This window comes from Pelodiscus sinensis, chromosome 20, assembly GCF_049634645.1.
Source record: "Pelodiscus sinensis isolate JC-2024 chromosome 20, ASM4963464v1, whole genome shotgun sequence".
Classification (NCBI taxonomy): Eukaryota; Metazoa; Chordata; order Testudines; family Trionychidae; genus Pelodiscus; species Pelodiscus sinensis.
Window position 1 is genome coordinate 18,167,930 of NC_134730.1, and position 72,089 is coordinate 18,240,018.

The following is a 72,089-nucleotide window of genomic DNA, read 5'->3' on the forward strand; positions in this document are numbered from 1 at the left end:
TTTTGCATGGTTGTGAATTTATTAGGGCCCTAATTATTATATAGTACTACAGTGCAGCCTAGAAGTTTCAGCTGAGATTAGGGTCCCACAGTGCCAAGTGCTGTGAGAAAACTAACAAATGCACATACTAAGAGAGAGTGCTTGCTATGAGGAGTGTACAAGACCGACAAGAATGGGAAGGGAACAAGAAGTACAAGGAGGTGAAGAGAGTTGCCCAAGGTCACACAGCAAGTCAGTGGCAGAACTGGGAATCAAACCCAGGTCTCTTGACTCCAAGATTACTACCATATCCAATATAAATAGTGGTCTCTGTAGTTAATGTAGCCATGATAAAAATGAGTAAGGGATGTTATACTCATGCTTCTTCAGGTCATTATCCAGTCACTAATTGCCTGGATTAAGGGAGGAAACGTCCCCTACAGAAACTATATTATAAATTGTCCACAATAGAGGCTTTCTACTTTCCTCTGAAGCATCTGGCCACTGGCAGAGAATAAATGTATAACTTTGCCAGTTCATAGAGGCTGGCTGTGTGCTAGGTAACAACATTTTGGTGATGTGTGAGAGCAGTAACAAGGGTTATTGACACAGAGATTCACAGATGTAAGGCCAGAAGGGGCCATTATAGCATCTAATCTAAGGGGGGGGGGACAAAATTGCCTGGCCCATGAGCAAGGTGGAGGGGGGCGGCTCTGCACTTGTGGAAGGGGCAGGGCTGGGGCTACCCTCCCCCTGCCAGCCCTTCAGCACTGCCTGGATCATGCTGCCTGGGAATCTAGTAGGCTTGCCAGATAGTTTAAAAAAAATACCGAACATGGTGGGAAAAAAATTGGCTGAGCCAAAAAAAAAAAAAAAAAGTCACTGCGCCTTTAAATCTCCACGTTTCCCCCCATCCCCACCAGACATGGCAGGGGAAGAATGTCCCAAGTGGACTTCCATCCGAGGAAAACAGAAAATACTGGACATTTTACATGTCAGGTATTTTCTGTGTTTTTTTACTGGACAGAAGCTGCAAATACTGGACTGTCCGGGCCAATACCGGACACTTGGCAACCCTAGAATCCAGTGGCGATGAGTGTTGTGCAGCTGGGATCTAGGCTGCAGAATTCTATCCACTTACGGTACTCCTGTGTTGATCCCAATTACTAGTGTTTGACTAAAGCTTGTCTTCCAGAAAGGTATTTAGTTTTGATTTGTAGACTCCAGCACTTCCATGGTAGTTTGTTCGAATGGCTAATCATCCACCCTGTTAAAAATTGTGTGCCTTTTTTCTAATTTGAATATGTGTGGCTTTAGCATCCACCCACTGGTTCCTTTTAAGGCCATCTCCTGTTGTTCCACTGGTGAACACAGTCCCTATACCAGAAAGAGCAGGCACTCTGTAGTTCAAAGGAGATTTTTCCAGTACTCGGTATGTGTTTTCTGTGTAAACAGTTCAATACAAAGAAAGCCTTTTAGAGCAGAAAGAATTATTTTAGCAGTACACAGGGTCTCACGTATTTTTATTCAGACTCAGATAACATACTAAAGGAAATGTTTAAAAATCTTTCTGCATCCATTTCAAAGTCTTTGATGGTTCTCTGCAGTGGAGCAGGGAAAGAGAAGCATTTGCCAAACCAAATTGAGATCTGCATCGACTTGTTTATCTTTGGGATGTATTGCCTTGGACAAGACAGAGAATACTTTAAATCCTTTCTTTCCTTGCCCTCACTTTTTAAGTGACCCTCCTCTTCATCCAGCCAGATAAGTAGACTTGCTCCTCACAGGCTCCTGTTTGTTTACACAATAAGTAACAACATACACAGGAAATGGATATTATTTTCCTTAAAGTCTTTGAAAGAAAAAAAACACATCACAAATGAGTGCCCACAGCGAAAGCCTTCAATGGAGAGTGAAATATTTAGTACTGAGAGGGAGCGCTACAGGATGAACCTCTCTAGTCTGGCGCCCTTGGGACCTGACCAGTGCCAAACCAAAGAATTTGCCAGACCATGGGAGGTCAATGTTGTCTAGCAGCATTACCAACATTTCTACTGCTTCCTGGGCTCTTAGAAGACATTTAGGTGTAAATTAGAACTAAATAATAGCACAGAACACTGGGAGCCAGGACTGGTGGCTGTAAACACACATAATGGGACCACGGGAAATTTGGCCATACCCATGATAAGTGGCCATCTTGTTAAGTAAAATCATTCTGGATCCCGGATATTGCCGGTCCAGAGAATGCCAGACTAGAGAGGTTCAATCTGTAGTTGGTTAGTGCTAGAGTGTTGGTCAGATCCTGCTTCTGCACTGAACTCTGTGTGTGGGTATCTCTGTGTGGAACCCCACTGAAGTCTGATACTTAAATGTGGATGTAGGGTGATGTTCAGACTTGTGCAGTATTATGCATCACTTAAGTTCCAGTGAAAACCTCTTTTGAGGGCTGGTGTAACCCACACAAGATTCATGCTGGTGTAACCCACACACTTAGGTTATGTCTATACGGCGCTGTTTTGCGCAAGAAATATGCAAATGAGGTGAAGCATAGAATATCACCACACCTCATTTGCATAAATAATGAGTGGCTGCTTTTTGCACAAGAGGCTTTTGTGCAAAACCCCCCACTTGCACAAGAGCTGTTCTTCCGCTTTTTTTCAGGAAGAACGGCTCTTGCGCAAGTGGGGGGTTTGCGCAAAAAAAGAGCCGTGTAGACTCCTGGGTTTACTGGCACTTAGTCTACTTACAGAGAGAAAGAATGAGTCTGCTCTACAGCCTTAACTGAGAGGCAACTGGCTTTTAGCTCAAGTGGTAGAGGCTCATACCCTAAACTTCACAGATCACAGGTTCCTGTCGGCATTATACTGGCTTTCTGTAGAGAATAGAATTTCACTCTCAGGTGCCTAAATTTAGGTGCTTTCTCTGTCTAGATGAAATGTAAATAGTCTCAAGCTAATACTAAGCGTATGTCTACGCTACAGAGTTTTTTTTGAAAAACGGCGATTTTTCTGAAAAATCTTCAATTATGCCCACACTGCAATTGCATTCTTTCAAAAAAAAATTTGAAAGAACGGAGAGGTTTTTCCGACATCGGTAAATCTCTTTCTATGAGGAAGAAGCCTTTTTCCAAAAGAGCTCTTTCAGGAAAAGGCGTGTGTGGACTGGGAAGAGGGAGTTCTTTTGCAAGAAGAGGAAAGAGGATAAAGCACAGGTGCCCTGGTGGCCATTCAGTCCATAGCAATCACAGCTTACATGCGAGTTAATGTCCATTCAGGGTGGACGGTATCTGTTGAAAAAGCAGATCACTTTTTCGATGTACTTTTGCAGTGTGCACGCTCTCTTTCAGAAGAAGATTTTTCGGAAGATCTCTTTTGGAAAAGCTTCTTCTGAAAGAAGCCTGCAGTCTAGACATAGCCTTACTGAATAGGTACCTGCATCACATCTGGCCCTACTTACTTCTCTTGGTGCCTATCTCAGCAGAGAAGCCAGTGACTGAATGGGCTGTGCTGACTAAATTACCCATTCAGTCTAAGAAGCGGCACGTTGCAGCAGCATGGAGTGAGTGTGGGGGAGGCTGCACTACTGATTTTTCTGCAGGACTTGGGCCAGTTATTGCCCACTGCTGTCTTAAGTGATAGTGAATTCCCCTTGACTTCAGCAGGAATTAAGAGTGTGCAGCGCCTCACAGAACTGTCCATATCAAACCTATGGTGATGTAGCTCTCAGTATGGATCATGATCAGCTAGAAAGGCCATGAGATTATGTAAGAAAGCCTTATAGTTCATGTGATCAACAATACAACAGCAACAATCGATTCTAATTTCTAAAGACTCTCTATATATGTAGACACCAACGTACATATTGTAGGTACGATGAGTGTTTAAGGCTATACAATGCTTTCCCAGACTTTCTGTATGAATTGAACACAATGGAATTAAAGATGATATGTAAATGAATGCATGAAAATTGGCAAAATCCCAAATCTTTATTTATCTTCATGAATTTCTCAGGATGACTCAGAGCCATAATAACAGAGGAAAATATAAAGTAGCAGATATTTTTTTCCAGCTGTGGAAACTGTGTACAAGACAAACAACAGTGAAATGTATCTGGATCTGGACACGATTGTGTTTGCTCATGTTTTCAACTTTGTCAGGTCTTGTCCTCATATGAGCACCGGATGGAGGATGCTCTCCTCATATCCAAATATTGGTTCTGTTCTGCATCACGGAAGTCAATAGCAGACTTCCATTGACTTCTCTGGGAGTAGGGTTGGGCAGTGAATCCATCAGAGCGTGATTTTTAATCAGGTAATTTACATTGTGAATATCAGGTGAGATTTTCACACACATTTTAGTGACATAGGAGCATAAATCCCAAGTCAATGGTATTTGTGCTCCTAATCAGGTAGGTGCTATTAAGAACCCCATCCTCAACCACCCAAAATAGTGACCCACGATTTTCAATTAGTTGTTTTAGAGGGGTAGTGTTAGTCTGTAACTGAAAAAACCTTGTGTTCAATGAGTTGTTCTTTGCATATGGATTTCTTTCTTGTTGTTTCGTTAAGAAAACAAACCCCTCTTTGAATAGCACCTACCTGTAGGGCCTGATCCAGCATGAGGGCTCCTAGGCACTATGGCAATAGAAATAATAATTTTATACAAATGAGTATATCGACTCCTTTCAAAAGTGCTTGGATCCATGTGCATTTGTAATCACTGTCCCACATGGCAGCAAATAGAAATTGCACGTTTAGTTACAAGTTTTATGCACTGGAATAACATTGAGACATACATTGCTTTTCCCGCGAAGGTGCCAGAGAGGTGGGCGGGCACTTTAGAGTATTACAACAGCTACTTCAGTGCTATCCAGACAATGCAATGAAGAACTCTTAGGCCCAGATCTTCAAAGGTCCTTAGCCTCCAAACATCCATTTAATTAGATGGATGTTAGGAGCCTAAATATCTCCATGGATCTGAGCTTTACTGTAAAGTAACAGACAACAGTTAGCTCCCATATTAGTCCTTTACACTGTCAAGACTTTCTAAGATAAGAGATTGTGTGATCCCTCAAGGTCATTTCAAGGCATCTGTTCTTACTGCATGTTTAACTTCATTCTCTGACTCACAAGGATGGTTTTATTGGCTTTTTAATATTGGGTGAAATTCCCTCTCTGCTGAGGCACAGCACAAGGTCCCCATGCGCCGTGTCAGGCTCACCTAAACATTATTCCAAGCTTAAGTGGAATTTAAAAGTGAAATACAAATCTTGTGCTGGACTTCTGCAGAGGGGTGATTTTCACCTGTTGCAATTTTGGGGAGCATGTGTATTTATTGATCTTAAAAGCAGTGCACTATTTAACCAAGCACATGGTGAAAGAACCAATAATTCCTTGTCATGTGAAAAGCACATTAGGGTTTGTCATCACCCACTCATAGAGCCAGATCCTCACCTGATGTCAGTCCCTGTGGTTACACTGATGTCAGCTGAGCTGTGCAGGTTTATATCAGCTGAGGATTTCAGAGTTTAGCAACAAAGACACGTTAGCGACCAAACTTTGTCCAACTATGGCTAGCCAAGTGATGACCGGGGGCATAAAAACAATGTGGGCATTTCATAAAGAATACAAACCAGTAAAATATAGAAACTTTTTAGTCTGTTTAACATAAATAGCTGATCTGTGCATGGATGGAATCAGATCTGTATGGCATACCCACATTAGTAATCTCATCTCAGAAAGAAGGTTCCAGGTCCACAATTGGTATCAAAATCACATGTTGGAGGAGGGACATAAGATACCAACTTGCTATCAGCTACAAGGTTCTTTGGGTCGGGGGCGGCTGACCCACAGAAAAATCACTCAGGGGTTGGAGGTTGCAGAGAGACTGGAATGCCAGTGTGGGCTCCCCAATGCTGGGGGAGACCCTAAGCTTTAGGGGCCAGATCCAGGCAACCCAGGGGCTACATCTGGCCCCCGGGCCTGAGGTTCCCCACCCCTGGTCTAGAACTGATTGTTCAGAGATCACCCCCAGCCTAGATGTGCAACACAAAGTCACAGACCCATTTATGGACCAGTTAGCTAGAATGAGGAGGTCCAGTTAGCTGATAGCCCTGGACTCTTTGTCAAAAACTCAAGCAATCAGACAGGGGAACCAGAGAGAACTAACGTTTGCTAAGCTTGCATTTCATTATCCATCCATGAGATGGTGGTAATACAGTAGAGTCTCGATTTTCCAACCTTCACTTATCCGACATTCCGTTTTATCCGATGTGCCGCCCATCACGTGATGGCAAGGGGCTCCAGGGACGCTTCGCACCACAATGGCCTTGCTTTCCCTTTTTCCAGCAGTGGGCAGGAGCTCTCCTCAGCCTGGCACACGCAGTGTGGGCTCGGCAACCTTGCCTCCCCACCCGACGCCTGGGGCAGCTCATGCCCGTGCTGAGGGCTTGCCCAGCGCTCAGGTGTGCTGGGCCCATGCCCTGCTTGGGGCCTGATCCTGGCTGTCCTAGGTTCGGGCCTGGACCCACTTCCCCCTCCCAAAGCTTTGCAGTCTGGGGGGAGGAGGGAGGAGGGAGAGAGATGCCCCACTGTGGAGTGAGCCCGGCTCCCGGCCGGAGCAAGGGGGGCGTCCAGGGGCCTGGGGGAAGAGAAAGGAAGAGAAAGGGGGAGGACGCGGCCCCTCACGAGGATGCAGCAGCCGGAATTCACTGGGGAGGGGGCAGCATGTGTGCCAACCGCCACCAAGACAAAGAGCGGAGCCCGCCTGGGAGGTGCTCCCCCTTAGCCGCCACCGTTGCTGCCATTACTGCTCTGCTCCCGCCCCTCGGCTGGAGCGCACCGGGTCCCTGCTCCACGAGCCAGCGCCGCCCGGCCCAAGGTGAGAGTGGGGCTGGGATCCACCACAAACTTGTGGTGGCTGCTGATAGGGAGTTGGGCAGCCCCGGGGGGCACTGCTGGGCCTAGCGCCCTCCCCCCGCCGTGTGAGTCCCAAGGCAGAGCCCTAGATCTTACTCCTGTTTGGGAGAAATACTAGTGATGATCAAGGTGGCAGATTCAGAACTGGACCCCGCAAGGTATTACAAAGGGTGAATTTATAAAATTAAAAGAATTATCCCTATTATTCGACATTTCCATTATCCGACCATCCTCCGGTCCCATTTAGGTCGGATAATTGAGACTTTACTGTAATGGTGTTGTGAGTCAGACTCTTCGTTCACCGCTAATAGTCCAGTGTTGCGCGAATCTTTCTTAACCAAGGGATACTGTGTCCAAGTAGGGAAATCTAGGAGGATCTGGTGAGCACAATATTTAATATAGCAGTACAGCCTGTGGAGACTATATTCCACTTACACTTCTCCATTTTGCTCTACTGGCTGCTGGGGTCCCTGAGTGATGCTGCCATAGCAACATGTCAAGCGTATTTATGTTGTTTTCATCCTGAGAGACCCCAAAGCATTTTACACACTGGAAGGCCAAATTCAGAAGCAACTGGTGTCACATGCCTCTTCCTCCTCTGCCCTGCTCAGTGTGTCAGATGCATCAAGGTCTGCCCTTTGATTTGTAACCCAGCGTGCTTTAGAGACACAGTTTGCATGTGTTCCTAAGAATTGCCTCAAAGACACAATACTTTAGGGCTACGTCTAGACTGGCATCATTTTCCGCAAATGCTTTTAACGGAAAAGTTTTCCGTTAAAAGCATTTGCGGAAAAGAGTGTCTAGATTGGCACGGACGCTTTTCCGCAAAAGCACTTTTTGCGGAAAAGCGTCCATGCCAATCTAGACGCGATTTCTGCAAAAAGCCCCGATCGCCATTTTTGCGATCAGGGCTTTTTTGCGCAAAACAAATCTGAGCTGTCTACACTGGCCCTTTTGCACAAAAGCTTTGCACAAAAGGACTTTTGCCCGAATGGGAGCATCATAGTATTTCTGCAAGAAGCACTGATTTCTTACAGTGCTTTTGCGGAAATTCAAGCAGCCAGTGTAGACAGCTGGCAAGTTTTCCGCAAAAGTGGCTGATTTTCTGAAAAAACTGGCCAGTCTAGACACAGCCTGTTTTGCAGACCAAGTAATGCTACACTGCCCTTGCTAAACACGTGGAGAGAGACTCTTCCTATACAAATGGCCCATGAAGGGGATAGTTCCTATATAGGTGAGGTGGCAGGGTAAGGGCACAACCCAATAAGCAAAATGAGGAGGGGGCAGTACTTTATCTGGCAGGAAGAGAATGCCACACTATAGGTAGGATTGGGGAGGAGATAATCTCCCCTATATATGTGTAGGTGAGTGTGACCCCTATACATGTTGAGGGAGGTGGTCTCTCTACATATGAGCAGGGAAAGCTGGAGGAAGAAACCTGGAAGGAGGGCGGTGTTGCCCTATAGCAGGGGTGGGGAACTTAAGATCCATGGGCCGGATCCAGCCTAAATCTGGCCCCAGAGGCTCAGGGCTCCGCTCCTCCCAGCACTGGGGAGCCGGTGCTAGTGCTCCAGCACCCCATTCCTGCTGTTCCCCCCACAAGGCTGGGGCACACAAAATCTGCGAGCTCCCCCCCAAGGCTCTGGTGTGCGAGGGGACTATGGACAATGTCTTTCTCCTCAGCCAGGGGCCACTCACGGGTGTGCAGCCCCAGACTGATTTTTCTGTGGGCCAGCAACCCCCCCACCCCTGCCCTCTATATTTTGGGCATAGGGGACCTGTGGTAACCTTTGATAGATGCCCTGCCTCCTCATACCCCCACCCAAAATCTAATTGCTCCGTGGGGTGCCCCATGTTGCCCCCTCGGGGTGGCCCCTCCTGGCACCCCCCCTGATTTTGGGGGGCGCCTATGGACCGCACCTGCCTCATGCCCCCTCTATGCATGAGCCCAGGGCTGCCCCTATGGGCTCAGGGGAATGGGGGACCCCCCCCCCAAGATCTTAACGCGCTGCGGGGCGGGCTTCCTGCTCCCGGAACCCGGAAAGGGCCGAGCGCCCGGGGCCCGCCATTGGTCGCCGCTGGCCCCGGCCGGGATATCCCAGGGCGCGCCGGGCGCAGCGCCGCGCGATGGAGGGGCCCTGGGGCTTCTCGGAGGAGCAGTTCCAGGCCGCCTGCCGGCAGCTGGACCAGCCGGCGCCGGCCGAAGCGGAAGGCTGGCAGCTCCTGGTGGAGTCCATGGGCGTCACGATCTACCGGCTGTACCACGAGGTACCCTGCACCGCGGGCTCCTTGTCTGCCTGGGGGGGGGGGGGGGTCTGCACGTCACTGGGGGGATCCTCTGGGTAGGGGGCAGATCTGCACTTGGGGGGGCACCCCCCATGCACCTGGAGGCTTGATGTGTGGGGCAGCGCTGTCTGTGTCCGGGGGGCAAAAGGACAGCGTCTGTACAGGCGAGCGTGCCCTGTGTGCATGGGGCAGGTGGGCAGGCCCTTGTAGGCATAGGGTAAGGTGGCATGCCCTGTGTAGTGGGGGTTCTCATTACATAAGGGGAAGGACTGGTTCTTTGGGGGAGGGGAGCACTTACATAATAGGTAATATATTTTTTGTATGTAGGGAACATTCTCAATACACAGTGAATTGCAATCCGAGTGAATACCCAGTTCTCTTATCTCTGCTGGATGCCTTATGTAGATGAGGAAGCCTCTATATAGCAGGTGTGGATCCCCTCTATTTTTTCAGGGAAGGGAAAGAGAACAGGCTCAACCCTTTGTATATGGGTGCATACCTACACCTACAGGAGGTGAAAACTGAATGTTGCCTACACCTAGTAGCTGCCCCCTCCTTCCTATAGATTTATGGGAGGAATGGTTACACCTCTGTAACTGAATGGAAGTCTGATTCATTGCTAGCTGAAGGCAATTTATCACCTAGAAACTTTTATGTGGGGTTGTTCTCTGTATGGACTCTCTCCATGGGAGGCTTGTGTATTTATCTAGATGTACAAAAAGCAGGGAGCTGTTTTGCTGATTAGCTGGAAGGACTGAGCTGCCCCATTGTGCCAGTCACCTTTGTCAGCTGTCTGGGCACTAACACCACTACTAGCTCAATGTCTCCTAGGTCAGGAAAGCAGCTTGCAGGCTAATGCCATTAATTGCTGATGGGGTAAGCTGTTGCAGCTGCAAACACTGCCCCTGTTGCTCTAAGTGTGACTGAATCATGACTGAATCATTTGAAAAATCATGGCAGACAGGGGAGATTCCAGAAGACTGGAAAAGGGCAAATATTGTGCCCATCTATAAAAAGGGGAATAAGAACAACCCAGGAAACTACAGACCGGTCAGTTTAACGTCTGTCCCAGGGAAGATAATGGAGCAGGTAATTAAGGAAATCATATGCAAACACTTGGAAGGTAATAAAGTGATAGGGAATAGCCAGCATGGGTTTGTGAAGAATAAGTCATGCCAAACTAATCTGATAGCTTTCTTTGATAGGATAACGAGCCTTGTGGATAAGGGAGAAGCGGTGGATGTCATATACCTAGACTTTAGTAAGGCATTTGATACGGTCTCGCATGATATTCTTATTGATAAACTAGGCAAATATAACTTAAATAGGGCCACGATATGGTGGGTGCATAATTGGCTGGATAACCGTAGTCAGAGAGTTGTTGTTAACGGTGCTAAATCCTGCTGGAAAGGGATAACAAGTGGAGTTCCGAAAGGGTCTGTTTTGGGACCCGTACTGTTCAATATCTTCATCAATGATATAGATATTGGGATAGAGAGTACGCTTATTAAGTTTGCAGATGATACCAAACTGGGTAGGGTTGCGACTTCTTTGGAGGATAGGAACATAATTCAAAATGACCTTAGCAAGTTAGAGAAATGGTCAGAGGTAAACAGGATGAGGTTTAATAAAGAGAAATGCAAAGTGCTCCACTTAGGAAGGAACAATCAGTTCCATACATACAAGATGAGAAGCGACTGTCTAGGAAGGAGCATGGCGGAAAGGGATCTAGGGGTCATAGTGGACCACAAGTTGAATATGAGTCAACAGTGTGATGCTGTTGCAAAAAAAGCAAATATGATTCTAGGTTGTATCAACAGGTGTGTTGTAAGCAAAACTCGTGAAGTCATTCTGCCGCTCTACTCTGCACTAGTTAGGCCTCAGCTGGAGTACTGTGTCCAGTTCTGGGCGCCACATTTCAAGAAAGATGTGGAGAAATTGGAAAGGGTACAGAGAAGAGCGACAAGAATGATTAAAGGTCTAGAGAACATGACCTATGAAGCCAGGCTTCATGAACTGGGCTTGTTTAGTTTGGAAAAAAGAAGATTAAGGGGGGACATGATAGCGGTTTTCAAATATCTAAAAGGGTGTCACAAGGAGGAAGGAGAAAATTTGTTCCTCTTGGTTTCTGAGGACAGGGTAAAGAGTAATGGGCTTAAAGTGCAGCAGGGTAGGTTTAGATTGGACATTAGGAAAAAATTCCTAACTGTCAGGGTGGTCAAATATTGGAATAAATTGCCAAGGGAGGTGGTGGAATCTCCCTCTCTGGAGATATTTAAGAACAGGTTAGATAGACATCTGTCAGGGATGGTGTAGACGGAGCTTGGTCCTGCCTTGAGGGCGGGGGGCTGGACTCGATGACCTCTTGAGGTCCCTTCCAGTCCTATTATTCTATGATTCTATGATTCTATTATTCTATGAATGAGCCTGCAGATCACTGGGGCTATGTCTAGACTGGCATGATTTTCCGGAAATGCTTTTAACGGAAAAGTTTTCCGTTAATAGCATTTTTGGAACAAAGCGTCTAGATTGGCACGGTCGCTTTTCCGCAAAAGCACTTTTTGCGGAAAAGCATCCGTACCACTCTAGACGTGCTTTTCCGGAAAAAAGTCCCGAACGCCATTTTCACGATCAGGGCTTTTTTGCGGAAAACAAATCTCAGCTGTCTACACTGGCCCTTTTGCGCAAAAGTTTTGCACAAAAGGACTTTTGCCCGAGCAGGAGCACCATAGTATTTCCGCAAGGACACTGACAATCTTACATGAGATCGTCTGTGCTTTTGCGGAAATTCAAGAGGCCAGTGTAGACAGCTGGCAAGTTTTTCCGGGAAAGTGGCAGATTTTCCGGAAAAACTGGCCAGTCTAGACACAGCCTGAGAGTGCTTCAGGTTTAGTCGTGCTTGGTAGATTGGAAACTCCTGATGGTGGCTCTGCTTGATGAAATAGGGCTTTGAGCCTGATGGAGGCAGTTTACTAATTTCAGTAGGAAATGACTTCTGTCTATTCCCTCCCCCCCCCCTTCAGTACAAATTTATCTAAGTGGAGCAGTGATCGCCGACCTTCTTAACCACAAGATCACTTTTTCAATCTAAGTGCAATGTAAGATCTCCCTCAAACCCAAATACCTGTGTCCCACTTCCTTCCTGCTCCTTCGGAGGTCCCACCCCTGCTCCGCCCCTTCTCTGAGGCCTCACCCTGCTCAGTCCATCCCCCTTCCTCACTCACTTTCACCAGGCTGGGGTTGGGGTGCAGGCTCTGGTCTTGGGCCAAGGAGTTTGGAGCATGGGAGGGGCTCCAGGCTTAGCCCAGGGTGAGGGTTTGGGGTCCAGGAGGAGTTTCGGGGTGCAAGCTCTGGGAAGAAGTTTGGGTGTAGGAGGAAGTTCAGGGCTGGGCCGGGTTCAGGAAGCAGGCTCTGTCTGGGCACCATTTAACTGAGATGGCTTCTGGGTGGTGGAGCAGTGGGGTTAAGGCAGACTTATTCCTGCCCTGGCCCTGCACCACTCCTGAAAGCAGCTGGCAAGTACAACAGTGGCACCATGGGCTGCCCCTCATCTGCAAGCACTGAGCCCGCATTCCTACTGGCCACGATTCCCTGTTACTAGTCAATGGGAGCTGCAGGAGTGGTGTCTGCAGGCAAGGACAGCATGTGGAAACCCCCTGCTCTGCCTTCCTCAGGGGCTGCAGGGGCGTGCCAGCCACTTCCAGGAGCAGCAGTTACCACAGGGATAATGACTCCAACCACTTAGAACTTGCTACTCAAAGAATGAAATTTAAGCGTAAGAGAGAAATGAAAGTTATGAAATGCACAGACTAGTTTACTATTAATGTCAGGAGAGTCTTTATTTTACACGGTAAATAATCCCATTTCCTGGCTTATTAAAACATTTAGGTATAAATAGCTCTTTGCTTTTGTATTCTTATTTTCTCTTCTAATCACACGCTCAACAGGTCAGTGCTACTGTTGCATTGGAATTAAGAGGTGTGTGTGTATGTAGCTTGACAGAGTCTACTGTTAGTACAAAATTGTCTTCAGCAATTTATTTATTAAAGTCAGTGGAAACCGTTTTGTTTCCTGCTGTCTATGCAATCTGAATATTGCAATATTTTGGTAGTGCACAACAATGGAAAAGAAAAATGAAGCTGGCTAGCCTTTCTTCAAATCTCAATAAAATGGGGGAAAAAATAAGTGACATAATCAAAAGTAAATGACACTTTAAAAGTTAAATTCACTTTAATAATCTGTAATATCAGTAATTCAGGTAAATAGCCTTTAAATATGATTTTTTTCTATCATCAGTAGCTTCTTAATTACAGTTTATCTCATTCAGCATACTCTGAGCTATTGAAAATGCTGAATTAATCAAATTGTTTGTCACTGTCCAGCTAGATGAATTCTCAAAACAAATTATCTGGTGCTATGAAAGGGAGACTTAGCTAAGATAAATTAGAAAATATATTTACATTAGCAGTTACATTTACTTATCATCAGGCTTCAGTCAGACCAGGTTTGATTAGATCCAAATGTCTTGCTAGGAGTAGGTCAGCTGAACTGAATTAGAAGGATTAGAAAAACAGAAGTTGTCACAACAGTAACACAGAGAATGATCATGGTCTACCTATATACCAATATATGTTTGTACTTCTGCAGTAACACTGCTGGCAGTAAAGGCCTCTTCCCCATTCTTCCTATTTCCTGGCTCCTAATTTGCCATAGTTATTAAATTGGACTTAAACCCCCCATTAGTCTAAGGAATTGACAGCCTGCTGATTTTCTCAAGCTGGGTGCATTTGTGTTTTCAGCAGGCCGCCTTCCTAAATTGGCTGTACTGACTGCTGAGGACAGGCATTCATTTTCTTTACAAAGAGAATTCATCAGCATTTTTTCAATCCCCACTTCAAAACTGGATTAAAAGCCTTTTAGGGGATCACTTTAGTCCCTGCTCACAGGCATTTATTCATTTGGGAAATAAAGATGTTCTACAACAGATGGCACTAGATTGTAACTCCCAGGGCGCAGCTGCAAGGGTGGAATTTTGGTAGGGTGGAGTGTGGGGGGCGCTGCTGTGTGCTTTGGAATGTGGCTTGCTTTTCATCCCATTCCTCCTCGGATGTTAAGGAAGTGAGGGGAAAGTACTTGCATTCTGTGCATGCCTCTCACCTGGCTGGTGAGCACCCATATTGTGAAGGGGGAGTAGAGGACTTCTGAAATAGTTCATGTGCCTCTTGCTTCTGTCAGGTTTTCAGCAGGGGGAGCTGCTCATGTTCTGTCCCCTGCTGTAGGCTATGATTGATCAATCTTTTGACCTCTCAGCAAGATGGATGCATGGCCAGATCCCATTATAGAATCTCGCTGATTTCAATGCAGCATGGCAGAGCTTCCAGAATCTGCCTGTTGAATCTCATTACATGATCAGATTTTAAGAAATGCATCAGTTCCTTAGTTTACCACCAACCTATGAATTGAGGAGCATATTTGCTCCACAGGGACACTGCTTGTGCCCCCAAATTAATTTGATTTGGCAGCATGGCTGATGAAAGATAGCTTAGGGTTAGATGAACAAAATATTACAGGGTCAAATATTGTGTCCTCAGCTTTGGAGCGTCCTGCTCCACTATACGTAAATATACATGTTTCACCCTAGATTATCTAGGGTATCTCGAAGGAATAGTTAGATCGAAACATGGAAGTCTTTCTGTTCTTTCTTTTTTTTTTTTTTAAGCAGCAAAAAAGACAAATTAAGGAATTAAACATGGTTTCAGGAAACCCCATCTTTTGACTCTGGGGCTACATCTAGACTGCAAGCCTCTTTCGAAAGAAGCTTTTTCAAAAGATACTTTTGAAAAAGCCTCTTTCAAAAAAAGAGCATCTAAGCTACAACCAGTACTTTCGAAAAAGCAAGCCGCTTTTTTGAAAGTCTGGACGCTCTCTTTTGAAAAAGCACAGTTTACATTCAATAGCGCCTTTTTTTGAAAAAGTAATTTCGAAAAAGGCGTTTTTCCTCATAAAATGACGTTTACCGTGATTGAAAAAACTGCCACGTTCTTTCGATTTACTTTCGAAAGAACACGGCTGCAGTCGAGGCACAGGGGAAGCTTTTTTGAAAAAGGCTACTTTTTTCGAAAAAACTTTGTAGTCTAGACACACCCTGGTAGTTTAGGTGCCCTGCTTCTTGGGATGTTTTTTCCTAAACATCTGAGGCGTAGCTGTGTTAGTCTGTAACTTTAAAAATGAGTAGTCCTATGGCACCTTAGAGATTAACAAATATAGTATCATGAGCTTTCGTGGGCAAAACCTGCTTCTTCCTAAAAGGAAAACCTAAAGGAGAAAGCAAACAAATAGGTCATCCAGGTCCCTGTGAAAGGGGAAGGGTGGCTGGGGAAAGTCTGATTCATCCTCATTACAAGAACTAGAATTGTCACTTCCAGGTAATTTGTTTTTCTTCTGTCGCTGTGTGGTAATGTATCCCCCTATTTATAGTATGGGAAGGGTAAGCTCTGGTACTGAAATGAAAGCATGTCAGTGGTGTAGAGTGCACACAGTAAATAGCTAATGAGGTTTGTCAGGTATTTGAAAGAGGTATAAATATAGATATAATTAATAAGCAGTGGTTTTGGTAGAATCTCATAGTAGGGTAGAAGTGGTACTGTATGGTAGCTACCAGTAAACTTATTCATAAAATATTAGCTGATTTTTGAGGAGAAATCTTGCATTTTTCTCTCAACTTGTTTTTCAACATCTCCCTACTCCTGAGAACTTCTTTCTGCCCTCTCCTCCTTACGTTTTCCCTTCTCTCCTCACCTATAACTGCCAGGTCAATGGCCCATCGGGGACGTTAGCTGGAGAATCCTACACTGAGCTATGAGCAGGGGTGTGTACTTGGCACGGTTCACTCCCATTCCTGACACTTGCCCCTTCTGTGGTGAGAGGGAGACCCTGTGCACGTCTACCTCTAGTACTCCAGGCTACAGCCCCTCTTTTGGCTCCTCTAGAACTTCTTGTTGAGGTTCTGGCTGCACTTCTACCCTCACCTACTCATCTATGCACACCCCATCCATGGCCCAACAAAGTCGCGGGACATCCTGCTCAACCTCCTCCTGGCTATCGCCAAGATGGTAATTTATAAGCCTAGGGAGCAGAGGTTGGCTGAAGGAGGGGCCTGCGACTGTGGGGTCTATTTCCATTCCTGCATCCCTCACGCATCCGGGCAGAGTTCCACTGGGCGGTGTCTGCTGGCTCTCTCTTGATCTTTGAGGGGCAGTGGGCGCTGTCCAGGGTTCTCTGCTTGGTGTCCCCATCCGGTTCCCTTGTTTTAGCCCTTTGACCCTCACAACCATCCCTGTTTTATCTTTATTTGTCCCAAGTAATTACTTGGTTTTCTGGGCTTAGTGGACACTACCCTTAGGCTGTGGGGAGGTCATTTAGATGTGGACGGGCTAACTCCCGCCCACCTCCCAGACTCCAATAGGTGCAAACCCTCCCCCCCAAAAAAACCTGCCAGGGGAAGGAAAGAGAAGGGCCCTCATGTTTGTTTTAAGAATTTTGACTTTTTTTTTTAATGTTTTTAGAAAAAAATGCTATTTTTCATGTTGTTTTATATTGCTTCTTAATATGAAAATATTCCACTTCTAATTACCATGAAAATCCATGCTAGTGCAGTAGTGCAAGATTCTGCAGTATCTCAGCCTACTTTGAGAACTGTTGGTGGCTAATACACTACCCCACAAGGAGTTAAGTCGTTAAGTCACTAAAAATGGCCGTTTTCAAACTAATTCAGTAGAACTCCTGCTGACTATTGTTCAACTTGATGTGCACTGGTGCACTATTTTTAAGTCCTGACTCAACAGGGCTGTACCCTGTACTATCCTGTGAAGCTTACTTAATGTCTTTTTTTTTTCCCCAATGGAACCTGGATGAGCTAGTTCTGCCATACAATCTATTTTCACACTGGCATGTGCTAGTGCAGAAACATCAAGACCGTTGGGCCTTCAGAGTATGTCTACACTGCACAACTATTTGATATGTCTACACTGCACAGCTATTTTGGAATACCAGAGGTACACAAGTTGCCTGTTATTTCAAAATATTTTTTGAAAGAACAGGCGCAGTATATCGCCATCCCAGTAAACCTCATTGCACAGGGGATAAGGGATGGTTCAAAATAGCACATTATTTCAAAATTTGGTGCTGTGTAGACATATCAAATTTCAAAAGAAGCTATTTCGAAATAGATGTGAAATAAGATAATACAATTTGCTTAGCATAAATTGTATTTCTTATTTCGAGTTTAGAGTTCTGTGTAGACGCACCCTTATTGACTTACCTCCAGAGAAATCCTATGAGAATTACAAAATATGTTGAAGGAAGCTCTTAAATATCATAAATGGGCTCGTTGGTCTATCTTTGAGCAGAGCCCCTACTTTGATTTTAAGTGTGTGATTGTGGGCCGCCACGCAGCCCCTTTCTGCCAGTCCCCCTTCGGGGGGTCGTTTAAGCATCGGTCTCTATCGTCTCTGCTCCAGACCGGTAGTGATGCCGTCGCTCTCTCCTCCGCTCATGTTGCCGCCGTGCCCCACTGTCTACTGTGGTGCTGGACATGAGGCGGGGGAAGAGGGGGGCCTGGGCCCGCCCTCGCTCACGGGCCCCAGCCCAGGGCCCTAAGGACTCGGATTGACTGGGATCCGGTCCGGCTGGTGGGGCGTTCCACCGCAACTCACCAGCCCGCCAACCACACCGGGTTCCGCTCTGGGCTACTTCCCTCCCCCTCGGAAGCCCCCAAGCTTGGAGCTCACCTTCCCTCTTGCCGACAGTGTTGCTGGAGGGGGTAGCATCCGTTTCCGGCCACAAACGGACTCTTCCTCCCTAGCTCAGGGCCTCTTCCCCTTGGTCTGGGTGGCAGCGTTTTAAAATGCCGCGCCCTTTCTCTTCCTCCTATCCCAGGCGGGGCCGTATCGGCTGATCGCCGCGACTCTGCCCCCGTCGTTTCCTGATGTCCCAGGTCTGAGATGCCGTGCAGCCCCTGCCTTCCCCCAGGGCGGGGCCTCCCCCCTCGCTTTCTCCGTCCGCCCCGGGCCATCTCGGATGTCGCCTACCCTGACATCAGTCTGGGGCGACGGCCGAGCAGCGTGGGAGCAAGCCGCACACGGGCGCACTTCTCCGCCGTGGCAGCCGAACAGCGCCTGTCCAGCCGCGGGGAATGTGCGGGGCGGGGGCGCCTTGTCACACTGATCTAGAGCAGTTTGATTTATCCTATTCCCCATCTGCAAAACAAGGAACTTTAATTATCCCCATATTGTTGGGCTGTTTGAGGATTAATTCATGTGTGAGAGACCTGTTCGGTGAAATTCTACAGCCTATATCCTGCAGAAGCTCAGGCTACATCTGTGGTGGGCAGCCTGCAAGCTTTATGTGGCCCATCGGGCTTCTATGTGTGTCCCTTGAGACCATTTGTTTACTGTTGCCCACACGCAGGGTTGCCGGATTCTGCTGGTTTCTGTCCATGTAGCTTTTTCCTATTGGTATTTATTGCTATAGTGAGACGCAGGTAAAGCCAGGGCGCACAAAGCGAGGTGTGTATGTTGTTTGTGAGAGCCACGTGGGCCCTCTAAATCCAATTAAAGCGCTGGTATGGTTCAGTCAGCTCACCCTGCAAGTTCTATACAAGTGCAGTTGGCAAAACTACCCTATCCCGGGAGACCGTCTTGGTTATGCCAATCTTGTGGTCCAATGAGATGGAGGGCCACTCATGAAGCCCACTCGCTAGCCTAGGTTGCCCAACACCGAACGACCTTCCAATATTAAACAGCCTAAGGTGTGAATAAGGGGTCTGTTAGGGAGCGAGGACAAGGATTCTCCATGTTCATTCAGAAATGGATGAACTCTGAGAGGGTATGTGTCCTTAAGGGTACGTCTACACAGCACACTTATATTGAAATAAGCTGTTTCGGAATTTTTTTTCCAAAATGGCTTATTTCAAAATAGCACATCTACGCTATAGGGAAGCCTCAGAATTAGTCCGAGGCAGGGTTCCCTAACGTGGACATGCTACCTCGAATTATTCCCCAGTGCCTCCTGGGGCTCTAATTACCGTACTTTGAATGGCCCTGGGGAGGAGCTATTTTGAAATAGCAGCAGTGGAGCATCCACACTATAGCTATTCCAAAATAGCTATTTTGGAATAAATGTTATTTCTTGTGGAATGAGGTTTACAGATTTCAAAATAAGCCATCTGTTATTTCAAAATTATTTCAAAGTAATAGAATTGCTGTGTAGACGCTCGCATTGTTATTTCAGAATAATGGCTGTTATTCTGAAATAATGCTGCTGTGTAGACGTGCCCCAAGAGAATTGGAGGGTACACACCAGCAAAACATAGGTGATTATCACACTGATTATATTTTGCTCCTGTGAATTCTTTCCTTGTAGGATTGTGATGAGCGTCTAAAACTTATGGAAAGGATAATGGAGAATGGCATAACGAGAGGAGGGGGGGGGGACTGGGAGGACTGGCTTGGCAGGCTTTAAATCTGTGCTGGGTTAAGACTGGGCCAAATTTGGCTGTTCTGGAGAAGAGACAAGCACAGCCGCAATTATCCAACTGTTACTTCTCTGACTTTCCTGGGAGATGTGATAAGAGTTTGGGTGAAGAGTTAGATTGTACCCAAAGGTCATGTTGTGTGAAAGGGTAATAAAAATGCCAAGTTTAGTCTGTCTGTCCAATGAACCATCTCCAAATGTTTAGCTGGAGAGTGATTGTTTCACAGCATGTCTCTTGCACACACATCTACTGTGGCAGAGTGATCCTCCATTTCCCTTGCAAAGTTTGTTGTAACAGTTACAAACTTTAGTAAGCACTTTGAGGAAATTCAATAATCAAGGGTACTTACCAAAGTATGGTAGTATAGAGTTGTGCGATTGTTTGCTTGCTGGCAGTTGTGGAAAAGTAAAAAATTATAATGAAGTTGAATACAATTTTTTTTAGAGCATCAAAATTCCAGTTTTGTTCTGTGCTAAATGAAATGTTTTGGTTGGATTTTTATTTTTTTTAAAGCGAAGGGAATCGGTGAATGGAGGCAGTGGAGTTGTCCACTCTTAATAGCTGAATGGTTGGAGCTCTCGCTTGCTCTAGGTTTGAATATCATTACCTCCTCCCAGATGAAGGCTGCTGTGACTATTGGGCCTAAATATTTGCCCTTATTGTAGGTCAAATGTAGACAGAAAATGTGCGGGTTCATAACATGTCACAGTAACCTACAAAATTACCTTGAAAACTAATTATGGAAAATAGGACAAGGTTTTTGTTCCCCAATAATAAATGTTATGAGAAGTGAACCAGACACGCACACATCTGTGTCATCCTTTTGCTTTTCACTTTTTGCTATTGCAGTACATCAGAGGAAGAGTGACAAGACAAATTGTACTCCCGTGACAATTTGAACCAATTGGTCTCTCCACTTTCTGCCCTTTCACAGCATTTTGAAACTTCATACAGCATCTTAACCAGTGACACTAACCCTTTGGGAAGTCCAGATTGTCCTCTTGCATAGTGAAGGCACTTGAAGACCTTTAAGACTAATCTTAAAGGAACCTTTAAGACTAATCTTCTCTGGTAAGCAAGCCTTTTCTCAGTTTAAGCTAGTAATGCAACTGGGACACGGCTACTCAGTGCTGCTCGAATGTTATTTGGCAGAGTGGCCACTCTCAGGCTCCTTCAAGCTGGATCATTGAGACCAATTCTTGTCGGGGGCTGGTTTTTGTAACTGATATTTTTTTACATGGACAGGTAGTTAGTCTGACTCCGCCATAGATCTATGACTTCTTATATGATGCACAGGAGTGGAGCCTTGCAAATCCACAGATAGCCGCTTTGTATCTGCAGGTAGCCACATCCGTGGATGTCAGAGTGGCTATCCGCAGCCTATTTTTGTAGATACAGAGACAAATCTTGCATCCATGCAGGGCTCTGCAGAGCAGACTGTGCTGTGTATCCGGTTCCCTCATCTAGGCCTGCTGACAGGGAAGGGCGAAGGGGGGATATTAAAGGATCTTGGCAATGCTCAGAGCACTGGGCCCTTTAAGTCACTGCTGGAGTATCCCATGGTGCACTGCTGGCAGCATGGAGGTGTGGAGGGAGGAGGGTACATGAGAATGCTGAGGTGGGTGTGGTGCTGGGGGAAGCAAGGGGGTGCCGTGGTCTGGGCAGTGCTGAGGGCTGGCTGCTCCCAGCCTCACCCTTTCCACCTGAGGCTCTGCCCCTTTTGGGAGCATGGAGCCATTCTCCTCCCCTCCCCCACTATCACTTTGTCCAGGGGCCTACCACAGCTGTAAGCTCCCCTGCCCTCTTCCACCCCCCAGAGGGCTCGCTAGGAGTTTAAGATGGCCCAAATGGGTGAGTGGCTGCCTGATGAACTAACACTCAGCTCAGTATGGCGTTATGAGCAGCACAAAATAGCTGTGTCCCCATTGTATTGTTAGCTCAAGCAACACTGTCGAGGTTCGATCCACCTCCCAAATGGGCCATGTAGCTGCTGTTGAAAGCACCACCAAATTCATGTTAGAGAGAAAGTGTGTGGATGGGAATTAGGTTGGGGCAGCTCTTGGGAGGTACTGCAAGATAATGCTATAGTGGAGACAAGCTCTGAGAGGTGGATGCTGCCATTGAAAGTTTCAATGAGAAGGAAGCACTGTGTGGCTTTTGTTTTCCCAAGCAGATAAACAGTAGGAGATACAGGGTTCAGAGAGGGAAACTTTGCTGCTGTCCTTTTAACTTGCGCTACTACGTAGTAGCTAGAGTCATGGATGTTGACACCAGGATTATAGTTTTAAGCAGGCTCCTTTTGTTTCTTGTCAAGAGACACCAAGATACTGGAAAGGATCCAGCAAAAGAATAATAAAAATGACTCTTTTCCTGCTACAGAATAGCAATGCGTTATTCTATGAGAGACAAAGGGAGTGCAATTAATGTTCCCTAGTGCATTAATGGGATTAGGGAAATGTGATTACAAAAATAGTGCAAGGCAGGATAATGTAAATGCAGATAAACAGTTTACATGGAAGAAAATCTTCCACCCCCCCCTCCCCCATTGCATTTGACCTCTCAAAACTGTAAATTTGAATGTCTGTCCAACGAAGTAGTGCAGACGCTTGTTATGGTGAAAGTTTTAGGGTCAGTTCTGCAGTGAATCTGAGTTGACATGCCTATAACTTTGATCCCCAGCTTGTTTGAAGTCTGTGAGGTTTTTCTAATGTTGTCAAAGGCCTTTTGAGTCACACCTTGGATGAGGAGTTGTCAGCAGGCTTTCAGCATTTCATCATTGCAAAGGCATATTGGCAAGTCAAGATCTTTCATTGCGTACTCTGGGCCCAATGAAGGAAAGAGCAGTTACAGGGCATCTACTTGCTTTTGGCAATTTGTCAAACTTCACATGATAGTGGAGTCTAGTAGTAGACATACAGTAGTTATTTGGAGGGCATTCACTTTCGGGATTTAGGCTAGGCTGTGTAACTTATACTGAAATAGCTGCAAATGTTTAAAGTAGACATTCTACTCGTGCAATGTACTCCAGTGGCTTACTAGGATAAATTAGAGTAGTACAAGTCTCATCTGGGACAGCTTCCATTGGGAGTTTGCACTCGCTTATTACAAAATTAAAAAGAGATTAGGTGTGGAAGGAAGAGAGACCGAACAACCCAGTGTGCACAGAGCCTTAGAGAGGCGTTTGCATTAAAGTAGTGGTTGCGATTATCTCTTTCTGCCAAAAGATATTTCATGGTCATGCCCTACCACCATTCTCCATAATATTATTTAATCTGATCAGGTTGAAATACATTATGAAGACCTTAGAGTAGACCTTGTCAGTTATTTCAAATTCTTCAATAGAGAGACTGTATCCTTGGAAAGGCCATGACTACAAAATTAAATATCACCAGCTTCCTAACTTGCTGCTTTTTAGTTTTAAAATCTATTTCTAACGCTGAAGCCATAAGATAAACTGTATGTTCAGTGCATCATTCATCTTGCCTATATGGAAAGGACTCGCTTGAATGTTGGCTTGATGAGGTATGCCATTTTGCCAAAATTAGCTTGAGACCGTTTTGTAAAAATGGAAATATTAATGCCTTATTACTAACATGGTACAAGTCATGCTGTATCTCTTTAAAAACAAATTCCTTCTCTTAAATAGAGTGCTTGTCAAAGACTGAGTTGTCAAGAAGTGTTATTCACGGAATAGGATACATTCGGGGTAACACAAGTAAGCTGACCCAAAATGGGCACTGATTCACTTTGTCCAAGTCTGTTAAAGTCAAGGATATTACGTGGGCTGTAAGGCAGTTTAGGATTGGAACTGGGGGGCTGGATTGTGTTCTCAGTTACACTCTTCAGGAAAGAGGCAATTCTGGGGAGGAGGGTAGTTGAAATAGCATAGCCATACAATTTGTTGTCTTGAACCCAGTCTACAGTAGGGGGTTATCATATATATAGTAGCCCAATGTCTGTGACTCTGTAATGCTGAAATACTGGCTGTTGCCTCTGGGCGGCGCTGTTGCCTGAGTCACATCCTTCGCCTCCCACCGTGGCGCTCAGCTGACTTCTGTGCCACTCAGCCGGGCCTCCATGGGGAAGCAAGTGGCTGTTTGGGCTCCGCGGGGGAAGGGGAGACACCCGAAAAATCCCGTCTTATGAAGGGCTATTGGCTAGTTTCAAAATAACAAGCGGAGCATCCACACTACCAAACCCTTTGTTTTGAAAGAACAGGCTGGTTATTTCAAAATAAGAACTCCTGCTTTCCACGAGGAAGAACACTAATTTCAAAATATTTATTTCAAAGTAGCAGTAGTGTGGATGCTCAGCTGCTGCTATTTTGAAATAACTACTCAGAGTAATTCAGACCAATTACTACTTAGTGCTTCCTGGGGCGCTAAGTCGAGGTAGCACATCCACATTAATGGAGCCTGCCTCGGACTAGTTTTAAGGTTTCCCTGTAGTGTGGCTGCACTATTTAGAAATTATTATTTCGGGAGTTGTTGTTTCAAAATAACTTATTTTGAAATAATTTCCTAGTGTAAACATGCACTTGGTGTGTTGAAGCCTTCTCACTACACAGCCACCACTGGAATTAGAACAAGTTGGCATTGAACCACAACAGTTCTTTTCACACAGACCATTGAATAGCCATGGTCTGTATGGAATATTTCCCCCTCTTTGAGATTGCTCGGTCTTACTCAATTACAATTGACACTTAAAATATTCACGTTGTTTTAATTAGTACTGACCTGGTAGTAACAATAGGGTAAACTCTGCTCCATATGTTCAGATGGCATTTCCATATATTATGTGAAACTTTAAAAGCATTAACACATGAAATCGGGTGCTGGGGGAATTGAGGGCTGGGATTCATGATGTTTGCAGAAGGAAAACCACTAATATTCAAGATGCTCAGTGTATATGTTACACTCCACACTGTACACTTACAGGTATAGCCTGTGATTCAAAATTTGGAATAATATTCCCACTGTTGGTAGCCTTTTACAGAAGTAGTAATTACTATGGGTCATTCATTACCTAGTCATGTTGCACAACAAAACCTCTTATTTCTAGGTCAGATTGTGGTACCTTGATTCTGTTCCATTCAAGCACTTGGGAGCAGGATCAGTCCTATCTTTTGTAGTGTCTTTTACCCCACGTGATGCCACTGAGTTTCTGAGAACTCCTTGTAGAGTACTAGTTGATGTGAATAAGGGAATTGTGAAGTGGTTCTGTGAGGGAATCTGACTTGGTATTTCCATATACAAACTTAAACCAAGGCCATATTGTATTTGGGATTGTTTTTAAAGGGATTTGCTTTCACAGATGACGTAGGTTTGCAATAACTGCCCCACCTTGCTTCCTTCAGCTGCTCTTCATGCCGTGGAATGTTTCCCTTTTTGTCTGTTCTGTTTCCACAGCAATCAGGACTTTACGAGTATAAAATCTTTGGTGGCCTTACTGAGTGTCCCCCAGAGTTGTGTGCAGATGTCTATATGGATTTAGAGTACAGAAAACAATGGGATCAGTATGTTAAAGGTTAGTAAATAATCAAATTGCTTTTTAAAAGTTTAAGCCTCATCCAACTTTTTAGGAAGCCTCCCTGAGAAGGAAAAAAAAAAATTCTCTCTCTCCTCTTAGGGTCATATTTCCCAAAGGACTTGAAGTCACATTTTCAGGAATTCAGCATTTATAATTGAGGTCAAGTTATAAAAAGCACTCCTCACTCAGTATGCCCCCAGTTGTATACCAATAAGTGTATATGACAGCTGAATTCTTGTCTAGTCATCGCCAAACTTGAAAAATCAAGAGAGCACCTCACAGCATCAGTCCTTGCCACTTTGAAGTACTTATGAGCCCTGTGGTCTCTGAATCCCCGTGCCTTGTGCTTCAAGTGTCTCTGAAGGCTGGGGGAGGGGACATGCAGAAGAGGCGCTGCCCAGATCGCTGCTTGAGGTCCTTCCCCTTTTGGGAGCATGGAGCCACCCCACACACATTTCCTAGGGGCTTGTGCAGTCTGTTATCTCCCCTGTACATGGCCCTTATTTCCACAGGATCCAAGTACCTCTCTGTTTTAAGTGTGTTTATCCTCATGGCACACAGGCAGGTGGAAGTAGTTTTAGCTCCATTTTACAGATGGGCAAAACTCAGGCACAGTGAGGCTAAGTGACATGCCTAAGATGGCAGAAAAAGTCTAGGGTGGATTAGATAGTTGAACCCAGGTCTCCTAAGTGGCAGGCTGGCACCTGAACCATTGCTCTGCACTGTCTATGGGGAAATGTCTCCCTTTGAAGTGCTCTTTGCCTGGTGATGCAGTAGGCACAAAGCCTGAGACACGGTGCTGGGGCTCACGCTCTCATCACACTCTGTGTTCCTGCTTGGAGGCTGGGTCGGCACAAGCTTTGAACTATAATTTTATTCTATACTCTTCTGAAATATTAGGTGACCGTATTGCTGTCACGTGCTCAGAATAGCTGTCCTCCTGGTGGCAGTTTTGCAGGTGAGGTCAGGCTTAGCTCTCATAGGCCCCACATTTATTTGTCTGTTTTGGGAGAGCCTTGCTACCTTTTTGGGTGCTTTACAAAAATAGTGACTGTCCAATTGGAAAACCTAAAACACCTATCAATGGCCTCCCCAGAAGTAATAGTTCACCTGGCCTCATTCAGAATGTTAACGTGTCAGTTATCAACCATGTTCCCATGCCATCCACACACCTGTTTCCACAAACACCTGGAGGAGGAAGGTAGGAAGGATGGGTTGAATTTGCAATGCGTCTGGATGGCCAACAGCTGGAGTCCAGAGGGGCAAGGACTCTATTTAGGAAAGTACTCAAGAACATGCGTATCCCACTGAAGTCATAGTAATTAAGCATATTCATGTGTATTTTCCTGAATAGGGACCTGGAAGAGCATGTTCCAAAGCCAAGGAAAATCTTGCCAGATACCCTCCTTGCTTTTAAACTCTGGGAGCTCTAGCCAGTGAATGGTTGTGCTGACAGCACCTTGATCAGTATTGTTGCGAGAGCTACTTAACCTACCAAAAATAAGTTGATTGAAATTGTCCTGTAGCTTTACTAGTGAAATAGGTGTAAGCTAACACAAAGTGGCTACAGTAAAACTCCGATGGTCCGGCATCTGATGGTCCGGTACTCCTGATGGTCTGGCACCATTAGGAACCCAGAAGTGCTCCGGGCAGCTGGACCATTGGAGCTGCTCTGCCCTCAGCTTCTCTGATTCAGCTGCTGCTAAAACTGACCAGCGGCTGAATCGGGGAAGCCGGGGGCAGAGCAGCTGGGGGGCTGCCGGGTAGGTCCTGTAGCGCTGCCCCCGATCAGCCGCTGCTGAAACTGACCAGCGGCTGACTCCAGGAAGCTCCAAGAGCTGCTCTTCCCCGGGCTTCCTGGAATCAGCCCCATATCAGTTGGGGATGCCTGGGGCAGAGCAGCTGGGGGGGCTGCCGGGGACGCCTGGGGCAGAGCCGGACTATCGGAAGGGGGGGGGCTAGGAGTCTGGGGTGGCATCCCCCCAACCCCAGACTCCTTATAGCTCCCCCTTCTGATAGTCCGGCAAATCTGATAATCTGGCACCCCCTGGGTCCTAAAGGTGCCGAATTATCGGAAGTTTACTGTATTTAACTGTAAAAGACATTCATGTTTTCTGCTAGCACAAACAGCTCAAAAGAAGCTTGAAGTGAAACCTTAATTCATGCACAGTATCGTAAACGAAGACAAAACAATTGGCCATTCTAATTTTCCATTTAAATGACTTTATCAGAGTGTAGTTTGAAAAACACTTAGCTATGGCAATTACAAACTAGTGTCTGAAGCCAACATATGGAGATCATGTTGTAATGCCTTTTTTTATTCAAAGAGAATAGAAAGGAAGCAGTTGGGAAGTTCCACCCTTTAAATTCTAAAATGTAGATAATGTTGCAAGGTTGGCCTTTGCACCCTCATTGACTAAAATATCTGGCTCCCCGAACGATGTCCAGAACTTGTGCATGTTTTGAAATAATGATTTGATACAAGTTTGAGATTTGCAGCCTCAAAGGTATTTCATATGCCAAGGCTGGACGAGTTGGCCTTCTGCCGACAGGTAATTAACTGTCATATTTTTTATAATATTCTGGGTAGATAGCAGAAAACTGGAAACATTAAATATGCCCTTTGTTTTAAGGGGTGCTAATGGTGATATCAGGAGTGCTTTAAATGTCAACGTTATTAACAATTTACTGTTTCCCAAAGTACGTCAGAAAGTCAGCACCATATTACGAAGAGTAACGCAACTTGCTCAGAGTGATCGCTCTTTTTTTGGATAAGCCTATAAAAACACATGGCAGGGTTGAAAATGGTTTTGCTTCTCTGGAAAGTGGGCTGAGCATTCCAAAGACAGGATACCCAGAGCATGTATTGCTCCATTAAGTCTGATCTGCAGCCTCCCCCAACAGTGACCTCCATTTCAGCATCAAGGCTTTGGACTATAAGCTGTAGATTTGCCCTTGCCTATAAAGGAGCACACACTTCAATAGTGCTAGGTAGTAATTTCCATGTTTGTGGCACGTGTATACACAGATCAGCCATTCTCTACTACAGCACTTTATGAAAATTTTGCTGTGAAATGAGATCCATTTCCAACAAAGCTGAACTACCCACTGTTTCTATTCTGTATTCTAAACAAAACTGAACAGTACAATGGATGAAGTACGTTTTGGAATGTAGCCTTTTTTAAAAAAAAAAAAAAAAAAAGGGAATGCTGCATTTTAGCAAGTGTGTAATTTTCAGCAATAATAATGTATCAGGCTCTTCAGAATGGATTACTGAAGTTGTGGCATTGGACAGAACAACCAAACCTCTGCTTGGTCAGCTTTTGGCAGCCTATTCTCTAGACTGGACAGGCTAAACTGGAGCACGGGTGTTACAATACATGACTTTCATGAGTACTATTGTGCGATGCTTAACTTTTAAAAAAGAAACACAGCAAGCTTTAAAACAATCTCTCCAGCTATTTGAATGTCTAGACATATGTCAATTTGAGATTGACATGCCAATCTTTTGAAAAAGAGGGAGACAGCTGGCATTCAGCCTCACTGGTTAGCATTTTAGTGTCATTTTACCAAAGAAAAATTAAACTAAAGCAACAGTTCAGAAGCAACACATTAATACTCCAGTGACCTCTGGTGGAAAGTGTGAGAATGTGTGATTTTTTTTTTTTTTTTTTTTTTTTTGGGTCACTGCATTGAAGGGACAGCAGCGTACTGTGTGCACATCTTCAGTGTTAGTGAAATTGCACCTGGACCACAGAATGGAAATGTAGTTTGTGTGAATAATACCTGGTACATACATATTCACTGGTTGTAATGGCAGTTCTTTTTTTAGATGCACCATTTCCCCACCCATTTTCAATTTCTTTCCTTCCCTGCCCTCTGTGGCACCGTTCTTTGTTCATGTGTAAACGGGCCCAAGAAGCTGTGTATTAGCATGACATTTCAGATTTGTAATATCTGTCTGTATTGTTCAAACAGTACATTGGGTTAAGAGTGGGCGTTCCCTTGGAGATAGCTGAATGGTTCCAGCATGACAAAATTATAGTGGCAGCTTCTTTTGATATGAAAACACAAGTGGCTGAACTGTATTGGTGCTTATTCACTGGTACTGCCTAACTTACCCTTTTTGTCATTCGTTGGCAACTCCTCCCCCAGCTGCCCCCCCCCCCCCCCCCAGTTTTGCTCATCATTCACTTTAATTGGGAGTCTTTTCATACTTGCCACACATTCTAATTCCACGTTAGTGGAATGGATCTCAAGAATATAAAGTGGCTGCCTGTTTTGTTTCAAAAGTACATTCAACAACAGAACTCTTCTGACTTCTAGATACAGGATGAGCATTAAAAAGGACGTGTGCCTCTGCACAGCTTTACTCAACAGGCAGGACAGGCTTTGAATGAGTTTACGTTCTGGGAGGGAGTTTGGCTCGGGACAGGTCCATGTTTCCTAGGAGATCGGCCCTGTGTCAATCAATCCCCAGGAGATCGATTTTAACTGGTCTAGTAAAGACCCTCTAAATCAACTCCTGACCATCTACACCGGTACTTCACCTGAATGAGAAGTATAAGGGAAGTTGATGGGAGTTTGTCCCAGTGGACACCCCACAAAAATGCAACATAATGTACATCGTCTATTCACGTAGCTGGAGTTGCTTGCCTTAGGTCGACATTACCCGTAGTGTAGACCTGCCTTCAGCCTCCTCACAGACTGTTCTCCTCTTGCATCGATGCACTTAATAAGCAATGGAGATGTGATTCTGCTTGCAATTTCTGGTTCAGTTAATTTACTTAATTCCTGATTGGAACTGTCTACCGTAGAAACACCTTTTTCTCTTGACCTGGCACTACTTGACTTAACAGATCCCAGTATAGCTGTGCTGAGATACAACCAGACATTTAAATTCTTGCATGACTAGTTTAAGCAGTTTTTAGCTGTTACATATGTGTAAATGTTACAGCTGGAACTAACTCTGATGGCCAACGCACTTTTTGTTTCTCTTTACCAATTGTAGAGCTGTGCGAGAAGACTTGCAATGGGAAGAGAATAATCTACTGGGAAGTGAAGTACCCTTTCCCTTTGTCGAACAGAGATGTATCCTTTCAAAGCTCTTTTGTCCTGGGGGCTATGCAGCTTATTCAAGTGTTCGGATGCAGGCAGCTGTTAGAGTTCTTCTTGTCTGTTACTACAAGGGCTGAAGTGCAGAAAAGCCAAACCTGAAAAGAGAACTAAGGATTTAAAAATTTGATGGTTCACTATGTGACTCACTCACCTGGGTACCACATGGATTTCAGCAAAATATAGGTTTTTGAGTGTGTCTGCAGTATAAGACCTATAACCAGGCCTGCTGATGGAGGTGGGAATTGCCCTGGTGATTCAAAGGGGGTTGGGGCTCCCAGCTGTCGCTGCTGCAGCTGCGGCAGTGGCTGGAGCCCTGAGTCCTTTAAATCGCCACCTAAGCACCATGCCGCAAGCTTTGGGCAGTGCTGAGGACCGACTTCCCTGGCTCCACCCCTGCCACTTGAGGCCCTATTTCTTCCTGGAGTACGGAGTCCCCCGCTCCCCCCCCATACCCAGGCACCCCTTGAGTCTGTTGGCTAACCCACTGCTAATAAAGCAAATACTAACGTCCATGTAATAGACTGAGATGAAACCTACCTTGCAGCAGGTAAGGGATGGCCTTTCTGCTGTGCTCAGTGACTGTCAGGGCGGGTGCCAGATGTTTTGGAAGGAGTGAAGAGAACAGGGCAATTTATTGAGCAATCCATCCCATGTCCTCCAATCCCAGTATCTAGCAGTTAAGTTTAGGGACACGCACAACATGGAGTGGCATCCCTGACTATCTTAATTAATGGACCTCTCCTCCAGGAACTTATCTTCTTCTCTGAATTGAGTTATTCATCCTCTTTCGGGCATCTTTCTTAGCTTGAAATGCAGTATGTATACATTCGGGAACAGCGCAATATAGATGTTGATGGGCGGAAGATCTGGGTTGCGCTGGCTAAAAGCGTGTCCCTTCCGGAGTGCCCAGTAAATCCTGGGATTATCAGAGTAGAGGGTTACGAGCAAAGTCTGGTGATTGAGAGTGATGGCAAGACTGGATCCAAAGGTAAGAAACCGCACTTACTATAGCAAAGTGGAGCAAGCTTTCAAATATTATTCTGCATTTGTTCAGAACATGAAATGTAAAATCTCAGATGCCATCAAAGCAGGAGAGGCCAAGGAGTGGAGGATACTTGCAAAGGGTACAATAGAGATGTCTGCCGAGAGTTCTCTAATCGCTGGAAATCCGTTCTGAAAGAAGCATGCCTGGGAATGTTCCATGGGCTTCATGTGTTTGGAGCAGTGGATCTCAAGGTGTGGTCCGTGACAGCTTTGCAGGTGGGCAATGGGCTCAGGGCTCACCCCCAGCTGGTGCCCAAGCTCTGTGCCCCTCTCCTTGCAAGGTTGGCACGCCAGCGCTGGCTTCCTGCTGCAGCGGGGGGGTGTCCAGCTTGTGGGGGAAGGAAGTGGCTCTGCATACTGCTGCTCCTTCCCCTTCTCCCCCACCCCGCCAAGTGAGGGAACAGCAGCACAGGAAACCACTCTCCTGGAGACTTTTTCTGCTGCTCCTGTTGGCTGGAATCACAGCCAGTGGGGGCAGCAGGGATGGTGCCTGGGAGCGGCGGGGTGCACGGAGCCAGGTAAGCGCCTGCCATCCCCCTCATGCCCAGATCCTGTACCCCCATTGGTCTCTCAGCCTCTCCTGCTGAGACTCGGCATCCAACCTCCTCGCCGGAGCCCCCCTCTCCCTCCTGCACACTTCTGCACCCATTTTGTGATCATGGGTGGTTGGCTGGTGGTCCGCAGAATAAGGATGTTAAATTGTGTTTAATCAGCTAATTGAGTTGTGGATGGAATTTCCATCAATTAGTTGATAAGGGGGGAGCTGTGGAGCCACAGCGCCAAGAGCTAACCCCGCTGCTGCTCTGCCTTTTAAATGTAGTAAGAGCCAGGTGGCTCTTATTACATTTAAGAGGCAGAGATGCAGTGTCTGGGACCAGGACCAGGTGCAAGCCAGGACAGTGGAGTACTGGCTCATGCCTGGACCCCTGATGCGCCTCTGCCTGCCCTCTCCTCCGCCCGTGGAGATGGTGCTGGGCGGAACTGGCTTTTAACCTGTCTCCCCCCAGCACCGGCGTCTGCTCTGCCCTGCCCCCTGTATGCCTCAAATAGAGGCAGCAAGGTGGGGGGGGGGGGGGAGGAGAAGCGATTAGTTGAGTACCCGATAAGCCTAGGCTTGTCAGGTAGTCGACTATTCAACTAATTGCTTACATCCCAACTGTAGAAAGGTCTGCATTGAGCAGAGTAGGCCATGGGCCAAAAAGCTTGAGAACCACTGTATGAGTGACAGTGATGTTGCCTCATTGGACTTGCACAATTTAAGAATGGACCATCAGATATTTCCCTCCTCTAAGTGGAGAAGAGATGTCATTCATTTAATCTCATTGGATATTGGGGTGTGGGTTTTTGTTAGTTAGTTAGTTAATCCTTCCTGGCATGATTTTGATCATTGACCTGATTTTGAAGTTTCTATAAATAGAATGAAGAATGTTTTGGGACAAAGTTTCTCTTTAAGGAAAAAATGGTAACAATGTGTGTCTAACATTACTATATACGGCTACATCCATCATTCCATAGTCTGGTAAAAACTGTGGGTGTAATCAATATAGCTTCAGTCAAGCAAGTAAACTGCTAATTATTACTTTTCTAACAAACTGTTCCCTTCTCTCTCCCTTTTAAGTTTACATGTATTACTTCGATAATCCTGGTGGCATGATTCCGTCTTGGCTCGTTAACTGGGCAGCCAAGGTAAGCAGGAAGCAGGGGGGCAACATATTTTTGTAGTGTCTAACTTGTTCCTGAGAATCCACACCCTAGATCCAAATCTGGCATCCGTAAATCTGACCAGATCAGCCCGTCGTCAAACGAAGTGTCCCCTTTTGGCCACTCTGTCGTCCAGGCCTCCATTCAGGTGGCTTTCTCCTCTTGTCTACTTTCACAAGTCCTTTCCCTGTATCTCAAGAAAGCTCACTCTTAATACGAACACTCAGGTTCATCCAGGAGGGACAACAGTTTTGCTGGGCCCCTGGACAATGTTCCCGCTAAGGTGCGCGCCTGCTCATCCGTGCATACGCAATTCTTCCCCCGCCCGTCTCCTCAGGAGAGCTGCTCAGGAGCACTCGTGCTGCAGGCTGCTCTGACGGGTGGGTCTGGCTGAGATGGTGTGATGAAGGAGCCGCTCGGGTGGGGGGCCGGGACCTGCCGCGGCCGCATGGTGGAGGAGAGGAGGCCTGCTCTGGTAGCTGGGGCTGCCACGTGTCAGGGGGGAGCCAGGGTCTGCTCTGGCAGCTGGGGCCAGGAATGGGATCTACCGTGTGGAAGGGGAGAGCAGGGGTCTACTCCAGTGGCTGGGAATTTGTCTGTTTTAATAAATTGGGTGCCAAACCCAAACCAGCGCACATGACCTCAATATTGGTGCACAAGCCAAAACTCACTCTGCTCATGGTTGGAAAATTTTAGAGGGAACACTGCCCTGGGACAAGGTTGGGGGAGGGGGCAGGGGCCTGGCTCTGCATTCCCAAAGGAGCATGGCAGGTGGCAGCCAGTTTTCAGCACCACCCGGTATGCCTCCTCCCTCCAGTCCTCATTGCTGCCTGCAGCATGTGGCACAGCGCCCCAGTGGAATTTTGAAGAGTCTGGGGCTCCTTCCACTGCCACAGGAGCAGTTGTGGCAGCTGGGAGCCCCAAGCCCGTTAGAGTCTCTAGGTCCCAAGAAAATTGCCCCCTTGACCCGCCCTGTCGGTTGGCCTGATTCATAAGAGTTGCTTTTGCTCCACCGTGGACAGACAAACTCACTTTGCACTGTATGAGCAGGCAGCTGTAGTAATGGTTGCAAACACCTGAAATACAACGTGACGTAGAAACAAGTACAGAATGTCCTGCATTGTAGTGAATTTAATCTTTTTGTTAGAAGAACTGTCTTCTGTTACACTAAAAATATTTCAAAGGTAAAATGGTGTCTCTTTCTTTTCTGCAGTTTCTTTTGCTGGCATCATTAAAAAATAACCACTGTACACTTTCTTTTTTTAAACAGAGTGGAGTACCTGCTTTCTTGAAAGATATGCAGAGGGCTTGCCTTAATTATTGCAAGAAAACCTAAGTTGCTGCTTCGAGCCTGTCACTGAATTGTCCATTGATTTGGGTGTCCCACATTGGATGCTTCCAAGCCGGACTATTGTGAAACACTGGATGAAATCTACCTCCTGAGATACACTACTCATGAGTTAGGTTCTGTTGGCATATGCCTTTGAAATTGTTGAGCCTTTATATTTTTTTCATTTGCCATCTGTTGTGCTCTTCAGCTAGATAGCTGGCCATTCTTCCTTCAACTGCTGATGCAATTACTACCTGCTTTTCAAACGGTTTCCTTCCTTTTTATCTTATTCACTCCCCCCTCATTTTCTATATGCTTTCTACTGACAGTCACTTGAGGGGAACCCCGGCTCCTATTTAACTCTCAACAGAGGGTAGGTCCTGTTACTCCTTGTTGGAGATGAATACTTCTAAAATGGCAGCTTTTTAAAGTATGTTTCTGATTTGTGTGGTAAATTAGGTCTCTGTACACATTAGATAACCAGTTCTGGCATATGCAGCCTAGTTAATGTGGTCCTTCTGCCAAAACTAGCTGCCTTTTTGAAGGTGCTCTCAAATCTAATGCACTGGGTACTTTTCAGTATGTTTCTTCATCTCCTTACTTGCTAAATTTTATTGCTGAGAGCTGACATTCGTGGATCAGAAATGCATATCTTGCTTTCTGGCCATGCAAGTGGACAAGATTTTCTATATGTGTTGATAGATACCCTGTAGTCTACTAGTACAATGTTCCATTTGCTGTGATCAAATATTTCATTTGCATTTGGTTAAATCCCAGTAGTGGTATCTTTGCACCTATCACATCTCCTAGTTGGTACCTACCCATGCTTTTGAGAAGAAGATAGAAGAGACGTGCAATAAGTAAAGTTGCGATGAAATACGACAATGAGTCAGTTCCTTGTTCTGCTCAAATGAAAACCAATTACACACTAAAAGCCTATCAAGCACTTACCTGAAAGAGTTCTGTGAGAAACATATCTCCCATATCAACTTTAACTTGAAATCCCTTTAGGACTGTCCCAATATCAGAAGTTGTCAGGGAATCTCCTAAATGTTATGCCGGTGATTAACGTTAAGGTTTTGCTTCCTCATTCTTGATCCTGACATAGAGATCTTTAGCAGTCTTGGGGGTAGCTCATGGTTCCAAGGGTTACACAAGGCGAGAAGGCCAAGAACCAAACTTTCCAGCTACTGCTATAACTTAAAAGATCCTAGAAAAAGAGGGAAAATATCACATGCAGCAGCACCTCTGTGTGGGTGGAATATTGAAGGAAAACCATTTTCACAAAGGTGGTGATCTCAGGGACATAACACATGTGGTTAATCTGGCCATATGCACGACCTTCAGGAGAAAGGCAAATCTTCTCAGTGACTAACAAGACCTACAGTCATGTCTGTATATAGAAGTAATGGCACAAGTTATTTGCCTTTATACTATACTTCACATGCTCTGAATGGTAGTTGATTGATAAATTAAAAACAAAACGTTGAAGTTACAGACTTATACGAGTAGTGTTTTTTGTGCTTGCTATACAATTTTTGCTGCTTAATCTCTTGGGCATATAACTGAGCCATGGTCATCCTGGCTAATGGCATAGAAGATCATCAGTTGCAGTTCAACTTGAACACTGGGTGACATCTTTGGAGAGGTGTGAGTAAATAAAAATTGTTGTTTAACTTGTAAGCAGTAATCATTGTCAATTATGAACACAGAGAGCTTCTCCACTAGAGAAAATACCACAAACTACTAAAATTTGAGAGTTTGACTGTTGGTGCATGAGTTGTCTGTTTGTTCAAGAACTCTTCCTATACAGTATGAGCTAGGATAACCAAATTTGGTATACAGCTTCATCTTATCACAACTTTCAGCAAAGTCATGGTTTGGTTGTGCCAGGAAAATGGGATGAACCTGGAATGGGATTGCATGTTTTAAAATGATACAGAAGAGAGACAGAATCACCAGGGCGTGCCTTGCCCCCCTCTGAGACTTCCCCAGCCCTAATTCTCCCACCGTCCAGGCACCCTTTAGGGAGAGCAGGAGAGGCTGAAGCTCACCTCCTCCTGATTCGTACGGACACATTGCTGGCTGCTCTCCTTTGTCAGGGAGTGAGGGAAAAGTGCACAGTTGGCTGCAATCCTCACTTTGGCGGGGGAGTGCAGGTGGCAGATGAATTTAATTCTGTTTTGCAACAGATCCAACAGGCTTGCAAGTTCCTCACCATACGATGTTGTGTGTGGTTGAAGTCCACTTCTCTACAGACTTATGTCAACGCAGATACACCAGTAATTAATTTGATTGGATTTTCTCTGCCTTGTGCTGATTGGCTGCTTTGTTTTAATCCTCTCTCTCCACCTCCCTCATAGTCTCTTCACCCCACACCTGCCCCTCTAACTCCACTTTCCTCTTACCCTGGCCTCTTCCACCTCCTTCTCTTTTTTCCATAAGCTTAACCCTGCCCAAATGAGCCCATCCATAAATCAAAATAACACTGCATTTTCTCCCCTCCCATTGTTCACTCTGTAGCCTACAGTGCTAACCTGCTTGCTTGCCTGTTGATCTATAGATTTATTATTTTCTTATGGTTTTGATTGTTTATTATTTAAAGCAGATTTATATTGGCAACTTGGCTATAATGCAAGAGACTTACAGGCCACATCCTGTATGTTGAGCTGAGGCAAAGCTAGCACGCATGTGTCTGGGACACTCGTATTTGGGACCTTTCACCTAAATAAAGCAACCTTCAAAGGCATTAGGGGCTTCCAACAATGCGTTCAGACTTAGCAGGTACAGCATTATTGGAAAAACCTGAAATAAGACCAGCGTTCCCCCTACGCCATGGGTTCCCAAACTGGGGGTGTGTGGAAAAAATTTCAAGGGGGGGGTGAAGTGACCCAACCCCCTCAACTCCTGTCAATCCCCCCTGCCCTAAGTTTTGCTGCTGTTTTTATTTTTTAGACCCGGTCAGTTCTTTTCCCCCCCCCCCCTCAAGTTTTGCTGCTATGGGGAGGAGCGGAGGGGGGGGGGAGGAATTGGACATGAGGGTTTCTCAAAATCAAAAAGGTGGCATGATGCTGAAAAGTTTGGGAACCTCTGCTCTAGGCCATGTAGCCCCACAGCTGCTTAATGAGCCCCGCCCAGCCAGGGGCTCAGGACTTGTGCACTGAGCTGCCCTGCTGCGGGAGGGGCACTTCTCCTTGAGTGACAGCAGCAGCTCCCTGCTGAGGACAGAGCGGCGAGTCTCTACCCACTGGTAGGAAGTCATTGCTCTCCCTCAGCAGAAAGCTGCTGCTGTCGCTGAAGGAGATGTGCCCCTTCCCCAGCCAGGCAGCAACTCTTGACCCCCTGGCTGGGCAGTGCTCATTAAGCAGCTGCCGGGCCGTGCTGCCGTGTGGCTTAGAGGGAACTGTGGTTAAAACCAGACTGAAATAACAAATGTGATAATTAATTACCATGGGCCTTTTATGGTTGACTTTTATGGTAATACATTGAGATCAATAACTTACTGACCTAAAGGAAAAAGACACTTCACCATTAGTAAGGCAAGGGAAATACAAATAAGAAAACGTCCTCTACTGAGTATGTATCAAACATACCGTCAGCGTAACAGAATATAGAATTGGCATCCCAGCCTACGGGTGGTAGAAGGAGGAGGTGTTGTCCTGGGGAGGTGTCAGAATAATGGAGGGAGATGATGGTGATGAGGAAGATAATGGCTAACACCTCAGGTTTTTTTTAGAAGAAAAATGGCGTGAGTATATGGTAATCTAGATCAGGAACATGAATCTATCTTGTGAAGTTGGGGTGTGTGTGACTGCTAAAATATATGAATAATCATATATTTACAAATATAAAGAGTTCCTATATTCTGAGTGTTGCAACTGCACATCAGGGTTCCCAGCCATGAAATCATTACATATTCCTGATCCTGGGACAAAGGACTTATCAACCCTAAAGGGGGTAACTGGAAATTCATAAGTAGTCTAAGATCAGGCAACACCTTGGCTTGTTCGTTCTGCCCTTTTCTCTCCCACCTTGCATTTTTGTCTATTTAGGGTGTACGTTTTACACCACAGAGGCTGTCTATTATGGGTCTCTGCAGTGCTTAACACAATGGGGTCCCATTCTTAGTTGATGCTTAGGCACCACAGTAATAAACATAATGTTGCATGACAGGCACATGGAGAAAGGGTTATCTCTCTGTGCTCAATGGAGTGTTTGGAGGTTCTGAAGGATGTTAGTTAACTGTTTCCACCTCTTTGGTAACACTAACATGAACTCAAAATGCTGCAGTTTGAGCTCATTTAAATGTCATTCACTTTGTATTTTATTGCTCCTATCTGAATCAGTCCCATGATTATGGGAGAGCATTAGCCTTATTTTCATTTCCAGATACATTTTACTGTGTACAAAGATTTATATCCCAAAATTTTTGTAAAAAAAGTGCATACGGTGTTATGACTTTAAAAAAATCCTCACGAGCAGGATTTCTGGGTTGACACTCTGTCGTGGGTTCTTAAAGTCAGATTAAATGATGAGGTAATGGACTTTTCTGGCCTTAATCATGGATTCATCAAATTTCATTGTTAAAGAATTGAAAGTTTCTCTGGTCTTAAAGAGAGTTGAGGAGGAAACTGGTGAGATCCTATATATTTCTCTCCTGTGGAACTTTAGTACCTCTATCTGAAAATGATGAGCCTTAAGAAAAGGTAAATCCACCCTAGTTTTTCAGAATGGATTTCTGTGTGCTTCATGCATACTGCAGGAGGCTTTTAAATAAACACTTGCATTATAGCACTGGTGTTAAGAGAAAATATACCCCTGCAGGAGTTTTGCTTTTTGTTTTTACAGAATATTTTTTGGGGGGTGGGCGGAGAGGTGTGACTTTAACTCTGCTGCTTTCAAAACTGTTGCTTCATTTCAGATGTTGCAAGCACATTCTCCTACTATATGTAGGATAATCGTGGTGTTTTTATTATTTGCCTAAATTGTGATGTATACAACCTAGTGAGGTGGCTAAGGTATGTAAAGGGTCCATGCTATTGTCTGCATAACTTCAGAATATTCAGTCTACCTTTTGGTTAGCCTCCTATCTCATTTCTCGCCGGGGCCATTAGCTGCGTCTTCAGAGGAAGATAAAAAAACAAACCTATAATGTACCTAGCGCTGTGCAATTCTGTACAATAAAATCCTTCCCTTTGTAGACAAGCCTTTCATTGAAGCAAAAGACTTGATTACCCTTATTATTATCCAGGCTTGACCTGTTCCCAATGGTGTTTAAAGGTCTTACAATTTCTTCATTCTCTTTTTAAATCCACAGTCCGTCTCTACCTGCTGTGGCACTGAATTGCCCAGCTTGGCTATTCAGTTCATGAGGTACTTAAACCCTTTATTCCCTTTAATTTGATCAAGCTTTCCCTTTGTTCCCACATTATATAACAAAATCTCTGAAAGGTGGTGGTACACTTCTGTGTACCTTTGTCTCCCATGCGTGCTGTATATGGAACTAGACTGAACAGCTCTCATTGTCTGCCAGGTTGTTCTCGCTAAAGCAATGTACTGTGGCACTGATTGTGTTCATCTGATTTATAGAGAGGTTTAATATAAAGGATGGAGAGTGGAAATTTTCCCAAAGGCTTGTAGTTTTTCTACATTTCCCTTAGGTTCTAAGGTAATACCAAGACACAAATGCTTCATAAAAGACAAGTCATTGGACACTTCTGTACCTACTGTAGAAAACAGGTGCTTTGGCAGACAAATCTGGGTTCTTTCTGGTGTGTGTATTTTCCATACGCCTCTGCAATTCCAGTTACGTAGTTCCCATACTGAGACCGTAGAAAGTGGTGGCATGGTCTCAATAAATTGTGTTTGAACAATCGGGGGAAAGCCAGAAACTGCAAAGAGATGGCGGCTTGGGAATGTTCAGTCGGGCCTTTCCATAAGGGGGAGTACACATCTAGTGGATTTAAGGGAGAGGGGGTGCGAATGGGGGGGGGGGGGGAGGGGAGGGAAGAGAGCCGGCTGCCTCTTGTGCCTAGTTCCTTCTGTGAGCTATGATGGCTGTGGAGCTGCTCCCCAGGGTCTGAATCCAGGCTGTTGAGCTGGCTATTGGGCTATTCACAGCACAGGAGTACATGGAAGGAGGTTAATAAAGGGTCTACGAGGACAAAGGTGCAGGAAGTAAAAGAATGGCTCGAGAGAGCCACCTCGGCAACTACAGAACATTGGCTTTGAGGGCTCTGGCTTTGCCTATTGCTGAGTATTCAGGACTGGCTTCATCCACGAACACAGAATAATGTAACAGTTTAAAAAGGAGCTCTGTCTTCGGAGGAGGGGGGCGGTTAGGGAACTAGACTGAAGAATCTAGGTTACTATCAGGGTATGGGGCACCTTTTGGCAAGATAAGTCTATATGCTTGTTGAACCCCTCCCCTCACACTTTGCCCCATGCAACCCCATCCCCCGAACACACCACTTTGGAGATCCCAGGGGGGATCTAGCACCCCACCGTAGCAGTGATTGTAACCCCCACTCCCATGCATACTCCCTATGGCAACAGTAGCCACAGGGAAGTGGGGTACATGGGGGGAGGGGCACGACTGCCCTCCCCCCAGTGATTCCCAAAGTTGTGTGTTTGGGGGACAGTGCTGTGTGTGTGGGGGGAGAGGGGGAGAAAGTGGGGCAATGGTGGGACTTGGGCACAAGTAATGAACAGCCCCTTGCCCCCAGCCCCACAGGAATCTTGGGCCAGATTGTGCAATAGCCTTAGCCACAACTGGCTCACAGGCACCCCGAGCAACCTCTGTCTGCTGCATCCCTCTGCTCATGGCAGATGGGGAACTGCTCCAGCCTACGAATGTAAAGGACTAGTCGCCTACCTGATAAGTCTATGCTTATGGGGTAGTCGAGTTTACTCCTTGCATTTTCTTTCCCCTTCCCTCTTGCTGCCTCTGTATCAGAGGCAGCAAGGGAAGGGGGAAGCAGGAGCCTGTGCTGGGGAGAGCTGCCTTAAAAGCTGGTTCCCCCAGCACTATCTCTGCGGTGCCACCTGCCTCCCTGCTGCCTCTATCCACAGTCCCTGTGTACAGGAGGTCCAAATCCCTGTAGGGACGCCTGCGCAGAGGAGATGCTGCTGGGGATGCTGCTGGCTGGGCAGGCAGCCCGGCTCAGTTCTGGCTCGTGCCAGGTGCAGGACCAAACCCCGCTGTAGCTCTGCAATTTAAAACACAGGGGGCAGGCTGCCCGGCTCCTACTACCTGTTAAATTGCAGAGCCGCAGTGGGATTTGGTCCAGCAGCCAGTGCGAGCCGTATCTGAGCTGGGGTGCCTATCGACTGCTCAATTAGTTAAATACACGCATTTTAACATCCCTATTCCAGCCTCACCTGTTTAACATCTGGTTAACCTTTCACATCCCTAGTGAGAATCTGATCTGATTTACTGTGGGCAAATCAAACCTGGAAATCATGCACCATTGCAAAGGGAAACCACCAATTTTCACTTCCAGAAAACTGCCGTCAATAATCCATTTTAATATTGATCTGGGTTGATTTGCCTGCTGATTAAACCCTTGCTCTCCTATTTGGTGTTTCATAACTGAAAATTGAAGGAAAAGGGTGGAGTGAGGGGTTCAAAGCAAAGAGAGTGTTGGAAGTTTTGAACTGGTCAGTGTCTGAGGTGGGAAGAAACTCACAGGCAGCTGCTATACGTAATACAGTAGCAGCCAGGGCTGTTAACTTTTCTCCTATGCAGTGGAAAGGAAGCTAGTGCTGGCTAAAGAGACAAGTATGCTCTGCTTATACAAGTAGCCTATTACTGACCCCACACAATGTATATGTGTAATTCTAACTCTGAGAGGAGTCATGGTGGCCAGGAGATATTGATGAAGGTTGGATCAGCTGCTTGCTTGTCTTCAGTTGAAAGTGAAAGCTCTGGAGTCCTGTCAGAGGGAAGCAGATGGTAAAATCCCATTGCAGGAGAAAGGAATATTTTAGAACTTTTGAATAGTGTTTCTTAGTCTTCTAGTTATTTTCTTTTAAGTGGTGGACTCCTTCATGCTCCATAAAAGCTGTCTTGGAAGTCTCCACTCCCCTCTCCCATCACCGCTCCTACACAGATAATTTTACTTTCCCATTGCAGCTCCTTTTAAGCTTTGTAAACAGTACAGGTTTTCCATTGCATGCTAGAAAATGTGACTATGTTGTGGCAGTGAACAAGTCCCGGCAGAAGCAGTAAAAGGGAGGAGATTCCTTTTTCGGTTTGTAGCTGCCCTCTAGGCAGAATAATACCAGAGGGCTATACCCCTGCCTTCCCACACTTTTCTGTTCCATTAAGTTATAAAACAGCCAGTGACCTGCTTGAGAATTGAAGTATCCACCAGATGTTTCCTGAGCAAAGACAGCTAGTGTTTCCCTTTGCACATCATCTTGTGAGAGGCAATGTTACAATGAGCACGTCTGACATCATCCAATATGTTGACATTAGTCTAGTGGGAATCTTTCTCTTCCCCTGTCTTCCAACTCAAATACAGTATCTTTGCAGGAAGATTACATAGACAGAGTAGACTCATAAAGAATGCAAATAGATGCAGTGCAGCGGAAGAGGCCTTGTAGTAACAAAAGTGTGTCCAAGCCAAACCAGTTGCTGTCAATATGTCAAACGTTAAATCATTTTAAATATTTTTTTCTCTAAGTATTTCAGGGGTTTAGAAAAGTTGATCTCACTTATCCTGCAGCCCTACTCTTGCTTCTTACAGAAACTAGGAATGGATGGATAAGGATGAATTATTCCCCCCTGCCCTCCTAAAAAACAACCACCCCCAGCCAATCACATTCTTTTCTGCAAAGCAAAACTGGAATTTTAAACCAAACTGGAAGTTTTATGCATGTTGAGTCGGATCCACAGGCCAGTAAAGTTAATGGTTCATCAGACCCAGGACTTTTCTCAGGAATTGCACAGGCTTTCCAGTTCGAGTAGCACTGGAAAGCTCCCTAGCCTGTGTGGGTTTTTTTTTTTTTTTAAAGGTTTGCAGCTCAATTTTAGTCATTCAGGAGCTTTGCATGAAGTTCTAAGAAGTTTCTGAGTTCATCCAAACCCAGCCTTTCCAGGCTGCCTTACCCACCATGAATGGAAATGTACAAGGTTTTGGTATTGAGCACCTGTATTTTACACTGGACTGTCCTGATTCTGAGGTGCTCTTTTAACCTTTGGTTTTATTTATATCCGTCTGAGTCCAGAGTGACAGTTGGATGTGGGCCCGAGAGAAAGAGAACTAAACTTGCATTGGAATTCAAAAGGGCACATTACTTCTGGGCAATGTTCCCTCTAACCTTTTCATTCTATGAGTGGAATAAATTTGATGTGCACCAACGGATGTGCAAACATGCGTCACTAGGTGAAACACGAACCTAGTTGTCAGTGCTCTGCCAATCAGCTAGACAGCAATGGGTTCTTCCCTTGAGTGGCCGCAAAAGCACACAGCTTACAGGGAACACTAGCAATGGAAACCGAGCAGTAAACGTGAGCACGTTCCACGTGGCTTTAATTGTTCAGTCTTAGCATCTGACTTTCCTTCCTCCTTGGCTTGTAGAAAATGGTTCTTCGGGAAGGATGATGGTAGGGTCAGATGAAAGTGCAGGCTCTCTAGGCCTGTGTCTAAGGCGCCAGCTCTTGGAGTCTTGTGATTACACTAGAATTCCATCTTGAGGCCTTGTCCCCACTAGGAAGGGCTTGCCAAATACAGCTATAGTGAGAAGCCATCTTAATAAAGATGCAATCAATTCTGTGGCCCACGTAGCTTACCTGTTCTCCTCCCCCCCCCCCCCCCCCCCTGTGAAATGAGCTGTACCATTAACAGGGCAATTTGCTTCAGGTTCGTTCTCGCATGTCTGGACCTCTTGGGACCTGACTGGTCCTGAATGAGGGAATTTGCTGGACCAAGCAATGTCCCCTGCTACTAGTCCCCCCCATCTTTCCAACACTCCCTGCCACCCACTCTGCTTCCGGCCCAGATGCCCCCCGCTATGCCTCTGACCTGGCTGTCATCCTCAGCTGGGGCTGCTGTGGTTATACTGGTCCAAGGACATCTGTGCTAGACCATGGATATTGCTGGAGCAGAGAATTGTGGTTTAGGGAGGTACAACCTGTAGTAGAACTGTATCTACATTAGGGAGTTTGCCGCATAGCTAGATGATTGTGACTTTTTTTTTTCATTCTCACACTTCAGGGCTTGTCTAAACAAACAGTGCAGGGCAGGTTATAACTCTACTTTGTACTAGGGCGCTGTGCACAGATTGTCTATATGGTCCCTTCTCCTGAGCATTAAAAGTTCTCTAATACACATTGACCAACACCTACTGGTTTCTTAGAACACTTGAAGGAGATCAGCCTCCACCTGGATGTAGTGCAAGGTAGATTTGCATCCCAGCTTGTCACAAGCTCACTGTTCACCTAAACAGGCCTTCAGCCTCTCAGCTGGAATACCTATCCTGGGAAAACGAATGTGTAGACTAGGTTTTTCATTTTCAAATGAAGTCTGAGCCAGTATGGCTGCAGGAGAAAAGAACTCTTGACTTAGACGTAGGCATAACTGATGCAGACAGCCTGAAAGACTTGCACTATTTATCTCAATTGGGTATGAACACTGCTTTGTGACTTGCCAATGCTACCTAAGGTCAAGAGGCCTGCTCCAGACACTCCGATACACTGCGGATGATACTTGAAATGGCAGGGCTGGGTTAAGATATGCTGAGGCCCTAAGCTATGTCAAGTTTGAGGCCCTGTGACATTACCAAAACCATGGAAATTTAGTAATTTTTTTTTTGTATTAGAGGCCCCTTATAATCCGAGACCCTGAGGTATAGCTTAGTTAGCTTGTGTCTAAGTCCGACACTGTCAAGTGGGAGACAGGACTACAGCATGAAGATGTGTGAAAGGTAGGCCATGGGGCATGGTGTTCCTAAGGGACCCTATCCTGGCTAGGGTTGGCAGCAGCTGTGAGCCTATGCTATGGTAGAGTTAGCTTTTATGATTCTCAGGACAGAGTCTGGCTACATCTAATTCCTTTTGGTTCCTTAGCCAGCTCCCCTCAGCCAAAAAGGCCTTCTCCCAGGCCCCCTAGGGCTCCAAGAGCATAGGGTTCCACTATGGACACCTCACTTTCAGAAAGCTACTAGTTTAATGGAAGAAGTTCAGAGACTAACAGATATAAAAACTCAGGAGCTGGAATGACTGATTTAGGTTCAATGGAAATGTACCTCATGCAGCTAGCTCTGAATTAGAAACCTCTAAGGAGGGTCATTAACAATCTGCAAAACCAAAATTTAAGAACCAAGTGCGCTAGTCGCTTACTCGTAAGGAAAGCTATGGGTGCAGATAGTGTCGTTGACCCAGTGGGATTATTCATTTGAATAAAGTTGCATGCATCATTTGCAGGATCAGGCCATTACAGAATGAACACAAAGGAAGGAGAGAAATTAGGAAGGAGAGATACTTTTACAAAAAATTCCGAACACAGCAGGGGGAAAAAAAATTGGATGAGCAAAAAAGAAAAAAAAAGGGGGGGGGGGGAAGGGAGATAAAATTGTTGAGCCAAAAAAAAAGGGGGGGAGAGCCAAAGTGGTTGGTTTTTTGCCAGACGGGCCAAAAATAACAGACTGTCCGGGCGACCCAGCACCCTTAAGAGAAATTGTATAGGGTGTTCAAGGAAATGGATATAACTAGGGGTGACAGGAGGAAATCTAGCCTATCAGAAAGACTTCATGCCACTGGCCTTATTATGGGATGGTCTCCTAAGGAAAGTAGTGGAAGTCCCCATCACTCAGGAAACTGTGCACTCGGACAGTGGCTCTCAACCTTTCCAGACTACTGTACCCCTTTCAGGAGCCTGAAGCCCCAAACCTGTTGCCCAGGGCTGAAGCATGTAACAGCTTCATGGGAACTCCAGAGGAATAGGGCCCCAGCCAATTGCTCTGCACTTGTGACCTCAAGCCACTGACTTAGAGGGGATATGCTCCCTGCCCCCAGGGGTGAGCCCACTGAGGGATGGGGATCAGCTGCTCCAAGAGCCTGGTGATTTAAAAGGGCCCAGGGCTCCCAGATGCCACCACTACAGTGGGAATGGTCATGGCTAGAGCCCTGAGCCTTTTAAATTGTCATCGGAGTCCTGAGCAGTGCTGAAAGGCTGGCTGGAAGATTCTAGCCCTGAGGCTCCACCCCTTCCACCTGAAGCCCCACCCCTTTGTAGGCCCTGAACCTGTACCCCGCCTTGCCAAGTCTGTTGGCTGCCCTGCCCAGAGGTACCCCTGATTGAGAACTGCTGCATTAGTAGATAGGGAATAAAGCACCACCAATAGAATAAAGCTACTCTTTTCTCAGGCAAAGCTCAGGGAGGGAGGGCAGTTTTAGCTCTACATGACCTACCAGTGTTTTCTTTTTTCCATCTAACTTCTGTACTACCTAACCCATAATACACAGTGACTTATGCCCTGCACAAAGAGGGAATTTTTGTTTTGAGTTGTGCAGGAAAGTTTTCACATGACTCTCATGTAATTTACACAAGATCAATATTTATCAGTGGTGAATAGAGCTCTAAGATGCTTTATGAATAAGGCCCTAGCATTCAAAGACTGAACGATACTGAAGTATTTTTTTTCTAGTAGTAGTCTCTGATTAAAACAAACAGTTACCATACACATAGATACAATGGCTTTATGTTCTCTGGTAATATGAGAGCGGTGTAATTTTACTTCAGACCTAATATTCCAGGTCTTAAAAATAAACCAAATGCAATGTCATGGCATATTTTTGTCACTGTCAAAGCTGATGGAGAGCTAAGATTAATAGAAACATCTGATGTTGTATTCATCACACATCACTATTTAGTTGCTTGTGGAAAGAAGGTAAAAAAATCTGTTTTCAGTAACTACTGTGTAATCAAATTCTTGGTTTAATTTGGAAAGTTGTGACAAGAACAATAAACTGCCTGTCTGAAAGACTTTAATATGGACACAAGGGCAGCAATTGCTCCATTTTCTGTGGCTGTGAGTGTTAGGTCTTAGGAAATTGTGATTTCAGCTGGATTGACAATGGATCCATTTAGAGTTTCAAAATAATTTTTAAATGTTTATTTTTGATATTTCAATATATCCCCAACTGACACCTGCAGTATCTCAATGAAAAATATTCAGAGAGATGATAAAGATGCAATACAAAGAGAATTATGGGTACTATTCCCGATAAGCTGTACGCTTATGTGGCCGCTCAGGAGAGATTCAGATGAGACCCAGCTGATTAGCAGAGTGCTCACAACAAAGATTTTTGTTTCTATTGGTGATGCACATTCACACATGCCTTGGTGCACATAACATTTATTCCGCACATGGATGGAAATCTGCACATAAGTGGAAAAGATTAGAGGCAACATTGATTATGGGCAGGGCTTGACAAACCGTGGCGAAATCTACTCGCCAGCCCTGCACTGCACATGCGCCAGACCTGCACTGTACGTGTGCGTGCCACCAGTGAACAGGGCGACCGGCTGAAATCTACTCGCCACGGGCAAGTAGATACACTGATGTGTCGAGCCCTGATTATGGGTATAAAACGTTCCCTCCCTTTCCTCTAGTATGAACGCTACTGGTTTTAAGATGATGGCGATGAACAAAACACATGGATTATTTGGGAAGAATGTCTCATTTGTAAGTGAAAATCACTGGCATGGATGATGTGCAATTGTTCCCTACACACAGACCTAACTGAAGACCTAGCCTCCTCTTATGACTCATTTCATTCTATTTTGGGATTTCTGTTAGACTTAAGTGGTCCATCGGGTTTATGATACAGGTCAACTACTGTCTCTGCTATTCAGTGCTCTACCAGTTCTGATACCCTAAGCATCCCAGCACTGGCGTTTCGCCCCCAGCTGTAGCAGCCGGTCCACACAGAAGTGAGGGGAGTGGAGTTTGAAGCTATGGGAAAGCGATTGCCAATTTTCCCAGGCTGGAGGGACCGAACTAGACACCAATTATTACAATGGTGTCCAGTCTGGGACAGCTGGCAATGCAGGAGCGGGGCCGGGAGAGAGGTGCAGGCCAGAGGGGAAGCCGGCAGCCATGCAGCTGGCCAGAGAGAAGTGCCTGCCCCTTGTTCTGTGAGTTCTCCGACCCTGCAGATGCTCCTGAGCCCTGAGGGAGTGCTCGGGGGGGCCAGGGAGGTGTCACTGAGCCTGTGGGGGAGGAGCTGCTGGAGCTCATAGACAGCACACAGCTGCATAGGGCACCATGAAATTTAGGGCAACGTGCTGCCCCAAATTTCATGGTGCCCTACACATCTGTATGTTTTGCATATGGATAGGGATGGCCCTGCTGCCATTGCAGTACAATTCCTGAGCCCGTCATCTACTTGAGTTGCCTCCCAGCTGTATTCCCCAACCTTTGCCTCTGACTTCAAATGGTGTTCAGATATCTCTGTGGGGAAAGCACGTAAGAACTTCCAGAGACCCTCCCTAATAACCTGGTTCAGTGCCCACTGAAGGGAATGGAAAACTTCCTGGTGGCTTCAGTGGATATTGGTTTGGGCACCGAACAATGTTCCCTCTATTCTTTTCCTTCTTTGTGTGGAATAATTTTATGTGCACTAAGGCATATGCAGATGTGCACCACCAGTAGAAACAAAACGTAGCGGTGGGTGCTCTGCTAATCAGCTGGGCAGCATTTGACTCTCTCCTGAGCGGCCACACAAGTGCACAGCTCACAGGGAACACTGGCTCTAAACAGCTGCAAGAAAGGTTTTAGGCTTTATAGTTCAACTGGTAGGTTAACTATCCAGGTTGTCACCATGGAGCAGAATGAATGGCACAATGAGGATCCTTATGAAAAAACTTATTAGCAGAAATTGTAAAATGATGTTGTTGTAAAATGATGCCCCGTGTGTGGCAGTTTGGCACACTAAAAAGCCTTCTTGCTTAGATCATTTCTGAAAATGCCACCCACATGTAGTTGATTTGGCCATTCAGATTTTCTAATAATAAGAAATCTACCAGAAGCTTTCCACATCCCTGCAGCTAGAAGGCTCTGGTACCATCCACAACCCTCTCTCTCTCTCTCTCTCTCTCTTTTTTTTTTTTGAGCAGCTTGATTAGGCCGAATTCCCATTTTGTGCCGTGAGAGTCAGCACTGGGGATCTCGTGATTATGACCACATGAAAAGCCTGCCAAGAACAGGAAAATTCTGAGACTCGGTGAAAATGCTGTTGGAGGCAGCGTATTGTTTTCTTTGGTTTGGGGTCTAATGGAAAAGTCTTTGGATATTAAACTTGATTTAGTGAAAGCAAAATATTCAGACTGCTACTGCACAAGCTTAATAGGAATAATAACTCCCCGCAATCTAGGAAAAAAATGTGATAACTGCTTCTGGAAAAGGATAGTGAATCAGGTCTGTGTTTCAGCGTCAGAAACAATTTACTGACAACAGCGTCTAGTGTTCATTTCCGGCCACATCTAGCAGCTGTAGATCACACTCAGAAGGTTAAAGCTGAGAGGGAAACACATTTTGGATGCATTAAACAGAAATGGATGCCACCTTGGATGATAAATGTGGACACCAGAAATTCAAGCATTGCACAAAACTTAACTAGTTTAACTTAATTCTTCCTGCCAAGAAAGGCCTAACAAGGATCTGTGAGAGGGTGTAGGCTAGTAAATTACCAGTCCAGTACCATAATCTAATATGGAGGAATTCCCAGTCAGACAGAGAGAATTATTCCTTAAAACAAGAAGTCAGACTTTCCTGGCACCACCAGCCCAATTTAGCCAATAACATCTACTGTTGGGAGGTTAATAAATTTGTTATTGTTGATTCCACATTGAGATCTTCTGTTGTGGCACAAATTAATTTCTTCAAATCAATGCGTACGGACTAGCACAGCACCTCCCTCGCTGATGCTATTACCTCTCCCTTCCCCCTTCAGTATTGTACTGTATGTGTCCAGATTTGGGCCTCTACCAGAGGCTGACCTGAACTTGTGACCTTCAAACCCAGCATACTACCAACCTTGCCATGCTTCCTGCTGTGGTGTCTATAGTGCATAAATTATAATAAACATCTTTCTCTACCCGCCTACTTATTTTTGGCTCAGTGAATTCTAATGTAGTGTGTAAAATATTTTTAAAACCTCGTTTTTGTTTTTCCTTCTCAAAATATTTATCTAGTGGACAATGATCACACATTTAGTGTATTTCTGACTTTTGAAATTGATGCTTATGTGTGTTAGAAGCAAATGGGAAAGTTGGAGGAAATTCTGAGAATATCTGGTACTGAACATTTGAAGACCAAATATATAAATATATAATCATATGTTCCTCTCTGTAAGCAAGAACAGCATTATTGTTTAAAGGTATCTAACAAAATAACTTGTGTTACCGGATTATTTCCTTGAGAGGATGTTTCACAAATCTTAATAGTAGTGCAGAACAAAACCCAGGATAGTATTTTATGTGTCGTTTCTTCCTTTTTTTAAATCAAAATAACTTTTTGAAACTATTTTGGACAAATTGTGTAGTTGATTAAAAAAGGAGTGGTGTTTTTTTTTTCAAAATATGCTTATTATTTTTTGTTGACGTTTGAAATGTGAACTAAAATGTCAAAATTTGCAAATAAACAATTTTTGATCCACCTACTTCAGAATCACACCATAGTGGTGTTGCATAGCTTGATAAGGCCATTTAAACATATGTATGCCCATTTCTGAAGGACACTAAGGCTGTGTCTACGGTGGTCACTTATTCCGGAAAATCAGCCACTTTTCCGGAATAACTTGCCAGCTGTCTACACTGGCCCCTTGAATTTCTGGAAAAGCACTGATGATCTACTGTAAAATCATCAGTGCTTTTCCAGAAAAACTATGCTGCTCCCATTCGGGCAAAAGTCCTTTTCCGGAAAACTGTTCCGGAAAACGGCCAGTGTAGACAGCACAGATTTCTTTTCCGCAAAAAAGCCCCGATTGCGAAAATGATGATCGGGGCTTTTTTGTGGAAAAGCGCATCTACATTGGCATGGATGCTTTTCCGGAAAAGCATCCTGCCAATGTAGACGCACTTTTTCCGGAAATACTTATAATGGAAAACTGTTCCGTTTTAAGCATTTCTGGAAAATCATGCCAGTGTAGACGTAGCCAATTTGTGAATTGTAAATCCTGGTTCATGTGCAATCATAATGCTGCATTAATAAAAATAATACCCAGTTCTTATAGTACTTTGCATCCCCATGTCTCAAAGCACTTTATGGGAGAGGTCATTCTCATATCCTCATTTACTAGATTGGGAAACTGAAGCACAGTTTACTAATTACACCTCATGATGTACCAGTGTGGTCAGTAAGGCATATATACATGTAGAGCTGATTGAAAGTCTTCATTTCACACTTTTTTAAAAGGAAAAATATGGTACTTCAAATATTGATGTAATTTTTTTTACAAATATAATAAATACTGAATTTGTAAACTTGTTTTTTTTTCTTTCCCTGTCTTTCTCTTTTGCCACTGAAAAGGGGGAAGGGCAGGTAAGAGCAAGTTGTGGGAAGGAGAAATAAAATTGTTTGGGAGGAGTTGTGGAAAAAAACAAAATAAAAATTACAGAAAATTTTTGGGAAAAAAAACCCCAAACAACAACAAAACAACCCTTAAAAGTTTAACTTCACAGTCTGATGAAATCTGGACTAGCTAATGTGGATGCCATGACTGCTTAAGAGCTTGCTGTGCAATATTTTGGGGGCAGAAAGTGAGACCAGGACACAGTGCATAAATAAAATGAAGGTTTGATGCTGAAAACAAAACACTGCAGGATTCTCAAGTTTAGTATTCATGGTTTAGTATTGATTCTTACGTGGCACCTTCCTACCTATTGACTAACATCACTGCAATAGCTAGCTGTTCCTAAGTCTCCCATTCACACTGTGAGCCAATGTGATTCCTCTTAGCAGATAGAATCAGAGCACAAGGTGGGATGACCACAACTCAAAGTCCAAAGGGAAGTTTTGGTAGCATACATGCCATTTTAGTCTTGAAATTTAGTCATTTCATCACCTTGAAATTCAGAGCGTCTTGGCACTTTATGGCTGTGGCCTTGATTTTCTCATCTGATTGCCATTCTAATGGTAAATGGAGCTGCTCTAGGAAACTACACTTCTCTGAGCAGCCTGCCTATGTCTCGTCTCCTCAACGGGCAGATGTGTCTACACCCACGATAGACAGACACTGAACTCAGCTAATGTGAATGTCCAGTTAGTGAAGATGTGACCAGGAATGCCAACATTTGGATCTGGATTTCAATTGTCTCTGAAATTGAAACTTTTTAGTCTCTGCATGGTAATATCCAATGAAAACCCCAACCAAATTAATTGTCCTCCTCTCTCCCATTCCCGAAACTGTCTCCAACTAAAACAAACCATTCCCAGAAGCTGCTTCAAGAAACATGGATGATAAGCATCCCCACACATCCCAGAAAACAAATGAGCTTTGCATCATGGTACTGAATACATCAACTGTGTATCTGAGAGTTTGTCTGTCTGTCTGTTCAAGAGCTCTTCCTAAACTGCAAGAGGTAGAACCACCAAGTTGCTTCCTCTTATCATAACTTAAAGCAGGGCTACTCAACTTTGGAAGCCCTGGGGTCCATAATGATACAGCACATGTGAAGGGCTGCAATTTAAGTGTGGTTGCATATTCATACAAATATATATGCAAATAGCTTCTTTCACATAATGCCCTGGTGCTCCTGACATCTCCTCTCTGGGGGCTAGAAATGGCAACACTCTGTACCGGTCTGTTCCAGCCAGCCCGTCTGCTTGCGTCTTTCAGTGCTCGCCCTGCCTGGGAGACACCGTGCCGTTGTGGAGTGTGTTCCAAGTGGAGGCCATGTTGAGAGGATCCCACCTGTGGGCCATGTGGTTAAGTAGCCATGACTTAAAGCAAGGTAAGAGTTTGGTTGTGCCAGGAAAATAGGATGCTCCTGGAATGGGATTGCTTCTCAGAAAACCACACAGGGTATGTCTACACTACCCCGCTAGTTCGAACTAGCGGGGTAATGTATGCATACCGCACTTGCTAATGAAGCCCGGGATTTGAATTTCCCGGGCTTCATTAGCATAAGCGGGGAGCCGCCATTTTTAAATCCCCGCTGCTTCGAACCCCGTGTAGCGCGGCTACACGGGGCTCGAACTAGGTAGTTCGGACTAGGGTCCTATTCCGAACTACCGGTACTCCTCGTGAAACGAGGTGTACCGGTAGTTCGGAATAGGCACCCTAGTCCGAACTACCTAGTTCGAGCCCCGTGTAGCCGCGCTACACGGGGTTCGAAGCAGCGGGGATTTAAAAATGGCGGCTCCCCGCTTATGCTAATGAAGCCCGGGAAATTCAAATCCCGGGCTTCATTAGCAAGTGCGGTATGCATACATTACCCCGCTAGTTCGAACTAGCGGGGTAGTGTAGACATACCCACAGAAAAGAAACAGAATCATCAGGTAGGTGAAAGGGGTTGGCTGGGGGCATGCTCCTCCATCTGCTCCTGAGTCTCCCACCTCCCAGATGCCCTTTAGGGAGGGCAGTGGGGGTTGAAGGCTCCCCTCCCCAGTTGCTGGCTGTTCCCCTTCATCAAGGAGGGAGGGGAAAATGCCCAGTTTGCTGCATTCCTCATTCTGGCTGGGGAGTGCAGGGGGCAGATGAGCTGTGAACTTTGCCCTCGCTCCCTGACAGGAACAGGAAGGGGAATAGCAAGCAGCCCACCCCCCCAAACCGAAATCAAAATGATCTTCATAAAAATAACACTGAACCTTTGAAAAACATTTAAATTAAAGCCTGAACTTTTTCCTTTTATTTTCCATAAAAAAGCCTTATTTGAGTTAAGGACCCGAGCAAGGCCGGGTAAATGGGCAACTGAGTCATCCACATTACTTTGGTAAAGCTTTGTACAGAATCAACCACATCCACCTGGGAGAAGGGATCTGCATGGATCGGTGGGCTCCAGGACTTCACCTGCCAACATCTGACCCTGAGGCCGCCAAGAAACAAAAATCGGGCCTGCACTCCGGATGGACGGTAGTTCTCCCTCAGCAGCCCTGCTCGGTCTGCGGAGTAAACTGGCAGCAAGCACCAGAATGGAATGTTCAGGGTGTGAACGCGAAGGAAAACAGACGTACCCGTACGCAGAAAGGAATGTCTGGGCCACGAACCAGGGCAAGGTAGCACCTGGAACAGGACGCCCAAAGAGAGCTGAGCAGGGAGGAAACGCTCCAGGAAGCTGGGTACCAGAACACAGTAGACCAGGAAGGAGGATCAAAGAATTAGGAAAGGGCTTCCAGGTACAGTAAAACAAGCAAGGGCACCCCTGGGCACAGACCATGCCGTGCTCTGTGCAGGCTCCAACGTCAGCAGGGGGTTGGAAATTGAAGCAGCGCAGCCACACTGGGCTTCTTTTATCTGAGAAGTCACGTCGGCATTTGGTTTCCTTTTCCTGACCTTTTCCTGATGTTTGGCCCATGATTGGAAGGCAACCAGAAAAGCTGAGAGGGGCTGGGTGGGAAATGAGTTAGCTAAGAAAAATGAACATGATGGGGATTTTGCTAATTCATCCTGTGGGAAGGCAAAATTAGAGCTCTGGTCGGGAGAGAAAGCTTGAGATGGCCATGAAAGCCAGGGGGAGAGCCCTGGTCCATTAAGTGACTGTGGCACCTTCTGAGAGAATGTCAGATAACAGAAAGGGATCTCTCTTTTGGGGCTCTGGGGTGTACACGTGACTAACACGACTATAAAGTCTAGTGTGGATGCCTCCAGGGCATGTGTCCTTGCAATATTGCCAACCCTACCTATTCAAATATCTTTAGGGGGTAGCCGAGTTAGTCTGTACAGGATAAACTTAAAAAACAACAAATAGTCTGGTAGCACTTTAAAGACTAACAAAACATGTAGATGGTATCATGAGCTTTTGTGGGCACAGCCCACTTCTTCAGATCACCAGAGTGTTGGATGTCCAGAACTAAAATAAATAGGGGACAGGGGGAGGGAAAGAGGATGGGGACAAGAAGAGGTAGTGGGTATAAAAATATCAAGGGGAAAGCTAAGCTGGAATGTAACAGGAAAAACAAATAGTCATAAGCACCTAAAGACTAGACATCGAAGGACTTTAGAAACAAAAAAAGCGCAGCTGAGCTGCTTATGTAATAACACGAGGACAGCAGTTGGGAGGTTTTCAGGGTACGTCTACACGGCCTGAAGCCGTGAGTCTCAAAGCTTGGGCCAGCACACTTGGGCTTGTGCAGTGGTGGTGAAAATAGCCATGGAGATGTTCCAGCTCGGGAGTTGAAGCCCTCCACACCTTTTGGGGTCTTGAATAGGAAGGTCCTTGGAGGCAATTAGCCCCTCCCCTAGCTTGCACTGCCCCGACTACTCCCACGTGAGCTCAGGGGAAGCTAGCACCTTAGACAGAGTCGTACTTCACCGTCGAGGGCACATAGTGATCTCACACAGAGGGTTATTTATAGAGCGTTGTGAGAATATTTGGTGAATTACAAAAGCCCAGGATCAAGATTTTCAAAAACCACTAGTGATGGTGCTTTGACTATTGAAATGGGCAAAAGGTAAAGGGGTCAGAAACTATAGAGCAGCCCCAGTGTTTGAGGTCCTGACTTTTACTATGAATCTGATCTTACTTGGTGACTTCCTAGAAGCTCCAGTGGCTAAAGTCTTGCCAAGACAGGAGCATTTCAGCTTTTTAAAAAAAGTTCCTACCTCTTTGATTATGGAAAAAAGCTTGAAAACATTACCTGAATTTGATAGGAGCGGGAAGTAAAGGTTTGGTGGGGGGAAGCAGAGGGGCTGCAGAGCCAGCGCTCCCTGTAAACCGTGTGCTTGTACGTCTGCTTAGGGGAGATTCAAATGCTGCCCAGCTGATTAGCAGAATACTCCCAGCTAGGTTCTTTGTTTTCTTTTTGGTTACTCCTGATAGTGCACATTTGCACATGTCTCAGTGCACATAAAATTATTCCACATATGGATGTGGAATAGAGGGAACATTATGCAGCACCCCCAGGATTTTGGCATCCCACCCCACATCGCTGCTAGCTGGGTCCCAGCTGACTGGGGTGCTGGCCACCAGGCTCCCTGATTCCTGAGTGCATTATGGCCAGCCCAAAGGCCCACTCGGCCACCAGCCCCACACCCAGAGGCTTTGTGGCCAGCCCTGGATCCAGCTTGGCCACCAGCCCTACACCAAGGTGCTTCACAGCCAGCCCCGGGTCCCACTTGGCCGCCAGCCTCCCACCCATGAGCTCCGCTGCCAGTCTCAGGGTCTAGCCCAGATGCTGGCCCAGCCTGTGGGTTGTTGTCCACCAGACCCACATCCGGGATCCTGGCTTGCGGCTCCAGTTCTAGAGGGTAGTAAGGGACAAACACAGGTAAGTAGGTGCTGACCTGCACCATCTCCATTGCAAAAAACTGTTCCAGGCTCACTGCGGAATGTAACCCGATCGCTCAAAGTAAAGGAAAAAGAACCCAATATTGATTTTAAAAAGTCATGATTTTTAAACCTGCCTTGAAAATTTTTGGGACCTGACAGGTGATTTTTGATGAGTAGGACTTGGTTTTCATGCATCTTCCCTCGGGAAATCAGGCTCCCTTGTTGAGAGTTTCAAGCTGGACATCCAAAAATCACTAAACATCTTTAAAAACCTGGGCCACGAGTCTTGCTCTGAAGACCTTGGGGTTTCACTTTCTACAGTCTATAGACTTTTATTCTCTTTTTGCTTCAGTCACTTGGCAGCTTATTTATCAGCCCAGTTTCCATGATACTGCAAAGGGCATCATCTGAAATATTTGCTCTGCCTAAAGAACTCTGTATGTGGGAACCTTGTGCTGTACAGTGTGAAGGAATATCACGCAGATCCAATCATAAACACAGCGCTAAGAGGCAGACCCATTTCTTTCATTTCTGCAGAACAAGAGCCTGATTTTAAAATCCAGCCACCGACGCTGCACCCCCAATTGCCTGCTCCCACAGTTAATTGCAGCTGCAGGTGGCCATCTGTGTACGTAGTTGATTGTGATCTCAAAAATATGGAGCTATTTTTAAAAATCCACCTAAAATACCTACAGCAGGGAAGGGGGATGTTTAGCATCAGAGCCTCAGGTGATGTAAATCTGCATAGCTCCACTGAAGTTAGCTAGGGAGTTACACCAGCTATGGGTGTAATCCTGCATCTGCTAGTGAGGCGAGAAATCAGAACTGCGGGATTATCTTCCCAGCTCTGCCACTGACTTGCTTCATGACCTTGGGAATGTCCCTTTTTTGGTGTGCGCTTCCACTTTGTCAACTGTCAAATGGAGGCCGATGTTCACATGGGAGATTGATATTTGCAAAGCATTTTGACATCCCTGGGTGGAACTTGTTATAGATGCACAAAGAATTAGCACGGAAAGGGGGGAGAGGAATGTCTGAGCCTTGTGACATTTCATTCCTGACTGAGAATATTGTGTGATCCACTGAAAGAAATGTGCTACAGGTTGAACCTCTCTGGTCCGACACCCTCGGGATCTGACTGGTCCCGGGCAAGGGGATTTGCCGGACCAAGGGAGGTCCCTTCCCTAATGGCCGTGCTAAACTGCTTCCCGTCCCCCAGCCTGGTGAACCATCACTCCCTGGGTTGGTGCTCTCCAGCTCCCGCTCTGCCACCAGGGTTGGAGCTGCATGGCTGGGGCTGGAGCTGCGTGCCCCTGCTATTGCCCAGTTGTTGGGGCCAGATCTCCCTGCTGTGGTGCCCCCATAGGCTCCCAGGTGAGTCCTCGGCCAGTGTGCCGCACTACTGCCCCCCAGGGACCAGACCTCCCTATATCTCGACTCTGTGGTCCAGGAACATCTGCGGTCCTGCTGGACCATAGCTATTGCCAGACCAGAGAGTCCCGTTTAAGGGAGGTACAACCTGTACTACAAAGGTGAGTGACCAAAGGGCAAGTAAAGACAAATTTACCAGCAGATTAAAATCATTGAACTATTTTTGGTCTTTAAAGTAAAGGACCACAAGTGTAAATTGGTCTTGGATGAGATTTCTTTCTCCCTTTTTTGGTCATATTGCATAGTGATTACATTCCCTACCCAGTTCTCACCTCAATCCGCAAAGGTGATACTGCGCTATCAAAAGAGGTAGCTAAATGCATTAGTAATATGTTTGTCACAGGAGGGAAAGGGAGATTAGAATGTTATTTCCGACCTCTTGGGGACTGATAGATGCTAACTGCCATATTGCAGCAGCTGTGTGGCCAGGATTAATGCATCAGCAACACCTGTAGCCTGCCACTGGGGCTGATCATGGATGTTAATCAGTGTAATAAACAGCACTGTGCTATTTTGCCTTCATAAGAAAAGTGGGGGTTTTGCAAGTGACTGAAGGCCATTCGCAAAGAGCACAATATGCTGGAAATGCCAAGAGACTGAACGGGATCTGTTTGACATTTGGAGTATTGTGGTGTTAACTGAGCCCCATTAGATTTGCAAAAGCTGATTGACAATTTGTGGGGAGAGGACAAAGGGAAAAGGTTTAGCTTGCAGACTGTGGAAGGAAAACATGCCTTCACTCTGCGTTGTGTTTAAGCAACAAGTAGCCAGAGGCAGTTTTATTACGAGCTGCAGCAAGGGAAAAACTGGTTCGGACAGTTTTTCTCCGAGGCAGATCTTCGAATACAAGCAATTATGAAGCAGTTTATATACTGTCTATTAGATATAATAACAATAACAATTAGTCTCCTTCCCATTACAAGCACCAATGGTTAACAGTAATAGAAATGTAGCCGTGTTAGTCTGGTGTAGCTGAAGCAAAATGCAGGACTATGTAGCACTTTAAAGACTAACAAGGTGGTTTATTAGACGATGAGCTTTCGTGGGCCAGACCCACTTCCTCAGATCAAATAGTGGAAGAAAATAGACTATTTTCTTCCATTATTTGATCTGAGGAAGTGGGTCTGGCCCACGAAAGCTCATCGTCTAATAAACCATCTTGTTAGTCTTTAAAGTGCTACATAGTCCTGCATTTTGCAATGTATAACAGTTATTTAGTTCCACCCAGATGCTCCTTATCTCAAGGTGCCTACCAGAGTCAGCATTCTATCCTTATCTCCGTATGGAGGCAAGAGGCAAAGGCAGCGTCTAATTACAGATCTCGCTTGTCAGGCCACAGACTTAGCCTGACTCTTGCTCGCTTGTTAACAAGACCAAGATGGCTGCACACAAATTCCCTTATTCCCTTTTCCTGCCTCCACAAGACAAAATAAAGAGTGTACAGCTAGTGGCACATTTTTATTTAGATGCCCTTATCCAAAACCTTTAGGGCCCTGATCCTTTGACATCAGTGAATTTTGGGAGTCCTTCTATTGATTTCAGTCAGCTTTGGACCAGATCCTGGATGTTTTTACATATTATCTCATGTACCTAGGCGGCATCACTGCAAATTCGCTGTGTGGAACCGTGTCAATTCTGTGCAAAAGCAGGTTTGCTTCTCCAACTAGACATCAATTTTTAGCCAGCCTGTCTTAAATAATACCTTCTCCCACTGTGCTCATCTTCTAATCTACCCTTTCAGTAAAATCTCCTTTTGAGCCAAGACTGTGGCACAATTTATCTCCTGTTCTCCAAACCAAAGTGCCTGTTATGTTTAGGTCTTCAGACTGATATATGGCACCCAGGCAGAAGGGATCTCTTCATGAACATTCATTTGGCTCTTTAGGAGCTGATACTGTGCTATGAGAATCTCTGGAAAGCTTGATATAATCTTCTGTGGGAGCAGAGATGGGGGGGAGGCAGTATGAGCTAATGGCTAGTGCTCAGGAAATCTGGGTTCTGTTCCTGGGTCTGCCTGCTGGGTGATCTTGGGCATGTAAATTCACTCCTTTGTACCTCAGTTTCCCTGCCTATGCTATGGGGATGGTGATACCGATCCTCCTTAAAAAGTGCTTGTAGGTTGATGGATGAGAAGCAGTACATAAGAGCCAGGCATCATTATTACATTTGGGCATGTCTACGCTACAGCGTTATTTCAAAATTATTCAAGTTATTCTGAAATAGCAGGTGAGCGTCCACACAGCAAGCCTGCTATTTCAAAATTATTGCGAAGTAACAGGCTTCTTATTCCAGCCCCTACCAGTTACCTGTTAAACGTTCACATCCCTAATATATATTCCTGCTGGATTTATAGGGGGGGCAAAGGGGAGTAGGATCCTGCCCCAAAGAGATTCCAATTCAACTAGAGAAAGCAGATGGAGGGGTGGGGCAGGAAGACATGGTGTGAAAGCAAAGTGACTGAGCGGTTGTATTTGGCAAACACCTTGCAATCACTGAAACGGTTTTCAAAGAACATGTTGATTTTACACTGGGAACCCAATAAAGGATTATGGAACGAGGCACGAACCCAAAGAATAGGATGGAAACCTCAGTCTTGTTAACACAAAATAAGATGGCCTGTCTTTAAGAACAGTAAATAAGAAAAGCTAGCTCTGTTAGAGTTCTCCATCAGCATCTCTCAAAGTGCTTTCCGAAGGCGTATCATTATTTTGTATAAAGATGGTGGGAATGAAGCCCCAAATGAAATGATTTGCCAAAGGTCACCAACAGAGCAAGGATTCTCCTGGATTACAGTTCAGTGCTCTAACAGCTAGTCCATGGGTGGGCAATATTTTTTAACTAGCTGGAGTTACCTGGCGTTGCTTGGGAAACCGGAGGAACAAAATATAGAAAAACAGTAGTCCATTATCTTTTTTTTGAATGGCAGAAAAGTTGTACTGATTTCTGTAGGGATTAAAATATAGGTCTGCATCATCCCTGGAGGGGCAGGGGGGTGCAACCCCGGGTGGAGGGGAGGTTACATGCAGGAGGGGTGTCCCAGCTCACGCCCGGGGCTGCAGGTGCTGTGGGGGGCAGAGCGGGTGCCCAAGTCGTGTGTGTGGGGGTCAGGACACTGCGTGCCAGCGCAGGGGGGAGGGGAAGAGGGTCTCTTATGTAACCTCATGGGTGGGAGGGCGTGAGTCCCAGACGGTGCTGGAGGCCGCAGGCGGTGGGCACGGGACCTAGTGTGGGCTGGGCGGCCCCTGCAGCGCTGCATGGCAGGTTACTTTTTTATTTTTACAGCTTGAGCTTGGGCCCGATCGGGTCCAAAAGTACCTTAAAACCTTCTCCTGGATGAAAGGTTATCCCATGCAAAGTTTGGTTGCAGTAGCTTTTATAGAGTCCAAGTTATTAGCGTACAAACTTACACACTTTCTCCTTTATATATTAGATGAGGGGCCACTCCAAGAATTTGGTAAGTGGTTGAGGGCTTGTTGGAGAACCCTTTAATTTCCCTGGACACTCGTTAATAGATCTCCAAATCGCTGTTTTGTTTCAGACCAATTCCACAAGTCAAATACACAGAGAAGGATTGGAACTTAACTTCATTCACAAGTTTAATTCTTATACTAATTGTTTGAATCATGATATTGGATGGTTCTCACATTATCAACCAACCAAACAATAAAGGTGCTAATGGTTCTTGATGTCTGTGTAGAATCTGAAAAAAAAAAAAACAGCAAGCAAATGGTCTGGTAGTACTTTATAGACTAACAAAACATGTAGATGGAATCATGAGCTTTTGTGGGCACAACCTACTTCTTCAGATGACCAGAGTTATGATTAGAGGATAAGGAAACTAGAAATAAATAGAAAGGATAGGGGGCGGGGGAGGGGGAGGGAGAAAGATGTTCTGTCGCCCACCCCCCTACCTCTATGCATAAAGTATCAGGAGAAAGGGTGCTAAACCTGAGTACATAAAAATCAAAGTCAGTGGATGGATAAGGCAGGAAGGATACCATTCAGAAAGTAGAATAGTGATAGAGATGTAGCCGTGTTAGTCTGGTGTAGCTGAAACAAAATTCAGAAAGTAGTTAGCACCTTCATTGGTGTTGGTCATCTTCCTTTCCAAGTGCAAACTAATGGTTCTTATCAGCTTCTTTTAACTATTTAGTCTTTGAGATGCTACTAGATGAATTGTTGGTTTTTAAGTTTTTCCTGTCACAGACTCACTCAGCTATCTCTCTGAAGCTTATCTACTCATTGTCTTTTTTTTCTTCCTCCCCTTCAATTTTTTTCCCTTCCTTCCCTCCTTCCCTTATTTATTCTTGAATCTGGACGTCCAACACTCTGGTCATCTGAAGAAGTGGGTTGTGCCCATGAAAGCTCATGATATTGTCTACATGTTTTGTTAGTCTTTGAAGTGCTACCAGACTATTTGTTGTTTAAGTTTTTCCATTTTAGAAAATGTTATGGAGAAAAAACATACAGCATTTCCCTCCAAAAGTAGTTTGTCATGTTTGTTGTTATGAAAAATGAAAAAAGTTAATATTGATCTTTTTCTTGTTTGGAAAAGGCGGGGAGATCACTTGCACAATATTGAGCAGCTCTAGTGAATATTGGCCCCACTCAGAAATAATCACTTGCACACAATAATGCCTCATGAAAATAATTAGTTTGGAAAATTCAGTTTCCTATCCTTGTCTCCATAATCCTACTCTTCCAATAGAGCCCAACACCCTGTCTCATCCCTCCCCACCTCATACTGGTAGGTCACCAGCTCTTACCCTGGGCTCAGCTGTCGCCTCTTTAAGGATATGTCTGCACAACAACTCAACGCCCATGGCTGGCCTGTGCCAGCTGACTTGGGCTCCGGCTCCCAGGCTGTTTCATTGCTGGATCCTAACACCCAAGCACCAACCAGAGTTTGAATGTCTACCCAGCAATGAAACAACCCCACAGCCTGAGCCCATGAGCCCAAGTTGGCTAGCACAGACCAGCCACAGGTATGTAGTTGCTCTGGAGATATACCCTAAATCTCTTGCATTGCTTTGTATGCCAGCTGACTCTCTCACAAGATCCTTTCTGAGGCCAGGTCTATGCAAGTGGATAAGTTTGAATCAAGATACACAACTCCAGCTATATTAATTGTGTAGCTAGAGTCGATGTACCTTATTTAGAGTTTTGGCACCATCCCCGCAGAAATAAATGCTCCCATTGACTTCCCTTACTCCCAGCAAAGAGTAGGAGTACCAGTGCCGATGGGGAGTGCCCTCAGTGTTTGATTTAGTGGGTCCTTACTAGACCCGCTAAATTGAACGCCAGAAGATTGATCTCCAGAGCATCCATCCGTGGGTAAGTATAGAAAAGGCCTGAGTCTATCTCCAGTCCCTGATACTGCTCTTCAGGTCCAGCAACTGAGTAATGATGGAGAGCAGACATCGAGATCCAGTGTCTGCTTTAAACCAAGTCGGGAGGAAAGGAAGGCTAATCATTCTCTTGACTGCTGGACACCTCTGCAGTCTCCAGCATCCTCTCTTCTTGGGAAACCATCCCCTTTGGATTCATGGCCAGTGTCATATTTAAGCTGCCCTTCTCGAAGGACAGAATGTGCTATAGGTGTGTCTAACAGGCTGCTCTTTAGACTTGCTGTCAGCAGCATGGGGACAGACCCTTTTCCTGATGCTCCGTGACCCGTAAGTAAACTTCCACATGGCACATTCCATACTGTGGAATGTGGAGTACACACACAGAGCATGCCCCCTTACCTGAGTGTAAATAGCCGTGAAGAGAGTGAGGTACAATGTAAGTGAGTAGAGTAAAATCACATCTGAATCCTTAGGATCTGGCTCTTGACATGCCAGGCAATGCCTCTCCCAGCTGTGCTGTTTTTAGCAGTGTGTAATCTCACTCTGCAGTGCAGTACAGACCCACAGGATACTGCCCCCACTGCAAGGAAAGGCTCCATCACCAGGGAAAGGATCCAGGCGCTCCCTGCAGTAGGCTCAGTTTCCAGCAGCAAGAGCTACTGATGTCTTTCCCCTACCACCATGAAAGCCTCCAGCAGCCTCCCCATACTGCTTTTTACTGCTGTGTGTCACTATACACGGCAGTGGGACCCAGTCTGCTTTTCATTGTGGTGTGTAGCTCCAAATACCCTACACACGACCCTCCAGTGGTGTGCAGTATAGTTATACTGTACGTCCTGCTGCCACTCAGCTCTGCTTCAAATTGAGATGAGGGCCTCATCTTCTCTAATGGCTGTAGGTGACTGGTCTCCTGATCTTGAACCATCAGAAGATGCCAGTTCTCCTCCCTTAGCCGGAGACTAGGAGATATGAAATGATCCTTGGAGCATCACGGGAGACTTTGGTGCAGGCAAGAAGACAGATTTATATATTATAGAATTTTATATTTTTATATAATATACTAGAAGATTTACCCGGCGTTGCTCAGGTCCTTAATGCAAGTTTTGTTTTTCTTCATTTAAATCTTTGTTCTGGGATGGGGTTGGGGTTGAGGGGCTCTGTATGCAGTCTGCCCCCAGGAGAGTGGACAACCCCAACCCTCTTTCACTGCAGCAGCTTGGAGCCAGGTAAGAAGCACCTGTCCATGGCAGCTGCAGTGGGCACAGCTGGGGGAGAGATGCATGTCCCCTGGTCGGGGGACAGACAGACAAATAGAAAAACTCTGAAAAATATAGTGGATAGCTGTCCCTTTCTCTACACCTGCTGGCCCAAGGGGGTGATAGCTGTCCCGGACCCCATCTCTGGCCCCTTGCTGTTCTCCTGTGGTCATTCTGCAGGATAATTGTCCCTCCTACCAGACCCCTCTCTTTCCATTTTATGGGAAACAATCGAAGTTGAGGCACATCTCATTGTCCTGGCACAACCAAACCTTGACCTTGCTGTAAGTTATGATAAGAGGAAGCTGCATACCAAAATTTGGTGGTTCCAGCTCTTGTAGTTCTTACTATTTTGGAAGAGGAGTACTTGAACAAGACGGACAGAAGAACATTATATATATAGCCACACAATGCCCGCCAGCTGCACAGGGCAGCAAAAGTATTGTGTTTCAATGGGGCGACATCAGTTGACACGAGCTGATGATGTGTCACTGGGACACACTGTTGTGTCTAGGTTCTATATGAACTTACCAATTCATATACATTATAATTGGATGCTGACAGGTTTGGCTAGATATCAAGAGCGTAAACCCCTGTTTAATTTTTGCCATTGCCTGAGATAACAGGATCCAGTTTTCTTGGCAAAGGTACAAAGAACCTGATCAGCTTTCCCTTGCAGCGTAGTATGCTGCATGTAGCATGAGACATGGCTTTTTGTGGTTAGCTTAAATCAGCTTCATACCGTAGAGCAAAACAAACTAAAATAAAAAAAGATCTCTTTCTATCTTGCACTTAATTTATGGTACTCGATACAGATGACTAATGATGCAGTAATAGGATGAGTTAATTGGAAAATGTAATGAGACTGCCATCTAGTGCTGTGCAACAGTCTCGACCTTTGGTGTTCAACTGAAAGAAAGTGTGGTACTTTTCTGTGCTAGAACAAAAGGGTTACTTATCTGTCCTGTCAGCTGTTCTATAAAACTGAGGCTGCATCTGAGGCCAGGTCTACACTACAGGGGAAGGTCGAATTAAGATACATAATTCCAGCTACATTAATTACGTAGCTGGAATCAACATACCTTATTTGAATTTCCATGCAGTCTCCACAGTGTGAAGTTGAAGGGAGCAAATGCTACCGTTGGCTTCCTTTACCCCTTGTGAGGAGCAGGAGTACTGGCACTGACAGGGGCGCTCTCTCAGTTTGATTTAGTGGGTCTTTACTAGACCCACTAAATCAAACTCTGGAAGATTGATCACGTCAGCATTGATCTTCCACGTAGTGAAGATGAGCCCTTAGCAACATGTTGACATTTGTCAGCTCCAGTGAGTCAGTCCTCTCTCTGTTCATGTTTTTAGAGTATACTGAACTCAGATACCATGAGGGAAGACATCTGAGTCTAGTTGAGAAGGAAGCCAGCAAAAGAAACAGCACAGACAGCATCCCAAATGAATGCTATTAGCTTATAGGACAGGGGTGACTAGACAATTCAGTGCTACATTAACCTTTTGGTTGGATAGACCAGGGCCATAGCAACAGTAAGAAACAACTTTCATTTGCTCTGAGAAGATTTCTCATCAAACTTCCCCCTCTTCATATTGATTTGACTCTGCAGCGTGTTGCCTCTTGATTCCTATGGAAAGAGATTTTAGGAATTTGTCAAAACTTTGGCAAATTCTTTTGCACAAAATTTAGATTTTTTTTTAATCAAAACAAGGTAAGAATATTTTGAAAAATTTTCTTCCTCCTTTTTTTTCCCAATCTGCCCAATTTGTGGATGTTCTTAGGTCACTGGGGCACTGTGTATTTACAGTGGATGGGAGCACTGTGTTTTGAACACTAGTATAAGGTCGACCATATTTTAATCCCTATGTCTTGTAGACTTGACCTGTGTATTGTTATATGGCACAGAGGTTGAAATATCTGGCCTGTCTATACTAGCTTTTCCACCATTATGATCATAATCTGAAATAAAAAGACTTGTGCAGAAACAGCCTAAGGGCCCAATCCAAAGCCCAGTAACATCAATGTGAGTCTTCAGTTGATTACCACAGGTGTTGGGTCAGGCCCTAAATATGCAACCAGAGCTCCAGGCATGAATTGTATCTGGCGAGAAATATGTAGTACTCAAAAAAAAAAAATTAAAAAACAATTAATGGGCTTGCAGCACCTTAGGGTATGTCTACACTACCCCGCTAGTTCGAATTAGCGGGGTAATGTAGGCATACCGCAATTGCAAATGAAGCCCGGGATTTGAATTTCCCGGGCTTCATTTGCATAAGCGGGGCGCCGCCATTTTTAAATCCCCGCTCATTCGAACCCAGTCCGCGCGGCTACACGCAGCACGAACTAGGTAGTTCGAACTAGGCTTCCTAGTTTGAACTACCGTTACTCCTCATTCCACGAGGAGTAACGGTAGTTCGAACTAGGAAGCCTAGTTCGAACTACCTAGTTCGTGCCGCGTGTAGCCGTGGGGCACGGGGTTCGAACGAGCTGGGATTTAAAAATGGCGGCGCCCCGCTTATGCAAATGAAGCCCGGGAAATTCAAATCCCGGGCTTCATTTGCAATTGTGGTATGCCTACATTACCCCGCTAGTTTGAACTAGCGGGGTAGTGTAGACATACCCTTAGAGACTAACAAAAATGTAGATGGTATCTTGAGCTTTCATGGGCACAATCCACTTCTTCAGATGAATGGAGCAAGGGGTGCAGAGTTACAAATAAATAGCAGAAAAAGAAGGGATGGGGAAGGAAAGAAAAGGGGGGGAAATGTCAATTAGAGGGGCTGGGAAGAGAAAGAGAAGAGAAAAAAGGTCAGTAAAGGTGAGTCTATACAGCAGGGCTTAACTTGAACTAAGCTATGCAAACTGAGCTACGTCAATTGCATAGCTTATTTCGAAATTACAGCACTTATTTTGAAATAGAGCACTCTTCCTCTGACTTCCCTTGAGTGTTACATACAATGAGTGTTACAGGTGTTGGAGTAAAAAGTCCTCCAGCTTGACAGTATTTCAATGTTGCTGTGTAGATGTAGCTTAAGAGTGTTCGTGCTGTAAGTGGGCTGTAAGTAACTTAACTTTTGATGTCATTAGGGTGATGTCATAGTACAGTCACTGTTAGATCCATTAGTGAGTGCCTGGGCAGGTTAAAATATTCCCCAATAGTTTCCTGTGTGTTACCATTTCAAATATCTGATTTGTGTCCATTAATCCTTTGTCATAAAGACGGTCCAGTTTGGCCAATGTACAAAGGGGCATTGTAGAGGGGCATTGCTGGCATTTGATGGCATAGATCACATTAGTGCAGTTGAATGAGCCTCTCATGTGGTGGCTTATGTGGTTAGGTCCTGTGATAATGTCACTTGTACAGATGTGTGGACAGAGTTGGCACTGGAGTTTATTGCAGGGGTGGATACCTAGGTGACTATGATGGAGGTGAGCTGCGTGGTTGCTGGAAAGAATTTGTTTCAAGTTAGGGGGTTGTCTGTATGTGAGGACTGGCCTGTCCCCCAAGGCTTGAGAGAGTGAGGGGTCATTTTCCAGGATAGGTTGTAGATTGTTAATGATGCGCTGGAGGGGATTAAGTTGGGGGCTGTAAGTCGTGACTAGTGGTGTTCTGTTAGCTTGTTTGTTGGCCCTATCTTGAAGAAGCTGTTGCCTGGTTACTTGTCTGGCTATGTTAATCTGTTTTTTCACTTCCCCAGGTGGATATTTAAGTTTTAAGAATGCTTGATATAGATCCTGTAGGTGTTTGTCTTTGTCTGTGGGATTGGAGCAAATCCGGTTGTATCTTAGCAGCTGGCTGTAAACAATTGATTGGGAAATTAGAAATAGTTGTGGGTGAGGACAAAGTCGCAGAGCTCAGCCACCATGTGTGCAATGGAGTCATCAGGGATGGTGTTCCTCATGGCCAGTAATTCAGCCTTGTGTGGAATGTCGGTGTAAAGAGCTTCTACATCCATAGTGGCCAGGATGGTGTTTTCAGGGAGATTACTGATGTTCTGTGATTTCTTCAGGAAGTCAGTGGTGTCTCAAAGGTAGCTAGGAGCCCTGGTAGCATAGGGTCTGAGGAGAGAGTCAACATAACCGGATAATCCTGTAGTCTACAGTTACCAGATTTTATAGAAAAACTTTGTTCAGGGGCCTATTCTGCACACCTCACTCGGTAAAACTCTTATTACTGTTCCTCTGTGTTTCGATACTGCTCAGAAATGGGAAAGACCATGAAAAATGATTCACTAATGATTCTGGATGGGAATTCAAAAGTGCCTCCCAATACTGCTCCATTTAATATATTTTCACACGAGGGTGATAAACTGGATGTAAATGATAATTATAAGCTTGATTTAATGCCCAATTACATTAATAGAAGCCTTCAAACTGATTTCAGTAGCTGTTTGATTGGGCAAAAGCATAAGGCTGAAAGAAGAGCTGAAGTTTCAAAGACTCCAAAGTTTTATTTGTCTCAAGTTAATTTATCACAGATCAAGATAAAAACAAAATGAATGCCATACTGTATTAAACCCTAATATTGGACCAAATTCTGAAGGCCTCACATGCTCCCTTTACTGAAACTACTGCACAATAACTTGAGGGGTTGTTCCAACTGAGACTAACTGGCTTAATAAATTATACATTGCATCAAACAAACATGCCATTGTAATTGCTGTTCTGTAGCGGCAAAGGATGAAACCCAAGTCCTACTGCTGACAAGCACTCTGAAATTCATTGTTTGGATGTTGCCTCGTACAGTTAGTCATTTTCTTCATTAAAGGTTTCAGCAAGATAATGAGAATAATCCGTTTTTATACAATTGCCTAACCAGCACTAAAGGTCTTCAGGTTTTTTCTAAATTTGTGTGGTGAAAGCCCATTGCAAAGTCAAAATGGCATTGTTGTTGCTTACAAATGGAATAAGACTAATTCCCCTCGGTAACTTGGGATGCCTCCAGTGTTCCTTGTAAGCTTTGCACTCATGTGGCCACTCAGGAGAGATTCAAATGCTGCCCAGCTGATTAGTGGAGCACTCACAGCTAGATTTTTGTGTCTACTGATGGTGCACATTTGCACATGCATGGGTGCACATGGAAAAATGTATTCCCCACATGGATGGAAAAAAATCTGCACTTGGGTGGAAAAGATTAGAAGGAACATTAGATGCCTTCTCTCATTGAGCAATTGTGGTGGTATATGGATAATCCTATCCTATATCTATCTACTTTTACCTGGCCATATACAGTAATCCTACAACAGGCAGTTATCAAAACACATAGGCTATATCTAGACTGGCCAGTTTTTCCAGAAAATCAGCAGCTTTTCCAGAAAAACGTGCCAGCTGTCTACACTGGCCGCTTGAATTTCCGCAAAAGCACTGACTTCCTACTGTAAGAAATCAGTGCTTTTTGCAGAAATACTATGCTGCTCCCGTTCGGGCAAAAGTCCCAGTGTAGACAGCTGAGATTTGTTTTCCGCAAACAAGCCCCAATCGCGAAAGTGCTTTTGCGGAAAAGCGTCCGTGCCAATCTAGACGCTCTGTTCCGAAAATGCTTTTAACGGAAAACTTTTCCATTAAAAGCATTTCCAGAAAATCATGCCAGTCTAGACGTAGCCATAAGTCAAAATGCAGCCTATATTGACAGGAACATTGCAAGCAACAAGGTCCAAGTCAAGTTGTAAGTCAAGGTCCAAGTCAAGTTTGCTTGGATTTTTCCATAACTGTGGATTTTTCCATAACCACATTTATGAGATCTGTAATTAGTGCCATTGTTCTATAAAAAGCAAAGAATTGATGAAGTGCTTTGTTCCCATTGTCCTGCACTTGCATAACTCCATACAGCAACGCAAAGAGAGTGCACACTGCTAATAAACCAGAATAGAATTGTGCATGCACTTTTGCAAATGACTGCTCAAGATGAGGCAGTGGAGAATCCAACTCAAACTGGTAGCTTTCAGTGTTCCCTCTAAGCTGCGTGGCATCCCAGCTTCACAGGTAATTAATCAGCCTGTACCAATCAGAGGCTCCGTGCACAGCACTGACTGACTGGGTGGGGCTGATTAATCACCTGTGAAGCTGTGCTGTGGAGCAACTTAGAGGGAACACTGTTAGTTGTTGGTAAGGATGTTGTCCTCGGTTCAGGAGGTTTTGTAGGCCTCTTCCTGTCCAGCAACTCATGTTCTGGTTTTACCAGGCATTCCACCCATCCCCATCATTCCATGGGGGTCAACAATCCTCCAGGTCATTGGCAGATAACAGCAATAATGTGTATAGTAAATTCTGTAATTAATCTGATTCAAAGGCCTGTAATTAGTGGTCTTTTAAAGCAAGCGTTTTCAAACTGTGGGTCATGACCCAGTACTGAGTCATGGAATGTCAGGCACAGACTGGGCCATGCCCCAGGCAACTGGCCTGGCTCCTAGATGTGTGTGTGTGTGTGTGTGTGTGTGTGTGTGTCTATCTCTCTTGCCTTTAGCACTAGCTCTGCACTCCCATTGGCTGGGAACTTGCTGCTGGCTGCTTCTGGGGCGCAGCATGGTTTGCGGTGCCAGGAGAGGCAGGAAGCTGCCTTAGCACCCCTGCTGCACTGCTAACTGGGAGCTGCCCAAGACCATCCTATCATATCCCTGACACCCCGAAAACCAGAGCCCCCTCCTACACCCAAAGCTTTCATCCTCAGCCCCACTCTGGAGGGCATCAACAATTTTCTTCATGAGTCATGAGAAAAAAAAAGTTTGAAAACCTTGGCGCTCACGTCTTTAGGGTTCAGAGGCAGAGTTTCGGTGCAGATCCTCCTTCTCGAATTATTATTGCTAGTCACAAGTTGAGGTCACTTTTGTCTTCATCCCAAAACCGGGACCATGCTTGTAGTATCCCAAACTGGGGGAGGGATAGCTCAGTGGTTTGAGCATTGACTTGCTAAACCCAGGCTTGTGAGTTCAATCCTTGTGGAGCCTGCTTAGGGATTTGGGGCAAAAATTTGTCAGAGATGGTACTTGGTCCTGCTATGAAGGTAGGGGACTGGTCTCAATGACCTTTCAAGGTCCCTTCCAGTTCTAGGAGATTGGCAATCTCCATTAATACATTTATTTACCCTAGAGTATTGTTGACTTTCAGAGTTTTCAGCACCTTAAAAGTCTTCAGCACCGCACAGGATCAACACCTCTTAGCATCTGACCCTGCT

General features: G+C 45.3%; 1 protein-coding gene across 1 annotated transcript; it reads left to right on the forward strand.

Annotated features, from left to right (window-relative positions):
- Window positions 1-8,946: 8,946 nt before the first annotated feature.
- Window positions 8,947-35,932, forward strand: PCTP (phosphatidylcholine transfer protein). The gene is made up of 6 exons (XM_075903831.1): window positions 8,947-9,163; window positions 25,124-25,241; window positions 30,256-30,335; window positions 31,179-31,350; window positions 33,025-33,092; window positions 34,378-35,932. Exons 1-6 carry the CDS (start codon window positions 9,023-9,025, stop codon window positions 34,441-34,443), a joined length of 645 nt encoding a protein of 214 aa, XP_075759946.1. The 5' UTR covers window positions 8,947-9,022; the 3' UTR covers window positions 34,444-35,932.
- Window positions 35,933-72,089: the final 36,157 nt, after the last annotated feature.

Bases quoted from the DNA above. Each gene is read 5' to 3' on its own strand.
- PCTP (XM_075903831.1), top strand. From the start codon at position 9,023: ATGGAGGGGCCCTGGGGCTTCTCGGAGGAGCAGTTCCAGGCCGCCTGC. The intron at 31,351-33,024 runs GTAAGAAACCGC...CTCCCTTTTAAG, and splicing joins TGGCAAGACTGGATCCAAAG to TTTACATGTATTACTTCGAT. The intron at 33,093-34,377 runs GTAAGCAGGAAG...TTTTTTAAACAG, and splicing joins TCGTTAACTGGGCAGCCAAG to AGTGGAGTACCTGCTTTCTT.